This window comes from Pollachius pollachius (assembly GCF_949987615.1).
Source record: "Pollachius pollachius genome assembly, chromosome: 3".
Taxonomy (NCBI): Eukaryota; Metazoa; Chordata; class Actinopteri; order Gadiformes; family Gadidae; genus Pollachius; species Pollachius pollachius.
The window spans coordinates 990,130-1,051,077 of NC_136936.1; the positions used below are offsets into that span (position 1 = coordinate 990,130).

At 43.7% G+C, this 60,948-nt stretch overlaps 8 protein-coding genes across 8 annotated transcripts in view; 5 read left to right on the forward strand and 3 right to left on the reverse strand.

The window, feature by feature from the left end:
- Positions 1–5,328, reverse strand: part of rnf169 (ring finger protein 169) — a 6,942-nt gene extending 1,614 nt beyond the window's left edge. The window contains 6 exon segments of the mRNA XM_079733909.1: positions 1–540; positions 542–663; positions 775–862; positions 1,209–1,315; positions 2,566–2,636; positions 4,955–5,328. The exon segment at positions 1–540 is cut by the window's left edge and continues 1,614 nt beyond it. Coding sequence (XP_079590035.1) covers positions 1–540; positions 542–663; positions 775–862; positions 1,209–1,315; positions 2,566–2,636; positions 4,955–5,318 — 1,292 coding nt within the window. The 5' untranslated portion in view covers positions 5,319–5,328.
- Positions 5,329–5,743: 415 nt separating this feature from the next.
- On the forward strand, positions 5,744–8,426 carry lipt2 (lipoyl(octanoyl) transferase 2). The gene is made up of 2 exons (XM_079733503.1): positions 5,744–6,885; positions 7,443–8,426. The coding sequence occupies exons 1-2, from the start codon at positions 6,435–6,437 to the stop codon at positions 7,682–7,684; spliced, it is 693 nt and encodes a 230-aa protein (XP_079589629.1). The 5' UTR covers positions 5,744–6,434; the 3' UTR covers positions 7,685–8,426.
- A 2,684-nt stretch (positions 8,427–11,110) lies between these two features.
- Positions 11,111–12,115, forward strand: LOC307073122 (olfactory receptor 2AT4-like; the record flags this gene model as incomplete). Its single annotated transcript, XM_079732825.1, has 1 exon — positions 11,111–12,115. One exon carries the CDS (start codon positions 11,111–11,113, stop codon positions 12,113–12,115), a length of 1,005 nt encoding a protein of 334 aa, XP_079588951.1.
- Positions 12,116–15,728: 3,613 nt separating this feature from the next.
- On the forward strand, positions 15,729–16,733 carry LOC307073123 (olfactory receptor 2G6-like; the record flags this gene model as incomplete). The annotated part of the gene is made up of 1 exon (XM_079732826.1): positions 15,729–16,733. The coding sequence occupies one exon, from the start codon at positions 15,729–15,731 to the stop codon at positions 16,731–16,733; it is 1,005 nt and encodes a 334-aa protein (XP_079588952.1).
- A 3,049-nt stretch (positions 16,734–19,782) lies between these two features.
- LOC307073124 (olfactory receptor 52D1-like) lies at positions 19,783–24,751 on the reverse strand (the record flags this gene model as incomplete). Its single annotated transcript, XM_079732827.1, has 2 exons — positions 19,783–20,353; positions 24,483–24,751. The coding sequence occupies 2 exons, from the start codon at positions 24,749–24,751 to the stop codon at positions 19,783–19,785; spliced, it is 840 nt and encodes a 279-aa protein (XP_079588953.1).
- A 5,959-nt stretch (positions 24,752–30,710) lies between these two features.
- Positions 30,711–60,430, reverse strand: LOC307073126 (olfactory receptor-like protein OLF4; the record flags this gene model as incomplete). The annotated part of the gene is made up of 2 exons (XM_079732829.1): positions 59,802–60,430; positions 30,711–31,026 (listed from the first exon to the last, which is right to left on the reverse strand). The coding sequence occupies exons 1-2, from the start codon at positions 60,395–60,397 to the stop codon at positions 30,711–30,713; spliced, it is 912 nt and encodes a 303-aa protein (XP_079588955.1). The 5' UTR covers positions 60,398–60,430.
- On the forward strand, positions 34,109–43,120 carry LOC307072290 (olfactory receptor 11A1-like; the record flags this gene model as incomplete). Its single annotated transcript, XM_079731529.1, has 2 exons — positions 34,109–34,467; positions 42,538–43,120. 2 exons carry the CDS (start codon positions 34,109–34,111, stop codon positions 43,118–43,120), a joined length of 942 nt encoding a protein of 313 aa, XP_079587655.1.
- Positions 44,461–45,525, forward strand: LOC307073101 (olfactory receptor-like protein OLF4; the record flags this gene model as incomplete). The annotated part of the gene is made up of 1 exon (XM_079732807.1): positions 44,461–45,525. One exon carries the CDS (start codon positions 44,461–44,463, stop codon positions 45,523–45,525), a length of 1,065 nt encoding a protein of 354 aa, XP_079588933.1.
- Positions 60,431–60,948: the final 518 nt, after the last annotated feature.

The window sequence follows — 60,948 nt, forward strand, 5'->3', positions numbered from 1 at the left end:
GGCGGCGGCTCCATGTGCCGGGTCTTCTGGCTGTGCTTCCCTCTCCTCGGGTCCGGGTGGTTCTGTGTCTCCGTCTCTTTGGCGAGGGGGGGCCCCGGGGTCCTGTTCCTCCAGGGGCCAGGCGGGTCTTTCACCGCCGTCCTCTTGAGGTCGCCCGGTTCTCCCGCCGGCCCGAACACCCGGCGCCGCGCGCGCAGCGGGAACCCTCCCTCGGCGGGAGGGGGGCCCTCCTCCGGGGCCCCCGGCGGGCTACAGGTCAGCGTGGCCTTGGAGGTGACCTTCAGGCTCTGGCGGTCCAGCTCGATCTGCCGCCACTTGAGCAGCACGGCGGGGCTGGCCTGGTAGCTGGTGGGGCTCTGAAGCCCTCGCAGCAGGTTCCGCGGCGTGGACTTGACGATGGCGGGCTCCAGGAGCCGGCCGTCTGCCAGGCGCCGGGGCGGCGTGCAAGGGGAGCACACGATGGGCTTGAAGTGGTTGAGCTCCTCCGAGATGCTGTCGTTGCTCTCGGGGCTGACGCTGCGCTCCGGCCGGGCGGGGGGGGGGGAACGAGGTCATCAGGCCGCGCCAGGCCAGCCGGCGGTCGCCGCTGACGGGCGAGGAGACGGCCGGGCTGTTCTCTGAGGACAGCAGGATCCCCGCCACGAAGCTGTGTCTCGCCCCGGCCTGCAACCACACACCTGGTGAACCAACCGGCCTGCTTCTGGGTCTACTGGGGGCCGCCCAGTACAACCAGCAGAGGAAGCTCAATCTGCGAGGAGCCAACCCCCGACTCACCGCGTTCATCACGGACGACTGCGGGAGGAACCGCCGCTTCCCGCCTCCTTCCACCGACGCAGTACAGCTCTGACTCCTCTGGGAGGCGCTGTGGGGAGGCCGCCGTGTTGGATTAACATGTTACCTAGCGGTGTTCACATGTTATCTAGAGGTATTCACATGGTATCTAGCAGTATGAACATGTTATCTAGCGGTATTACCATGTTATCTAGAGGTATTAACATGTTATCTAGCGGTAATAACAGGTTATCTAGAGTTATTACCATGTTATCTAGCAGTATGAACATGTTAGGTAGCGGTATTAATAGCGGTATTTACATGTTACCTCATTAGGGTTATTATTTAATACATGGTCAACTATATAAACATTTTATAAGTGTTCTACTATCCATGAATATTATTAACCCATGTTCTACTGTATATAAATATGTTACTCTCTGAAGGCCGACGGGGTTTTGCTCTTTCTGAGCGCTCCCGAGACGTTCCGGGTCCTCTTCCCGACCGGCTCCTCGTTCTCCGAGTCCGACAGGACCGCCTTCACCTGAAACACACAGGAAGTCGTCAGGAGCCGGTCGCTAGGGACAGGAAGTCGTCAGGAACCGGTCCCTGGAGACAGGAAGTCTTCAGGAACCGGTGGCTGGGACAGGAAGTCACAAGGCTGTAGGTGACTAGGACGTTCTAACCGCCTGGGAGCCTGCGCTGTGGCGTGTTGACACAATCTAAACTGGTGGATTGGATTGTAAGAGGGAAATACTGGAATAAACCAGTTGGCCGGGGCAGTCGGCAGTGAGTTAAACAACGACATTCGGTTTACCTCTGGACATGGACCATGTCAACGTTAACCTGACCTTAACATCCTTTAGGTCAAAAGTAGGGCTCGGCAATAATTCGATTACGATAATTAATCGCGATAAAACTCACGTAGATGAGACATAAATGGTCGATATTAAAAAAAAAGTTTAAAAAAAACAGTTCTGATATGGATTTACCTAACAGCCAATCACACAGCAGAAATAAACCTCTACAAACATTTGAGATTGTTGCCTCCCTGCCAAAGGAGTTTGATTTGATACTCACTCACAGATCTTTTAGTTTTAAACATATTATTTTATGTAGCATAGCTGGTTTTACAATGTTTACATTTCACACTTACGTTAGCACCACGTAGTTCATATTTATATATATTGAAGTTCAGTTCTTGTGCCATGGCCTTTGTTCATCCACTTTTTTACTTTTTATGTATCGGTTGTGCCTCTACAAGATTTAAGATGTTTTCTGAAGCCCTGCAAAAGGAGTTTAATGTGAAAGAAGTCAGAGCTTTTATTTTTATTTACATTATTTTCAATAGGTTACAAGGCAAGCTATGAAGCTACCTTATATTGTTCTGTTGGGGGCAGATCAAACATGTTTGTGTAGTTAAATGTTTATATTTAAATGTGATTAAATGTTGCCTCTTCACAAATATTGTAATAAACAAAAGTGTATGGTTTAACTAATGAACACTCTTTCTTCAGGCTTCAGCAGTATCAAATTATATATCGTGATTAATATTGAAAAAATAATCGTGACATTAATTTTTGCAATATCTCCCCGCCCTAGTCTAAAGTTAGTCTGGGATGTGTGGCTGTGTTTGACGCCGTCACCGCAGGGTTTGGCTGATGGACAGCTCACTGTACATCTTCAGGATCACTGTACCCGCTCGTAACCAGCGACCTGGTCCAGGATCAGAGCGGGCCTCTGGACCAGATGCCGGTGGATCATCTCAGGACCAGCCCCCTCCAGCCCACTCACCTTGACCTTGGACTGCTGATCGGAGGTCATCCCCCCGCACCGCGAGCCATGGGGCCCCGCCTCCGAGCTGTCTGAGGGGGAAACACAACCAGTCAGCTGGAACCACAGCCATCATACTGGAACCACAGCCATCCTACTGGAACCACAGCCACCATACTAGAACTACAGCCATCATACTGGAACCACAGCCATCATACTGGAACCACAGCCAACCTACTGGAACCTCAGCCATCATACTGGAACCACAGCCACCATACTGGAACCACAGCCATCATACTGGAACCACAGCCACCATACTGGAACCACAGCCACCATACTGGAACCACAGCCATCCTACTGGAACCACAGCCATCATACTGGAACCACAGCCACCATACTGGAACTACAGCCATCATACTGGAACCACAGCCATCATACTGGAACCACAGCCACCATACTGGAACCACAGCCATCCTACTGGAACCACAGCCATCATACTGGAACCACAGCCATCATACTGGAACCACAGCCATCATACTGGAACCACAGCCATCATACTGGAACCACAGCCACCATACTGGAACCACAACCATCATACTGGAACCACAGCCGCCATCATACTGTATCAACCAGTCCGCTAGAACCACAGCCATCATACTGGAACCACGGCCATCATACTGGAACCACAGCCATCATACTGGAATAACAGCCATCATACTGGAACCACAGCCACCATACTGGAACCACAGCCATCATACTGGAACCACAGCTGCCATCATACTGTATCAACCAGTCCACTAAAAGCACAGCCATCATACTGGAACCACAGCCATCATACTGGAACCACAGCCACCATACTGGAACCACAGCCATCATACTGGAACCACAGCCATCATACTGGAACCACAGCCATCATACTGGAACCACAGCCACCATCCTGGAACCACAGCCACCATACTGGAACCACAGCCATCATACTGGAACCACAGCCATCATACTGGAACCACAGCCATCATACTGGAACAACAGCCATCATACTGGAACCACAGCCATCATACTGGAACCACAGCCACCATCCTGGAACCACAGCCATCATACTGGAACCACAGCCATCATACTGGAACCACAGCCATCGTACTGGAACCACAGCTGCCATCATACTGTATCAACCAGTCCACTAAAAGCACAGCCATCATACTGGAACCACAGCCATCATACTGTATCAACCAGTCAGCTGGAACCACAGCTGCCATCATACTGTATCAACCAGTCCACTAAAAGCACAGCCATCATACTGGAACCACAGCCATCATACTGTATCAACCAGTCAGCTGGAACCACAGCCATCATACTGGAACCACAGCCGTCATACTGAAACCACAGCCATCATACTGTATCAACCAGTCAGCTGAAACCACAGCCATCATACCACTCTGTATCAACCAGTCCGCTAGAACACCCACAATGCAACAGACAGCACCTCCCAGACCCTGGACTACAGCCAGGCCCTGCTGTATTAACATGAGGATCAGGGTGGAGCTGTCTGGAGAGGAACCCAACTACCAACAGCTACATCACCATTACCCCACCTTCAGCTACACCACCTTCAGCCACACCGCCTTAACCCCACCTTCAGCTACACCACCTTAACCCCACCTTCAGCCACACCGCCTCAACCCCACCTTCAGCTACACCACCTTCAGCCACATCACCATAACCCCACCTTCAGCTACACCACCTTAACCCCACCTTCAGCTACACCACCTTAACCCCACCTTCAGCCACACCGCCTTAACCCCACTTTCAGCTACACCACCTTCAGCCACATCACCATAACCCCACCTTCAGCTACACCACCATCAGCCACCATGACTACCTCCAACCACACCATATAGTTCGCGGCGCATGAAGGAGTTTGGTTGGTTTGGTTGTGAGCTAATATTTCAGCAACATGGCGATATGAAGACTTTTAGCTCTTATCTACGATATAAATGCTACAGCAACGTTAATTAGGTGACATTATTGCAGAAAAGTAAAAAAACGAATTGGATGGAGTAAGTTGAGAGCAGCTTCCAGATAGAGATAAAGAGATGAGCTGAGGAAACAAGTCCGGACAAGTTCACAAGACATGGACCTCGACGGTAGACCCCAACCTCCTCCAGACCCTCAACCCGGACCCCAAAAAGCAGACCGGGCGGGGGGGTGGGGGTCTACTGCTGGACCCGAGGGGTCCAGGGGGTCTACCTCTGGACCCGAGGGGGTCCTTTGAAAACATCCAACTTTACTGACCCCAAGGGGGTTATTGGTTTTAAGAGCAGTTCTTCTATGATGAGGAGTTAAACAGTAAATAAACCTACCGACTAATTAAGTGAACGGAGCCAAATGTTACGAATTAAAAACTAAAGCCAACCTTTTCTCCGGTCGAGTCTGCTCCTGCAGCGCTCCGGGCGGCTCCTCCTGCTTGGCTCCCAGGGTTCCGGCTCCACCGCCGGGCCCGTCTCGGTGCCCGGCCGGCGGCAGGAACCCCGCAGCCGGCAGCGGGGACCGCTCCGCGGCCGCTGGAAGCAGCGGAGGCAGGCGGAGAGTCCGCAGCGGGGCAGGGCGGCGGGCCCGGGACCGGGAAGGTCCCCCCCGCACCCCGCCGGGCACTTCAGCTCCCCCGCTGGGGCCCAGGCCTGCGGGTCGGACGCGGATCTGAGCCGGAGCAGACGCCCGCTCCCCGGGCACAGCTCCTCCGCTTCAGCGGGACGCTCGGCGGACGCCGCGGCCGCCATCTTCGCTGCTCTTTTCCTTCTGGTTCAGTTTGAAAACAAACAACCCCGCCCCCCGTCGCCCCACCCCCCGCTCCTCCGCCGAGCGCACAAACCGAGCGCCCCGTCCAGGTCCACACCTTCAATCCACTACAGCCAGATAGTATTATTATTATTATTATTATTATTATTATTATTATTATTATTATTATTATTATTATTATAATAGTGTGTGTGTTATTAGTGTGTGTGTGTGTGGTCACCTGTTTTCTCTCGAAAGCCCGAGAAAAGTCGATCCTCTAACTTAATCTAACGTCTTTATTCTGGTACTGAGATCAGTTTACTCTAACAGAAGGTTTGAGCTACATTTGAGCTACAACTGTTTAGAGCTACATGAGCTCTCCGTGTGTTTATATCGCAGTATCAACAGTTCGGATGTGAAGGGCAGGAGGTCTGAACAGAGTATTTTAATTAAAATGATCACTTAAGTTAGGGTAAGGGTTAGGGCTAATTCCGTCCTATCCTCTTTTGGTGGTTTCAAGGGATGTCTGGTTGTTTGTGTGTTGGCTGATTCAGGGATGTTGGTGTGTCGGCGGTGGTCGGCCGCCAGGGGGAGACAGACGACGGGTTTACAACAGGAGGCTCTAGTCAAGAAAACCCGATATTTGAATCTAACAAAAGTATTGAATCTATTTTATATTGTTCATAGTTTATAAGGCAAGCACCACAGCAATTTTGGACGTAAAAACACATTCGGTGAAGAGGATTGCAGGCGAACTCACTAGTGTCTCAAAACATCGTATAAAGGTAAAACTCTCCAGACTATAAACTATCCAGAGGTCATACGGCCTCTGGATTCAGCTTGGTTGAGGAAGATAACACACGGTTTTAGTCATTTCACGGGGACTAAACAAGGCTAATTCATATAATATTTGAATATAATCTTTGAACACTCCCGCCCAGCAGGGGGCGGTAATACACATTACAACAATACTACAATACTATCCCCACATAACGAAGAAAAAGCAAGCAACAACCGGGACTTGGGGAGTCTGAAGTCTGAGTGAGACCGGCTGACCTCTCCACGTTGACCCAAAGAGCGGGCTGGACCGACCGGGGGACCGGGTCAGACTGGCCGGAATGCAGCGCCCCAGAGCCGCGGTGCAGCTCGTCCAGCTCGGGCGGATCTCCTACTCCCAGGCGCTCCTAGAGCAGCAGCGCTTCGTCCAGCGACACCGTGACCGAGACCCCGGCTGCCCGGCCCCCGACGCCCTGCTGGTGTGCGAACACCCGCCGGTCTACACCGTCGGGATCCGCCAGGCCCCTTACCCCGCCGAGGAGGAGCGCAGGCTGGCCCTCCTGGGAGCCGAGTTCTTCCGGACGAACCGAGGCGGGTTGATCACCTTCCATGGGCCGGGCCAGCTGGTCTGCTACCCGGTCCTTGACCTCCGGGGCTTCAGGAAGAGTTTGCGCTGGTACGTCGGTCAGCTGGAGCGGACGGTGATCGGGCTGTGCGGTCAACTGGGCATCGAGGCGTCGACCTCCCCGGACACCGGAGTGTGGGTCGGGGACAACAAGATCTGCGCTATCGGTGCGTAACGACCACCCCTCAGCTGGGTTCAGGGCCAGGCTTCCAGGACAGACCAGACACATCGCTCAAATCAGTTCACCAAACAACCAATAAGTCTATCGATAGAAAAATAGGCCTATTAATGTTTACTTTTAGTGATCAGAAAGCCTATTCATTGGCTTGACAGTAGGCTAATGGCACATTTCACTACACACTGTCTAAACGTGTCTCATCTAATGACACAATAGTTGACCCGAATTAAATGGTTTCAACTCAGAGGCGCCGGAACCTAAGATGCCGCGAGGTCAATGGTCTCCCCCACTTTTTGAGAAAAAAATATGGAGAAAAGGTTAGAAAAAAACCCTGAAAAACTTCAAAGGCAAACTGCTAGTTACTAGCAGTCTGGTTTGAACATTTGATTAATCTAGTGTAGACGCTATGTACTCCGCTCCAGGTTTCTGTTAATCTGGTTTCAACTGTTACTAATCAGGTGTAAGCGCTGTGTTCTGTACTCCTGGTACGTTAATCTGGTTTCAGATCATACTAATCAGGTGTAAATGCTGTCTTCTATGCTCCAGGGATCCATTGCGGCCGCTACATCACATCTCACGGCCTGGCCCTCAACGTCAATACAGATCTGTCGTGGTTCAAACACATTGTTCCCTGTGGCATTGTGGGTAAAGGCGTGACGTCTGTGAGCAGGGAGCTGGGCCGAGCGGTGACGGTGGAGGAGTTGCAGCCCCACCTGCTGGACTCCTTCTCGGAACACTTTGGTTGTGACGTCACAAGCACCAGAACACCTCCGCTTCCCCCTGGCTGAGGGGGGGAGGGGGTGTGTAGAGTCTGGCGGACTCTAGAACTGCGTCTGTGAATAAAATGTTTTATTTCAAGGGGCCAAAAAGGCTGAAGGATTTCACAACCGTCACTTGTACCTTCACTTCCCGTGTAATATTCATTTACCAACGAATGTGGTTGTTTGTTGTACACTGAAAAGCCCTTCTCGTGCTGCATTCTGTTCTGGAAAGCAAAGAGTATTATGTTGTCTCGTGCAATATAAAAACGATTATAAGCTATTTCTACTATCTCTAAAGAGGAATCTTACACGCAGGAGGTTCGTTAAACACAGCATAAACATGATGTCTTATAAAGTCGTGTGATCCAGGAAATATTGTTCTCTGTATATGTTTGATTATATATTCATGCTGTACACATATTCAAGAATGCTTACATTTTTACAATGTCATAACATGACCGAAGCTCTCAGATAATTCAGACTATATTACCTAAACGGTAGGTGGGTTGACCGTCTAGAATCTTGCTTTAAGATCTTATTTAAAAAGCCAAGGTGGAGTAGTGAAAGTGAGCTATTTGTGAATGCAGGAGTTAACACCTTACAAGCTTGATTGAGGAACCTTATGTACAGATTTATCGGTCGCTTGAATGACTCAAAGAATTTAATTATAATGCTGCTGTCAAACCCAAGTTATAGTGCAGTATGCTATGATACCTTGGGAGACATTGGTATAAGTGCCTTTTATAAGAGGGGGGAAAGTTTTTATTCTAATGCAAATGTGTGTTATATGCATATGCCTATTTTTTGCATTGAATGTCTTTTAAAATGGACCTTGAGTCTAATAATAAAAGTTGATCATGATATATAAATTATATATATATATATATATATATATGTAGGCCTATATATATACACAGGTGCATCTCAATGAATTATAATATTGTGGAAATGTAAATTTATATAATTCAATTAAAAAAGGGAAACTTCTATTATAGAGATTCGTTACACCCAAAGTAAAATATTTCAAGCCTTTTTGTATTTGAATCTTGATGATTATGGCTTACAGCTCATGAAAACCCCAAATTCTGTATCAAGATTAATACAAACAAAGGCTTGAAATATTTCACTTTTGGTGGAATGAATCTACATAGAATATACAATATTGAAATTAATTTACTTTTCCACAATATTCTAATTAATTGAGATGCACCTTTGTAGGCCTATATATATTTATATCGTTATATATTTATATATTTGTAGGCCTATATATATATATATATATATATATATATATATCGTTGTTGGATGAAGATATGTTGCAGCTTGCTGATAATATAATAATAACATCTTTATTGGTTCTGTATTAATTGCAGGCAGGACGAGCGGTTTGTCATGAGTCCAATGTAAACGCCCGGGTAATGACCTCGTTAGCATGATGCAACGAGTCGTCCCCGAGGCGTGGTGTTGGCGGGCCGGGGGGTCTCAGCGGGCCGGGAGGTCTCAGCGGGCTGGACTACCGGACTGGGGGCCACCTGGAGGGGCAACAACTGGAAGCCAATTAGCCGGTGCGCTCCCTCGTGAGGAGGAGGACCTCCGGAGTTGTTTGGCTTCAGCGTCTCCTTGCCGACGGAGACGACTGTCCTCAGGAGTGACCAGCGGAGCAACAGCGTCAGCGAGGGGATGCTTGTTATGTTGCTTTAACCAAAAGTTACTCTGTGGACACTTCGGGTGTGAAAGGTTAATGAGGTCAAACGGATGGCGAGGATGAGACGTTTGAAACATTCAGTCTCTAGAGAAGACAACGGTATTAGGGTCAGACCTGAGAGCCTCTCAGCCTTCTCTGGTTCATCATTATACAATAATATATCATAACATCATAATATATATATTAAAATATAATAATGTGTATATCATAATATATCATCACCTCATAATATATATAATAATATATCAGAATATAATATATATACTTCATAATATATACCATAGATACCGTGCCATAAAGTATCTATCATATAACCTATACAATAAACAAGAACTTTTTATTCTATATACCAAAAATATCTATTTATTTACAGAGTTCATTAAAAAAAATTGTGAAAGTATGAAAGAGAAATGAAAAGACCTGAAAGAGGAGTGAAGAACTACATGGACCAGTGCATCACAGGATGTAAGAAGAGCTCCAAGGTCCCTGGTGGAGAACTTTGACCTGACGACCCCGCAGTCACCATGAGCTCCCCGGGACAGCTGGGGTCAGGACGAGGTTCCACCAGAAAACCCCTTGGGCACTACATCAGGGAACCCTGGAGAACCCTGGTTCACTACATCAGAGAGCCCTGGTTCACTACATCAGAGAACCCTGGTTCACTACATCAGAGAACCCTGGCTCAATACATCAGAGAACCCTGGAGAACCCTGGTTCACTACATCAGAGAACGCTGGTTCACTACATCAGAGAACCCTGGTTCACTACATCAAACCTGGCTAAATACATTGGAGAACCCTGGTTCAGTACATCAGAGAACCCTGGAGAACCCTGGTTCACTATATCAGAGAACCCTGGTTCATTACATCAGAGAACCCTGGCTCAATACATCAGAGAACCCTGGCTCAATACATCAGAGAACCCTGGAGAACCCTGGTTCACTACATCAGATAACCCTGGTTCATTACATCAGAGAACCCTGGCTCAATACATTAGAGAACCCTGGCTCAATACATCAGAGAACCCTGGATAACTACATCAGAGAACCCTGGCTCAATACATCCGAGAACCCCGGGGAACCCTGGTTCACTACATCAGAGAACCCTGGCTCAATACATCAGAGAACCCTGGCTCAATACATCAGAGAACCCTGGTTCACTACATCAGAGAACCCTGGTTCATTACATCAAACCTGGCTAAATACATTGGAGAACCCTGGTTCACTACATCAGAGAACCCTGGTTCATTACATAAGAGAACCCTGGCTCAATACATCAGAGAACCCTGGCTCAATACATCAGAGAACCCTGGTGAACCCTGATTCAATTACCAGAGAACTCTGGTTCTCTGGTAATGTGTAGGGAGGCCACAAGGAGATCTTGGCCTCTCCTCCTCCTCCTTCACCTCCTCATGAGGCCTAAAGGAGGCCTGGGCCACCTTAGGGATTGGTTTGGCTAGGTATGTCACGTGACAAGTTCTTATTGGCTAAGGGCAAGACATGTGACATTAAGATCCCAATTAAAGATGAGAAGATGATGCCACTCAACCCAGGACAGACAAAGGGACAGAAAAGCAGAGAGAAGACAGACAGACAGTGAGCAGACAGACAGACAGACAGCTCCTAATCCTTTAAATGTCCAAAGTGTTTCTTATGTTTCCCACGTAGGGCAGCATGGCATCAGTCTCAGGTGTTGGACCCTCAGGGCTTTTATTGATGCAATGATTGGTTTGTAGTGCTCCTCATCAGCATGAACCAGAGCTTCCTCTATACGGTGCTGTCTCTGACTGCCTACAGCCCCCCAGGCCTGCTGAACTATGTCTTCTTCGTGCTCTGCCTGCTCCTGTATGTGTTGACTCTGTGTGCTAATGTTCTGCTGATTGCTCTGATCCTCAGTGACCCCAACCTCCACAAGCCCATGTACACCTTCCTGCTGCACCTGGCTCTCAACGGCATCGTGGGCTCGTGCGCTGTTTGTCCCAAGGTGATGCAGAGCCTGTTGTCCCGGGATCCCTTTATTTCCTACGGGGGCTGTCTGCTGCAGGTGCTCTTCGTCAATGTGTATACTTTGTGTGCCTATGCCATCCTGGCGGTGATGGCCTACGACCGTTACATCTCCATCTGCAAGCCGCTGCAGTACCACACCATCATCACCCCTGCCCGAGTCCGGGTGCTGCTGACCGCCGCCTACCTGTTCCCCGTGGGGCTGTCGGCGGTGCAGGTGTACCTCACGTCTCAGCTGCCCCTCTGCCGCTTCGCCGTCAACAAGATGTTCTGTGACAACCTGGTTGTGGTGAAGCTGGCGTGCTTCAGAAGACACCTGGACAACGCGTACGGCCTGTTCATCGTCTGCAGCCTGGTGCTGTTCCCCTTTGTCTGCGTGCTGCTCTCCTACATGAAGATCTTATCCGTCAGCTGGAGGGCCTCCAAGGCCTCGCAGCGGAAAGCCCTGAGCACCTGTGCTCCTCACCTCATCATCTTCATCAACTTCTCCACCATCATCTTCTACTCTGTGCTCTACAACCGGAGGGACAGCGTGTCGGTGCTGGGGAACTTCCTCAACTCCACCCTGTTCGCCCTGCTGCCTCCCCTCTTCCACCCCCTGGTGTACGGTCTCAGGACCAAAGAGATCCAGCGGTCCATCCAGAAGCTGATCCTCGCCGCCCCGCCCCGCCCCGGCCCGGCGCCGCCTCACCTACGGGTCGTACCTGTCGACCGGAGTCCGCATCCGGCCTCACGATGGCTGGGGAGCTAACCAAGCATCTGAACCCTGGTTCAAATCTCAAGTCTTATAATGACATCTGGTTCTGCTCCACAAGGGTCCTTCATTGTCTGTTGTACAATAATCTGTTCATTGTATGGAAGTATTTTGTTTATTTCAATAGTGGCTGGTAGTGTGGGTTTAACTCAGATTGTGTTGTTCAGACTCCCCTCTTTCCTGTTCACCTGAAACCCCTTCCTGTGCAGCACGTTTCTTGGTGTGTTGGCTGGAACCACCGTGTTGCTCCACTGGTTCAGAAGTGCTGCTGAAAGCAGCTCAATAAACACAACAGTCTGAGCTCTGTGTCTTGTGGCGTCAGTCCGAGAGTGGTCACACAAACACGAGGGAGAAACGCCAGCTACAGGGGAGACATCTTCCTATGACATCATCATCATGTTCTCTAAACACCAGGTAACCATGGTAACCCCTCCATAGGGAGGAGCTAGGAACACTAACAGCGTTAATGACATGAGTTAACGATGCTCTTAAATTGTGGCCTATTCTTTTTTATTTGTAGAAACGAAAAATAAACACATAAAATTCACTGTAAATATATATAGACCAAAATATTATTATTAATTATTATGATGTCATAGCTAGTTGAGTGCTGCAAGCAGCGCTGAACATCTTTTTATTGTTAGGCTTTATTCTTTCTTTCTTTTTTTTTTATTATTCTCTACAAAATTTGGTTTCTTACTCCTTCCACAGTTTTTCACCTAGAGACTCCATTCGGCCTTTGCAATGTTCATATTTCCTCGGAATCTTGTGCTACTACTTTTCTAAATAAAATATTTTAGAGTTTTTTAAATATCCAACTCTTTAAACCTTACATTTTTATGATGGAAGTCAATGGGAGGATGGCAAAGCCGTCAGCCAATTCTCAGACACTTCAATTATTTCAGACTTTGCAACTTCGTCTATCTTAACAAATTTCGATATCATTTATACTTTTTTCAGAATCAACTATTTAATTTTAAAGCCGCTTCTTATATTTTCAGTTGGTCTCATTGACTTCCGTTGAGGTGGCTATCATTAAAAGTTAACAATTTCGGACATCTTGAAACCTAACCTCAATATTTAAACATAAACACAATGTAGAGGTTAAACGGTTAAGGTATTTCTTATTAAACTGAAGCTAAAATGATTAATGGATTGGAATATGATTGTTAAGTATCGGGCATTTGTGAGTTAGGACCCCCGTTTATATGGCTACAAGCTAGGTGCTTCTACATATCTGGTTTATTTTGTGTTGAAGCTAATACTTTTTTCAGAAATCAACAGTTGGATTTTAAATACGCTTCATATATTTTTAGTTGGTCTCATTGACTTCTCTGATACTTCAACTACTTCAGACTTTGTAACTTGGTCAATTATAAACCCTTAACCTTCATTCAAACATTTAGCAAATCAACACACTTCTTTCTTCATTTATATCCAAACAGATTTAAAAAAAAAAGGGGTTTTGGCGACCCTCATAAATATGCCGAGAGGCTAGGTGCTTGCTACATATCTGGTGTGTATCCGGTAGAAGCTAAATGCTATCAACAATGCTTTAAAATTATGTTTTTCACGTAATGCAATCTACAAAAATGATACGCCATGTGACAGCTGAGGCTCCAGAGTAAAACGGTATAGGACTCATCATTTTGTGAACTTATTTTGATTGAATAGATGAGAAGGAATACATTTTCAACTTATTGAAGGAAGGAAATCAGGTTTTCAGTACTTTTCCAAGTTACTACCACACACACACGTGCAAACACACACACACACACGCACACACACACACACACACACGCGCGCACACACACACACACACACACACACACACACATACAGGGGCGCTGCCTGGCGGGGAAAAGTGGTACTGATTCTAAGGGCCCAGCCCAACGCAGCACGGCCCACGGCCCGCGGATGGCAATTAATAATATGATATATTATTGCCTTTTTTTTTTTTTTTAAATGTCTTGAAATGTTTTTTGTTTTGAAAAAACAGTCGATAGATGTTGGGGGGGGGGGGTGGGGGGGCCCAAAATTAGAATCTTTCATAGGGCCCAAAATTCCTGGCAGCGCCCCTGCACACATACACACACAAACATACACACACACAGACACACTGCTCAGCTATGTTACAGTTTATCTCAAATGTATTCAAACTTTATCACTTTAGGTATTTGATTAATTTTTCACTTTCCTTGTTTCCATCCATTTTATATTCTGTATATCATGTGCATGTTTACATTGTTGAGTCATTTCCACTTTTGAACTCTGAGAATCTTTTCACTTGATGCAAGCCATTCAACATTACTTCGCGCCTTAAACTATGTGGCTTTACTAAAACATATTTTCAACCTCACTTTGCACTATAGCACTCATCGCATTTTCTGCAGGAAATGCATTTTTTAGTTCTATTCTCTGTTTATAAGTATTCAAAATATAGCAATTTCTACATAAACCAATGAACTTAAAATATCTCATATAAATCATAACTTTCAAATGTAATAAATTATTTGAAACTACAATCATCACCACACAACATCAGAGAACCCTGGAGAACCCTGGCTCACTACATCAGAGAACCCTGGTTCACTAAATCAGAGAACCCTGGTTCACTACATCAGAGAACCCTGGAGAACCCTGGTTCACTACATCAGAGAACCCTGGTTCACTACATCAGAGAACCCTGGAGAACCCTGGCTCACTACATCAGAGAACCCTGGTTCACTAAATCAGAGAACCCTGGTTCACTACATCAGAGAACCCTGGAGAACCCTGGTTCACTACATCAGAGAACCCTGGTTCACTACATCAGAGAAACCTGGTTCAATGATCGGAGAACCCTGGTTCCCCACCCTAGGATACCCTACAGACCCCTGACCCAGAGAGCCCTGACTAAAACCTCCAGTCATCTGAGAGGCTGGCTGCTGCCCACCTGAAGGACATCCCAGAAGCTCTGCTAGACCCCATGTAGTTTGGTTACCAAGACAACAAATGGTTGCCATGGTTCCACTACACTACGTCCAACAACATGTTAGTCTGGCATAAACTGCTGCACAGCACAAATCAAGCTCTCAGAACTCTCGAAAATCACTAAACCAAATCCTTGCATATGTTAACTATTTGGCCTATGAAAGCTGAATCTGGTGGTATATACCATCTAGCAGAACTCCTAAACGGTTCTGTGCACTGTGTTCATGTACAAATCAATCAGTTTTATCCTACAGATATTGATTGGGTTGATTTCAGTTTGGGCCTCTCCTCCTCTTCCTCCTTCACCTCCTCATGAGGCCTAAAGGAGGTCTGGGCCATTTTAGCCGTTAGGGATTTGTTTGGCTAGGTATGTCACATGACCAGCTCTTATTGGCTAAGGACAGTTGATGTGATATTAAGATCACACTATAAGAAGAGAAGATGATGCCACACAACCCAGGACAGACTGACAGACAGTAGACAGACAGTGAGCAGACAGACAGACAGCTCCTAATCCTTTAAATGTCCAAAGTGTTTCTTATGTTCCCCACGTAGGGCAGCATGGCATCAGTCTCAGGTGTTGGACCCTCAGGGCTTTTATTGATGCAATGATTGGTTTGTAGTGCTCCTCATCAGCATGAACCAGAGCTTCCTCTATACGGTGCTGTCTCTGACTGCCTACAGCCCCCCAGGCCTGCTGAACTATGTCTTCTTCGTGCTCTGCCTGCTCCTGTATGTGTTGACTCTGTGTGCTAATGTTCTGCTGATTGCTCTGATCCTCAGTGACCCCAACCTCCTCAAGCCCATGTACACCTTCCTGCTGCACCTGGCTCTCAACGGCATCGTGGGCTCGTGCGCTGTGTGTCCCAAGGTGATGCAGAGCCTGTTGTCCCGGGATCCCTTCATGTCCTACGGGGGCTGTCTGCTGCAGGTGCTCTTCGTCAATGTGTATGGGTCCTGTGCTTACGCCATCCTGGCGGTGATGGCCTACGACCGTTACATCTCCATCTGCAAGCCGCTGCAGTACCACACCATCATCACCCCTGCCCGAGTCCGGGTGCTGCTGACCGCCGCCTACCTGTTCCCCGTGGGGCTGTCGGCGGTGCAGGTGTACCTCACGTCTCAGCTGCCCCTTTGCCGCTTCGCCGTCAACAAGATGTTCTGTGACAACCTGGTTGTGGTGAAGCTGGCGTGCTTCAGAAGACACCTGGACAACGCGTACGGCCTGTTCATCGTCTGCAGCCTGGTGCTGTTCCCCTTTGTCTGCGTGCTGCTCTCCTACATGAAGATCTTATCCGTCAGCTGGAGGGCCTCCAAGGCCTCGCAGCGGAAAGCCCTGAGCACCTGTGCTCCTCACCTCATCATCTTCATCAACTTCTCCACCATCATCTTCTACTCTGTGCTCTACAACCGGAGGGACAGCGTGTCGGTGCTGGGGAACTTCCTCAACTCCACCCTGTTCGCCCTGCTGCCTCCCCTCTTCCACCCCCTGGTGTACGGTCTCAGGACCAAAGAGATCCAGCGGTCCATCCAGAAGCTGATCCTCGCCGCCCCGCCCCGCCCCGGCCCGGCGCCGCCTCACCTACGGGTCGTACCTGTCGACCGGAGTCCGCATCCGGCCTCACGATGGCTGGGGAGCTAACCAAGCATCTGAACCCTGGTTCATATCTCAAGTCTTATAATGACATCTGGTTCTGCTCCACAAGGGTCCTTCATTGTCTGTTGTACAATAATCTGTTCATTGTATGGAAGTGTTTTGTTTATTTCAATAGTGGCTGGTAGTGTGGGTTTAACTCAGATTGTGTTGTTCAGACTCCCCTCTTTCCTGTTCACCTGAAACCCCTTCCTGTGCAGCACGTTTCTTGGTGTGTTGGCTGGAACCACCGTGTTGCTCCACTGGTTCAGAAGTGCTGCTGAAAGCAGCTCAATAAACACAACAGTCTGAGCTATGTGTCTTGTGGCGTCAGGCCGAGAGTGGTCACACAAACATGAGGGAGAAACGCCAGCTACAGGGGCGACATCTTCCTATGACATCATCATCATGTTCTCTAAACACCAGGTAACCATGGTAACCCCTCCATAGGGAGGAGCTAGGAACACTAACAGCGTTAATGACATGAGTTAACAATGCTCTGAAATTGTGGCCTATTCCTTTTTATTTGTAGATACAAAAAATATATAACCGCAAGCGGTGGTTAACAGGGTCCGAGCAAAATTAAAAGTCAAGAACATACTTATGTAAGATTTATGAATATGACAAATAATTATGAAGGAAAGATGTTGCAGAAGATGTTCCACTTAATGCAATACTGTGCCTCGGCCTTCAGGTGAGCTGCAAAGCAATGGCCGAATGTCATGTTCAGCTTGTTCATAATGCTATAATCTGGATTTTAACTCTCAACCTAAGGATCACCTGTACACGGCATTATCCTATTGAGACACTGATAAACCTGAACTGCAGCCTCTTTCACATGGTAAAAATGTCTATTGATAAGCATACAACATCTAGAAACCTCCAAGCAAACATATCTCAAGTGAATTAAGGGCTTTTTTAAAAGCATATACCTGAAAAATCTTTGAACTTCTGGGGAAATGAAACCTTTGTAGTGAAGAACACTAGCGGAAGAAATATAAATATGACATAGTTAATTATGAAGGAAAAATGGTTAACAAAGAAGTTCCTCCCCACACTTTTTGTTATCTCATAAGGGGCGTGTTTTTGACCATTTGACCCCAGACTTCAGAAACTTGTCCACAGGCCAGCTGTATCTACCAACCATAAGGCACAAATTTACACCTCCATCCCACCCAAAATGGGGACCAGAAACTAACCTGAATTATGCACATTTACCTTACTGTTGGAGGTCACGCCCCCTTTTCCCGCCTTTTCAAGATAGCTAGAGATGACAAAATGTATACGCATATTTCCCAGGCTCCCGAGAAAGACATATCTGAGATTTGGAGTTCTAGCCCATACAGAAAAAAAGTTTTCCAAAATTGACAGTTTTTTGGACAAATCCTCTCAGAAGTGTTGCCTGCAAGTCCTAGTTGATCAGAATGTGGTGGAAAGACCTACCGCCCTGAAAATTGACTACCTTATTCTAGGGCCTAACTGGGACCCCCACACCGAAACTTGGCCCTCTCTGACCCCAAGGGCAGGGAGGGGGGGTCTGAGGTTTTGGGTTAGGGTTAGGGTTTGGGTTAGGGTTAGGGCTGGCTATTTTCCAGAGACCCACAATTTTCACACAGAGTGAAAATTGTGGTTGTATTTTGTTATTTTTGTTTACTGTATAAAAAACAATACTGCAAACGATTGTACAAAAATGTAAAGCAACACCAACTCACCATTATGTATTTTATTATTTCATACATTTTTTACATTACAACAAATGTATGATATATTACAAGGTACAACATTATCAAGTGTTACTACAATATAGATAAAAGGAGCAATATGGTACAAATGTCCTGTACTAAATCTTGAAATGACCATGATATTTCAGAGATTAAGGAAACTTCTAAATAGAATTGTTAGCCAACATGTTCTCGTCTGAAATATAAGGCTCTGAAAGCTTGTCTTTGTTTTGGCCTGTGGGTTATTATCTAGTTATTAACGAGGCCCAGAGCAGCGGATCACATCGCCTACTAACTTTATGAAAAGTTATGAATGATGGTTTAAGCTAGGTAGTAAAGAGAATATAAAGCTCAGTATCTTATACATTAAGAAGTCAGGTTCCTAGGTAGCTTAGACGTTAAGGATCTAGGTAGCTAAGTAGTTTAGAATGTAAGGAGCTAGGTAGATAGGTAGCTTGGACAGTAATGGGCAGGTAGCTAGATATCTTAGGAATTAAGAATATAGGTAGCTAGTTAGGTTAGGTCCCTGGGTAGCTAAGTCGTTATGGAGCTCGGTAGCTAAAACATGAAGGAGCTAGGTAGCTAGGTAGTTCAGGCATTAAGGAGTTGGTAGCTAAGTAGCTTAGTCGTAAGGACCTGGGTAGCTAGGTATGTCAGATATTTAAGAGGTAGGTAGGGGAGCGTACCTATGTTCCCCGGGTCCTATGTTCCCCAGGTCCTATGTTCCCCGCTTTGTATGTGACCGGGGAACTTAGGACCCTGTGAGCAAATCTTTTTTTTGTAGGATGGTAGGGGCAAGTACCGCCTTTTTCGCCTCTGATTCGCCTGTGATTGGTTAGAATGTCTCTCCTCCGATTGGTTATGGTTAGGGTTAGGTTTAGGGTTAACCCTCACCCTAACCCTAACACTAACCCTAACCCTAAACCTGACCCTCACCCTTTGCACCCGGGGAACATAGGACCTGGGGAACATAGGGATGACCCCGTAGGTAGCTAGGAAGCATTAAGGTGTTGGATAGATAAGTAGCTTCGCTGTTAAGGAGCTTTGTTGCTAGATAGTTAGCTAAATATGCAAACAATCTAAATCCTATTTACACAATACAAACACAATATATTGAATGCAATTACAATACATTCAATATAAATTAACAAAGGCATTCAATACATATATCATTCTTCCAAATCCCACTTTTCCACTGTTGAACAGGAATGTATTTATGCCATGCTTGGAATCTAAGACTGTGAAGGAAACCTTAAGATCAATTTCTTAGAAAGCAGAATAGACTTGACTATGTTTCGTTGCATGACCTCAGTTCAGAAGTTATTAAAGAGTTATAACTATACATTTTTACAGCAAAACTGATTTCTACACATCTGTCTTATTTTAGATAACCTCAGCCCATAAATGATAGGGTTAAAGAGTGGTTGGATGGTGAGAAAGTACAGCGATAAAACGATGCGCAATATCCTGGGAACACTGGTCATATTGAATCTACTCTGAAATATTTCAAAACAACACCCAAAAGAGAAATTGATCAGGGAGGCGATGTGGGGGGTGCAGGTACTGACTGCTTTCTGTCTGGTCTCTTTAGAACCAACGACACAAACCCTGAGGATCTTGGTGTAGGAGAGCAGGATGTAGATGAGAGGAACCGCCACGGCCAGTATGGTGGCCAGGACCCCGTAAGCGTTGTTCACGGTGGTGTCTGAACACGCCAGCTTTACAACAGGGAAGTTATCACAATAGATCTTGTTGATTCTGTTCCCACACAGCAGTAGGGAGGTACTCAGAATAATACACACAAGGCTCTCCACAGAAGAGTACAGCCATACAGCAGCGATCAACAGAGCCACCCTGTTAGAGGTCAGCCGAGCCTTATAATGCAGAGGACAGCAGATAGCAAGGTACCTATCATAGGACATCACAGCCAGGTTACAAAACTCCCCACAGCTATAGCTATATAGGCTGTAGATCTGTATGAAACAAAAGGATCTGGATATGGTGTGAGTGTCAGAGGTGATCTGCAGCAGGAGGAATGGAAATAGACCAGCGCTACCATACAGTTGATTAACCAACAGGCTACACAGAAACACATACATAGGCTCATGTAGGCTCCTCTTCAGACAAATAGTTACAATGAGAAAAGCATTCGCAAACACAATCACAATGTACATCATCAAAACAATCACAAAATATAAGTACTTCAGATAGCCCATGTCCAGGTAGGCAGTCAGTATGAAATATGGAATCTGGCTTGAATTGACCATGATAACTTTCACTCTCAGAAGAAGTTCATCACAGGAGATTAGTCTTTGTTCGTGTCTTAGGAATATTATCATGGGGTCTTTTAGAAGAATATCCCTGCATGAATTACTTCAAACAAAAAATAAGACTCATATCTGATAACGGCTCTCATCTTGGACATCGGAAGACACTTTCCATCAGAACATTTAGTGTGATCCCCACACCTGACCGCCACACACTTACCACTCCCTCTGAGCCTAGAACATGACCTCACTTCTTTAAAACTGTTTCAAATGACAGAGGGAAGATGTAGCAGACATTGTGGCCTCTGGTTCAACCAGGACCTCCCGTCCGTTCAGACTGAGCTAAGACTCTGCTCTGCTCCTATTAAGCTTCTCTCAGCCCCAGAAACCATGGGAGCAGAACCTCTGCTCTGGTCAACAGGGACTATCACAGAGAGAGGCTCCATCCTGCCCAATAGGAGAGCAGCCCGCCCCTCTGGAAAATGGTGCTGAAGTCCGCTCTGATTGCCGTGTAATGCTTAAGACCCCCGTAGAGTCTGGGGGGCAGAGATGTTTTCAAAGCAGTTTGATATTATCAGGCAGAAGATGAATCAGATACCTGGATTCAAATGCTGATGTTCATACACCCATTGTTTTCTTGCTTGTTATTTAATTATCTTAAATTGCTGCATAACTGTTGACCAGAGCAGCAAGTCCTGTTGCGTAAATCTAGGAAAATGCATGCCTGACTGCAGTTATCTTTATCTTTAAAGCAAAAGTCCAACGTTTGGGGAAGTAAGGTTATTTTCTATAGTCCAATGAGAAGCACTGTCAAAAAAAAGTTCTCAATCAACTCATCGTTGGATTTGACCTTGTTAGCATGTGACAGAGTTAGCCTTCAACCAAGTTAGCCAGAGTCAATGGAAGCAGATGAGATTAACTGTCAATCTGAAACAGTAAAGATGTATTTTTTGAACTTAGATTCACTTTTCACACAGAGATGAGTGAAAGCACTAAAATATCTTAATTTGGAGAAGCCTGAATGGTTTATTCTAAACTCACTTCGTTGACAAAACCATTCAACCTCATCTGCTTCCATTGTTTTTCGAAAACATGGTGAAATGATAATTCTGTCTAATGGAGTGCTGCGTGGATATAAAGTCTGAGTATTCCTTAAGATTAGGGCAGACAAGAAATAATAAGAGAGTGTTGTCCAGTACGCTGTCTGATTTTATTTCGTGGGTTCCCAAACAGTGGATCAGGGTCCCAGGTCAGCTGCTGCCGGGCTACAGGGTCAGGGCTGGAGATGTTGGAGTTCTGAGAGAAAGATATTGATTGATACAATTTTCAAATTTTCACTTTTCTTTTAAATGTTTGAAGGGTCTCAGAAAGGTCCTGTATATACAGACAGAAAGTTTAATTAATCATTGCCACGAGTGAATAACTGCAAATAACTAAGTGAACTAGAAAAGGCATTTCCTGAAGAAAATGCTGTGAGTGCTGTAGTGTAAATTGAGGTTTAAAACATGTTTTAGCAAAGCCACAGTTTACGACATAAAGAAATGTTGAATGCCTTAAATCAAGGGAGATATATTGGGAAAGAGTTCAAGAGTCTAAATTGAGTGAATAATGTAAACATGCACACCATTTAAAAAGTGAAAAAATGGTTGTAAACAAATAAAGTGTAGGAGTTTAACAAATAGCTTAAGTGATCAAGTTTGAATACATTTGAGATAAAATATGGAATAGCTCAGCTGTTCTAGTTGGATAGTTGGAAATGGTTGAATCAAGTGTGTGTGTATGTGTGTCTGTGTGTGTCTGTGTGTGTCCGTGTGTGTGTGTGTGATCACTTGTAGTCACCAGGAAAAGTGTGTACTGATCACTTTGTGAACTACTACTGATCACTAAGTGAACTAGCTAACTTTCCCACCCGGGGTGATCAGACTCGTCTTGATTATTATAACTCTCAACTAAGGTACACTATAAACCCCTTCCCCGGCCTCCCCCCCCCCCCCCCTCCCGACCTGCAGACGGAGCCTTAAACAAGATAAACATGGTAAGGGATGAGCTCAGAGCACGTCCTCTGCCCTTAGCCCTGGGTTAAGGGGGAAGTAAGGGATGAGCTCAGAGCACGTCCTCTGCCCTTAGCCCTGGGTTAAGGGGGAAGTAAGGGATGAGCTCAGAGCACGTCCTCTGCCCTTAGCCCTGGGTTAAGGGGGAAGTAAGGGATGAGCTCAGAGCACGTCCTCTGCCCTTAGCCCTGGGTTAAGGGGGATTTGAGGAAGTCCAGATTTGACCTACGGAAGGCCATGAGAGATGCCCAAAGAGCCTGAGGGGACAAACTGGAGTCTAACTAACACAGCTCCCACCCCAGACGCATGTGGTGTGGAATGCCATCCATCACTAACTATAAAGGGAGCTAAAGTAGAGAACCCAGCCTGCCGCCTCTCTCCCAGGAGAGCTCATAGCTTCTACGCTTGGTTTGAGGCGAGCAACAGCCTCCCTACTGTGAGGTGGGCTGAGGACCAGGACGACTGCACTCTGTCCCCCACGACGGCTGACCTGAGGAGAGTATAATAAAGAGGAACACCTCTGAAGTCGTCAGGGCCAGGTGGCCTTCCAGGCCGTGTCTTCAGAGGTTTCGCCGACCAGCTAGCAGAGGTTTTCATCTCCACGTTCAACCTGAAACAGTCTGCAGTCCCTCCTGCTTCAAACAGACGACTATTGTCTCCGTACCCACGAAACCTTCCATCACCTGCCTGAATGACTCCCACCCCGTAGCACTGACCCCCATCGTCATGAAGTGCTTTGAGCGGCCCATGACGCCCCAACAGTGCCCTGACCGTACACAAATCTCCCATCTGGAAAAGGGAAGCGGCAGTAGTAGTTCACATGGTGAACTATCAAATAGTTAACTTCTACCATTCATTACTAGGGAACTACTACTAACCACATGGTGAACTACGTCTGATCCCTTAGTGAACTACTATTAACCACTTCGTGAACTACTATTCATCACTTAGTTAACGTCTACCTATCACTTAGTGAACGACTACTGATCCCTGAGTTCGGTGCACTGGGCATACGTTCCCTGAGACATCGGTATTGGGAGAAGCTGTTGGTAGTTGGATCTCTGTGTTAAGAAGATGGTACAAAAAACACGACACCTTAAATGATTATGATGATATGTAAGCATTCACCTTATTTATTAATACATTTTAAACATACACGATTTAATGAGAGAAAACACTTTAGCATTCCTGATTTCCGACATCCTAAATCCGTACATAATTGGGTTAAATAGTGGCTGGCCGATCAGAAAGTACAAGGATAAAAATACACTCAGAAGATTGGGGACACCAGTTGTATCGAATCTACTTTGCAGCGTCTCAAAACAACAGCCGAAGGTGAAGTTGATCAGGGAGGCGATGTGGGGGCTGCAGGTTCTGACTGCTTTCAGCCTGGTCTCTTTGGAACTGGAGAGACACACCCTGAGGATCTTGGTGTAGGAGAACAGGATGGGGATGAGAGGAACCAGGACAGTCAGGGATCCGGAGATGAACCCATAGATATTATTCAGGCTTGTTTCAGTACACGCCAGTTTGACCACATAGTAGTTATGACAGTACAGCCGGTCTATGACGTTCCCACACAGCGTTAAACGAAGATTCAGACAAAGAGTAATCAAGAACTTGATAAAAGAGTACAGCCATATGAGAGCGATCAACAGAGCCACCTTGTTAGAGGTCAGCCGAGCCTTATAATGCAGAGGACAGCAGATAGCAAGGTACCTATCATAGGCCATCACAGCCAGGTTACAAAACTCCACAGATGCATACGTGTACAAGCAGTAGATCTGAAGGAAACATATGGATCTAGATATGGTGTGAGTGTCAGAGGTGATCTGCAGCAGGAGGAATGGAAATAGACCAGCGCTACCATACAGTTGATTAACCAACAGGCTACACAGAAACACATACATAGGCTCATGTAGGCTCCTCTTCAGACAAATAGTTAGAATGAGAAAAGCATTTGCAACAACAAGCACAATATACAGCATTAAAACAATCACAAAATATAAGTACTTAAGATAGCCCATGTCCAGGTAGGCAGTCAGTATGAAATATGGAATTTGGCTTGAATTGACCATGATAACTTACACTCTCATCACAGGAGATTAGTCTATGTTTCTGTTTCAGGAATATTATCGTGTTGCCTTTTAGAAGAATGCCCCTACAAAAATTATTTCAAACTAAAAATAAGACTCATATCTGATAACGTCTCTCATCTTGGACATCAGATCATTTAGTATGATCCTCACCTGACTGCCACACACTTACCACTCCCTCTCTGAGCCTAGAACATGACCTCACATCTTTAAAACTGTTTCAAATGACAGAGGGAAGATGTACTATACATTGTGGCCTCTGGTTTAACCAGGACCTCCAGTACGTTAGACTGAGCTAAGGCTCTCCTCTCCTCCTATAAAGCTTCTCTCAACACCAGAAGCCATGGGAGCAGGACCTCTGACATCATAAACAAAGGACCAACTGGAATCGGCTTCATCATTTACGCGGGCACATTAGTGGCTTGTTGTGATAAATCAGTATGACCTACATCTCACCCCTGGTGAACATCAAGGATGAAATATTGATCTATTTGATCCTTGATTTTCTAAAGTCCTAACTACTTTCCCAACCATTATAATAATTACTTCTGATAGTGCTGAAAAAAATATTTGGTGTAAATAATGACTACTTCATATTGAATATATAAAGATATACATAATTTGTTGCTCTTCTAGGTGTGCTCTTGGAGTAAACAATGGAGGTGTTCCCCAGGGCTCTGTCTGTGGAACCCTTCTCTTCCTCGTTTACAGCCCCCACCTCTCTGTGGAACCCTCCTCTTCCTCGTTTTCAGCCCCCACCTCTCTGTGGAACCCTCCTCTTCCTCGTTTACAGCCCCCACCTCTCTGTGGAACCCTCCTCTTCCTTGTTTTCAGCCCCCACCTCTCTGTGGAACCCTCCTCTTCCTCGTTTACAGCCCCCACCTCTCTGTGGAACCCTCCTCTTCCTCGTTTACAGCCCCCACCTCTCTGTGGAACCCTCCTCTTCCTCGTTTTCAGCCCCCACCTCTCTGTGGAACCCTCCTCTTCCTCGTTTTCAGCCCCCACCTCTCTGTGGAACCCTTCTCTTCCTCGTTTTCAGCCCCCACCTCTCTGTTGAACCCTCCTCTTCCTCGTTTATAGCCCCCACCTCTGGGGGCTGTCAAATGTGCCTTCTATTAAACACATGTCCACATTTACCGAAGTAGTTAGTATGTACTACAAGAAGCAGTTATTAAAAGTGTGTACTATATGAAGTAGTTAATATGTACTATATGAAGTAGTCATTATCAAATACATGAAGTAGATATTATGTACTATATGAAGTAGTTAATTAAACTATATGAAGTAGTTATTATGGACTATATCAAGTATTCAATATGTACTATATGAAGTGGTTATTATGTACTATATAAAGTAGTTGTCATGTACTTCATGAAGAAATTGATACATAATATATGAAGAAGTTAATATGTACTATATGAAGTAATTAATATAAACTATATGAAGTAGTTATTGTGTACTATATGAAGTAGTTATTGTGTACTTTATGAAGTATTTATTATGAACTATATGAAGTACTTAATATATAGTATGTGAATTAGTTATTAGGTACTTTAGGAACTAGTTGTTATAAAATATCTAAAGTTGTTATTATGAATTATACAAAGTAGTTATAATAAACTACACAAAGTAGTTATGTTGCCCTATATGGAATAGTTATTATAAACTGTATCAACTACATAAAATAGTTAATAAGTAATACACTTACTCTATACTATCTGAAGTAGTGAATATATACAATTTAAAGTAGTTAATATGTACCATATGAAGTTGGCATATGTATTATATGAAGTAGTTATTTGGTACTATATGAGCTAGTTAATATGCACTATACAAAGTAGTTCATATGTACTTCATGAAGTAGTCATTATCATCATCGGCGATCACTCTGAGTTGAGCATGATGGTCATCCTGGGGTATCCTTCTTGTGGGTCCTCAGATGACTAACGAGGCCAATTCTGGAGCCACATGTTCTATTGCAGTGTGGGCATGGATGTGAAGTGCAAAGGGGAGGGATTGTGGGGGGGCTGTTCTGTGGTGAACCTCTCCTTCCTTTGCTGCTGCTTGAGTTTTGCAGCCTGTCGGAGTTGGTCCTCATGGAAAGTGGCACCTTCCCTCTCAGGCAGTTTCTCCAGGTGGATCTGTGTTGTGCAGTGTCCTCCCAGTTTAAACTGTTAATGTTGAATTTTTAGACGTTTGTCCCAATGTTGTCCCTGTAACACTTTTTCTGGCCTCCAGGTGCATGGTGGCCAATTGAAAGCTGGGAGAGGAGTACCTGCTTTGGGAGGCGAGCATCAGGCATCCGTATGATGTGGCCTGTCCATCGCAGCTGATGCTTTGTGATAGTGGTGGTGATGGTGTGTATGGTTGCATCATCCAGGATGCTGATGTTTGTCCGCTTCTCTTCCCAGCTGACACACAGGATTTTTCTGAGGTGTCTCTGATGGTAGGACTCCAAAGATCTTAGATGCCTGCTGTATGTTGTCCATGTCTCTGCGCCATAGAGGAGTGCGGGGAGGATGACTGCTTCATATACAACAAATTATTCCTAGCAAGCAGATCTGGATTCTCAAAGACCCTTTTGCAGAGCTTTGCAAAAGCTCCACTTGCACAGCAGATTCTATTTTGTATTTCACTGTCAATGTCTGCTTTTGAGGAGAGGTGGCTACCCAGATATGGAAAGTGGTCCACATTCACAAGGCATTCATTTGTAATTGTTATTGTCTGGTGGAGGCTGATGGAGAACCTGGGTCTTTTTGATGTTCAGGGTCAGTCCAAGGAGCTTGTAAGCCCTAGCAAAAGCATTCAATGTGATTTGTAGATCTTCTTGTGTGGGCCGCAATAGCATTGTCATATGCATATTGCAGCTCCATGATGGAAGAGTGGGAGAGCTTTGATTTGGCTTTAAATCTGTTTAGGTTGAACAGTTAGCCGTCTATTCTGAAGACAAACTGGACACCGGTGGGTAGATTATTACCAATGAGGTGGATGATGGCTGCTATAAAGACTGTGAAGAGGGTTGGGGCAATAATGCAGCCTTGTTTGACTCCAGTTTCAACCTTGAAAGGTTCAGTCTCCATCAGTCGTCATTGCAGAGGACAGCCGCTGACATGTGGTCATGGAGGAGTCTCAGGATCCTAATATACTTTTCTGGGCATCCACACTTGGATAGGATTGTCCAGAGGGCCTGGCGGTTGACTGAATCGAAGGCTTTTGTTAGATCTATGAAGGCCATGTATAGTGATTGTTTTTGTTCCTTGCATTTTTCTTGTAGCTGTCTGGTTGTGAAGATCATGTCAGTTGTGCCACGGGCAGGACGGAAGCCCCACTGTGTTTCAGGGAGGACCTCCTCTGATAGAGGGAGGAATCTCTTCAAAAGAATGTGGGTGTGTCATGATCCGCCCCTGGTTTTCTCATTCACCTGCCTGCCACCCTGATCACACCCAATTAACCCAACCACCTTCACCTGTGTTTCCCCTATATCAGTCCTTTCCTCCCAAACATTCCCTGCCAGATTGTCTCTTGTGTTTCACAGTGCTTTCCCGCGATTCAAATCCTGACCTACCACCGATCCTGCCTGCTCTCTGATCCCTGCCTGCCTGACTCTTCTGCCGGTTCCTGATCCCCGCCTGTTTGATTATCCTGCCTGCTCTCTGATCCCTGCCTGTCTGACTCTTCTGCCGGTTCCTGATCCCCGCCTGTCTGACTATCCTGCCTGCTCCTGATCCCCGCCTGTCTGACTATTCTGCCTGCCGATCCTGAATCCGAATAAACGATTGACACTGTTCCACGCTCATTGCCAGTCTGTGCACTTGGGTTCAGCCAAACGCTCACGTTACAGGGTGATGATCTTCCCGTTGGTAGATAGGAGTGAGATTCCCCTGTAGTTTCCACAATCTGCTTTGTCACCTTTCTTGAAAAGGATGAGAATCAGTGCATCCCTGAGGTCTGGGTCTGGTCCCAGATCTTCATAATGACGGCATGTATGTGCTGATGGAGGTTAGCCCCTCCGGCCTTCAGGATTTCTGCAGGAATCCCATCAGGGCCAGTGGCTTTGTTGTTGTGCATTGCTGAGATGGCATCGAAGACCTCCAGCAGACTTGGTGGATCATCCATGAATTCCTTCACTGGGTATTATGGGACACTGTTAAGGACCTCCTCCTCAACTGTTCTCTGGTTTAAAAGATCCTCGAAGTGTTCCTTCCAGCGTGCCTCGACCTCCTCCTGTTTTCAAGATGTTCCTTCTATCTTTCGACCAGAGGGGGTTGGATCTCCGGTCGCTGGATCCATAAATTGCTTTGGTGGCATTGAAGAAACCCCTGGTGTCTCCTTTCTCTGCCAGATGTTGGATTTCTTGTGCTTTGTGATGTCCTTCTGCCATGCACAAAAGGACGGCTGTTTTTTGGAAATAAGATGTTCGATTTCCTGGTCATTGTCATCAAATCAGTCACGGTGCCTTGTAGATTTAAGACCCAGCACTGCCTGTCCAGTGGTTAGGATGGTGGATTTCAGCAGGTTCCAATGTACTTCGATGTAGTCAGGGTACTCTGGTGGTGGGCTATCAAATAAAGCAGCTTGGAGGAGCTTTTGTGTGTCAGCTGTTTGAAGATCCTTGATGCTTATGGTGGGACGGCATTGCTTTTTCCTCCCTCTTCTTTTGGACATGAGTCTGATGGCCATGGATGAGCGGATGAGACGATGGTCTGTCCAACATCCATCCGTACTGGTCATTGCTCTTGTAAGATGTACATCACGTCTGTCCCTGGCTCGAACAATAACGTAGTCGATCAGATGCCAATGCTTGGATCTAGGGTGCATCCAGAATGTTTTGAATTCATTTTTTTTTCCCTGAAAAGGGTATTTGTAGCAGAGAGGAGGAGTACACCATTGGAGTTGATATTCCCTACCCCCTCATCTTCAGACGGAGGGACCACCAATGGAGCACTAAACCATATCGAATGACACACCAAGCTTGACAGATATTCATTTATTGAACAGAGGAACATGTAAAAATGTTTGTATTCAGTTCAACCTATATCAATAAGAAATTGTAAATGAAACAAGTTTATGCAATACTGTCCCATTTCCAAATTGCAAATCAGGATTTTGAAGTTCTTCAAAACATACCGATTTAAAACCAGGGAATATTTTTGTATCCAGGCAACTAGATGAAATCAGCTAACATCAAGGTTTATGTTTCTAAACCAGTGACCACAGAAGGGTCAGTACAATTTGAAGTGGATCTTAAGATAGTTTGACTAGTGTCTACAGCTGTGAAAACCACTGGTTTACTAGGAGATATGGGTAAATATAAGACAACATTAACAATACTGTATTTCATTTATTAATGCATGGTTAAAGACGTTGTAGTTCAGATTCAATATTTGCGTGATTTGTTAAGGAATGCCATAGCCATCCATTAGCTATAAGTGGGTGAAAGTGTGAATATCTGTTCCTAGTTGACCACGAAGCCCTCTGTATGAGACCATTACGATTTAAGACTGATCCTGGCTCCTTTCTGACCAATCAAGGCATCTCTTTCCTGATTGGCTAGAGGAATTCTTCTTGCCAATGTATCACATTATCTTTACAGCTCTTGAATCAAACATATTACAACTTTTAAGGAAAAATCATGGACATTAAGTGACGTGCAAATAAGTGCAAATAAAAAAAAGAAAAATGACCTATCCTACACAGATATGTGGGATTCACATTAAGTATCATTCTTATCAGTATATGTGAAGTTATTACAAAGTAATAACTATAACTTCTTGCAGCAAAACTGATTTCTACACATCTGTCTCATTTTAGATAACCTCAGTCCATAAATTATAGGGTAAAGTAAAAAAACTTACAAGTTTGCACAATGACAATAAAGTCGGAAATCTGTAATCTTCACCGACCCCAAACTAAAGTTTGGTTGGATGGTGAGAAAGTACAGTGATAAAAGTGTGTGCATTATCCTGGGAACACCGGTGATATTGAATCTACTCTGAAATATTTCAAAACAACACCCAAAAGAGAAGTTGATCAGGGAGGCGATGTGGGGGGTGCAGGTACTGACTGCTTTCTGTCTGGTCTCTTTAGAACCAACAACACAAACCCTGAGGATCTTGGTGTAGGAGAACGGGATGTAGATCAATGGAACAAAAACGGTCAGAAATGTTCTAACAATTGCCCAAATATTATTTACTGTGGTATCAGAACACATGTTTGGTCTCATCTCTGATCCTGTCTCTCATCTTGGACATCAGAAGACACTTTCCATCAGAACATTTAGTGTGATCCCCACACCTGACCTCCACACACTTACCACTCCCTCTCTGAGCCTAGAACATGACCTCACATCTTTAAAACTGTTTCAAATGACAGAGGGAAGATGTACTAGACATTGTGGCCTCTGGTTTAACCAGGACCTCCAGTACGTTAGACTGAGCTAGGGCTCTCCTCTGCTCCTATAAAGCTTCTCTCAACACCAGAAGCCATGGGAGCAGGACCTCTGACATCATCAACAAAGGAACAACTGGAACCTGCTACATATTTTTCACATGCACATTGGTGCATAACTTCTTTATTACCTTTATCACAGCTATTACTATTAAAACAGATTTTAACACAGCTGTATTTAACTGTAAGTCTTATCCTTAATTCTTAGTTGTAATTATTATTTCATGGTAAATATAGTGTTAAAGGACAGGACGAGGGGACCCAAACGCTGGACACAGGGAGGCAGAGACGGAGTGAAAGGAAGTGCGATTTATTGGGACAAGGGGTAGACGACAAGCTGGGGCTAGGCAGGCGGTAGTCACGCAGGCGAGGGTTTGGTAACAGGGAGTCAGTCAGGCAGGCAAGGACTCGGCGACAGCCGGTTAGTCAGGCAGGCGGGGGTTCAGCGACAGGCGGGTAGTCAGGCAGGCGGGGGTTCGGCGACAGGCAGGTAGTCAGGCAGGCAAGGACTCGGCGATAGGCAGGTAGTCAGGCAGGCGGGGGTTCAGCGACAGGCGGGTAGTCAGGCAGGCGAGGGTTCGGCGAAAGGTAGGCAGAGTGACGGACGGAGAACTAGGGAAGAGGGAAGAGGGTTACGAGGAGCACAGGGAAAATGAACTGATCTTAGTAAATGCTGGTAGGACCGATACGAACTGGGAAGTTGTAAACGACGAACTGGTGCCGGCTGATTGGAGTTCCCTGGCTGAAGTAGGGAATGGATATTGCAGATTGCAGACAGGTGTGTCGGGAGAATGAGGACCAGTGGTGTCAAGCGGCCACTAGATGAAGGTGTTGGACCGTGTAGCAGGACGCGGCGTAACATATAGCTATAAACAGAGCTTTAATGGCTTTGCCTTTCCACCCTCATTACAAGGTTCTTCTATCTTGATATTTGTTCGCTGGACAAGATCAGGAAAATGGGACAAAGTAATGCCTCGTACCACTATTGTATTAAAGAAGTGTATAGACTTAGTTTAGTACTTATTAACTTTTTCATATGGTACATAATAACTGCATCATAAAGTTTATAATTACTAAATAATATCCTTCAGATTCACTACTTTATATAGCACATAATAACTACATCGTATGGATTATATTTACTAATTAATATCCTTCAGATTCACTACTTTATATAGCACATCATATCATTTAGAATTAATAATTAATATACTTCATATTAACTACTTCATACGGTACATAATAACTATATGATATTGTTTATTGTAACTAATTCATATAGTACATATTAATTACTTAATCATTGCACAATAACTATATAACTACACAAATAAAATATAGAACTATACTTTGTGCAATCCCTTCTCCCAACATCCCTAAAAATTGTCTGCCTCACTACCTTACTGGCTGGGTTGCCGTATCCAGTGGGATCTCCTCCATGCGGTCAGAAATAGGAACAGAGAACACTTTAATTTAATTTTAATTTTGGTGCATGCAATGTGAGCACCCTTCTTGACAATGATTCCAATGAACGGCCAGAAAGACGCACAGCCTTCGTAGCAAGAGAACTGCGAAGGTTCAATGTCGACATTGCAGCCTTATCCGAGACCAGACTGGCGGAAGAAAGGAAACTGAGAGAGGAAAAGATATACCTTCTTTTGGAAGGGCAGGCCTGCTGGTGAACCAAGGATACACGGGGTTGGCTTTGCCATCAAAAACAACCTGGTAAGGCAACTCACTGAACTGCCCCAGGGCATCAGTGAGCGCCTTATGACAGTCCGGCTAAAGCTGGACAGCAGCCGGATGGCCACTGTCGTGAGCGCATATGCTCCCACTCTGGACTCACAAGATGACATCAAAGAAGCCTTCTATGCCAGCCTAGATAACATCCTGTCAGCCATCCCAAAAGAAGAAAAAATCTTCCTCCTTAAGGACTTCAATGCCAGAGTTGGTCGGGATTATACAACATGGAGTGGCACCATGGGAAATGTTTCCACTGGCTTGTATAATCCAGAATCATACACCTAATATGTTGAGTTCAAGCTGATCTTCTACATCGCATGATGATTCCCATGGACCTATAGCATGTTCAACCCCAGGTCATGGACCTATAGAAAGTTCAACACAAGGTCTGAAATATAATTAGCATACGGTTAGGGTAAGGGTGAAGGTCAGGGTTAACCCCCAGAGCAATCAAATATAGCTCTTTTTATAGCTATATTTATCATGAAATAAAAAGTACAACTTATAATCATGATAAGACTTAAAGTTGAATACAGCTTTGTTAAATACCTGTTTTTAAGAGTAGCAGCTGTAATTAAAAAGTCAATAAAGAAGTTATGCATCAATGTGCACGTGAAAAAGATGTTGCAGGTTCCAGTTGGTCGTTGTTGATGATGTCAGAGGTCCTGCTCCCATGGCTTCTGGTGTTGAGAGAAGCTTTATAGGAGGAGAGGAGAGCCTTAGCTCAGTCTAACGGACTGGAGGTCCTGGTTAAACCAGAGGCCACAATGTCTAGTACATCTTCCCTCTGTCATTTGAAACAGTTTTAAAGATGTGAGGTCATGTTCTAGGCTCAGAGAGGGAGTGGTAAGTGTGTGGCGGTCAGGTGTGGAGATCACACTAAATGTTCTGATGGAAATTGTCTTCTGATGTCCCAGATGAGGGACAGGATCAGAGATGAGACTTATTTTTAGTTTTAAAGGGACATTCTTCTCAATGACAACCAGACAAACAATAGTACTTAAACTGGAACAAAGACCAATATCCTGTGATAAACTTCTTCTGAGAGTGAAAGTTATCATGGTCAATTCAAGCCAGATTCCATATTTCATACTGACTGCCTACCTGGACATGGGCTATCTAAAGTACTTATATTTTGTGATTGTTTTGTTTCTGTACATTGTGATTGTGTTGGCGAATGCTTTGCTCATTGTAACTATTTGTATGAAGAGGAGCCTACATGAGCCTATGTATGTGTTTCTGTGTAGCCTGTTGGTTAATCAACTGTATGGTAGCGCTGGTCTATTTCCATTCCTCCTGCTGCAGATCTCCTCAGACACTCACACCATATCTAGATCCATGTGTTTCCTACAGATCTACTGCTTGTACACGTATGCAACTGTGGAGTTTTGTAACCTGGCTGTGATGTCCTATGATAGGTACCTTGCTATCTGTTGTCCTCTGCATTATAAGGCTCGGCTGACCTCTAACAAGGTGGCTCTGTTCATCGCTCTCATATGGCTCTACTCTTTTATCGAGTTCCTAATAACTCTTTGTCTGAATCTCCGTTTAAAACTCTGTCGGAAAGTTATGAACCGGCTGTACTGTCAAAACTACTATGTGACCAAACTGGCGTGTTTTGATACCACAGTTAACAATTTCTATGGTCTTTTTGTAATATTTCTGACCGTTTTTGTTCCATTGATCCCCATCCTATTCTCCTACACCAAGATCCTCAGGGTTTGTGTTAATGGTTCTAAAGAGACCAGACAGAAAGCAGTCAGTACCTGCACCCCCCACATCGCCTCCCTGATCAATTTCTCTTTTGGGTGTTGTTTTGAAATATTTCAGAGTAGATTCAATATGACCGGTGTTCCCAGAATATTGCGCATAGTTTTATCGCTGTACTTTCTCACAATCCAACCACTCTTTAACCCCATCATTTATGGACTCAGGTTATCTAAAATAAGAAAGATGTGTAGAAATGTTGTTGTCTGCAAAAAGTAAAGCAAAGGAGATTATTGTTTATTGATCCCTAAGATAACGATTGTCAGTGTGACCTTTTAAAATGCTTATTGTAAGGTTAAGTATTGTCCTTAATCCCAGTTTAAGTCTTCAAGTGCTCCACAGGCCACATTATACGACTCCCTAGCCCTCTGGTTAAGACAGGGTTCTGGTTCAGGGTCAGTAGGGGTTTTGAACGGGGATAAGTTCGGTAGAGTAAGGGTTAATAGGAGTGGAGTCATGGTGGCAGGGTTATGTTCAGTGCTAGATCAGACGTTGATTTTTATGATGCACATAAGCTAGCCTGCCCCTTTACAAAGCCCTTCATCATTCTGATTATCTTTCTAATCTCCCTATGTTGCTGATTTAAGGTTGATAGTATAATGGTTCAATAAAATGTGTTGTTTATTGAAAAAGTTTATTGAAAGAATATCAATTAAATGTGTATTTCTTCCAGTTGAATGCATGCACAAAGGTCTCTGACCAGCTTCTGGTCGTATTGGCTGTTGGGTCGGTGAAGATTACAGATTTTATTTTCATTGTGCAAACTTGTACAACAAAATTGGGGTGGTACTCACCACCCACAGTGCAAAATAAAGCTAATATGTAATAAATATGCAAAGATAAAATATAAGTGTATAAGGAGTTGAAATGGGCCTTCAGCAGTCAGGTGTTCAACGCCCTTCACGCCCGGACCAGATTTTCACCCATTTTGAATTTTGAGTAGTTGTTTGACCTATTTACAGGACATATCATCAGTGGATCATCAGTGATACACAGTGATTACAAAAATAAGTTGATTGGATAAATGACATGAATTTCAACAGGCTTTGTTTAAAACAAATCATCCAATGCTACAAGATATTGGTGCACAATGTGAAAAAAAAAAAGCTTTCCATTGGCCAACCGTGGGCGCTAAGGCAAGCAGAGCACATCTTTGAGAGTCCTACACTGTAAGTCAATCAGCTCATATATACATTACTCATTAATATATTGTTTGTGTATTATAAACCAGCTCATGTCGCATCAATGTTGAAACTCTTCTGGGTGCTGAGTTGTCTCCATCTTTCTAATGGAACTCCAATATTTGTGTTTCAGCACGGATTGGTCACAGAGCTTTAGAAATAGAACGAGGCTTTTTAGGTAAGGTCCAATCTGGACCTTACCTAATTGACGTCTGTGTGCGTCTGCACATTGACGCATATTTTCTTCATTAGGGTTTCTGTTTCTGTAACGTTTTTATTTTTTTCCCAAATTCTGTAAAAGTCATACTGCTCCCTATACCGTAAGTCGAAAACTCTTGCATCTATGGTTACCAATAACCCCCACTACCCATGTACCCAAATTCGTTGTACGGCACACAAAGGTGGCGCTATTGTAAAAAATCATGTATTAGGCTTATTTCTCCTCACCAGATTGACCTGGACTCAAAATGCATTCAGAATATGAATCTCTAGAATAAGACGCATTTATAAAACCGGGGTCTTTTGCCCTAACATTTTTTACTTTTCCCACAATTTCATATTGAAGCTAAACATGATAAAAAGATTCACAGGCTACAAAAATATTCAAACATTCACCAAAATCGCCACATAAAATCTTTAGACCAAGCCTCACAAAAATCATCGAACAGAATTTGTTTTATTTAGTTCCATTTGAGAAATATTAGCCAATGAAGTTGGAGCAGTTAGCCCATTTTTCATATATGACCTTTTTGTTATTGTATAAAAAAAACATACAACTATTATTAGGTGGATACCAATACCCCCCACTACCCATAAACCCAAATTGTGGTACTGCACCCAAAGGTGGCGCTATTTAAAAACATTATGAACTAGCCTTATTTCTCCTTACTAGAATGACCTGACTCAAAATTCTTTCATCATATTAATCTCTAAAATCAGATGCATCTTTTTCACCCTAGTCTTCTGCTCTAAAAATGTTTACTTTTCCCACGATTTCATAGAAATGCCAAACGTCCACAGTCAACCCATTTTGCCTATATGACCATTTTGTTATTGTATAACTACCATACGGCTATCATTAGGTGGATACCATTAACAATGCAAATTTTCAGATCTGTACTATTTTAACCTGTTAAGCCCTAGGCGTATTTCACAGGCCTCCTGCCCGAAATGACATGCCCAAAATGAATAGAGTATGCCTCCACAACTACAAGGGCTATATGAATAAAGTTGGTTTCAGAAAGAAGGTATCACCTGTGAGGTGGCTGCAGAAGTGTCAGAATCAATATGGATGTTACTGTGTCAGAGTAAATTCAGCTAGAACATAGTAAGAAATGTCAATTTTCAATTTTCGCCTAGAGAAAACACATTATTTAGAGTGAATACCACCTTGAAACTATGGGATAGTAGCCCAGAACCTTTAGGGAAACATATAACAACATCTGATGAGTACCCTGTTCCAAGATAAATGCTAATAAAGTGAATAAAGTGATTTTAGAGAGGTTTTAGTACAGGTAGGTCCAGGCGGACTAAATGGTGCCATTTGGGCACTTTTGGGCACCATCAGTGCCATTTGACCTTTTTAAGGTACCAGACTGCAAAACTAATTTCATTTCACTGACATCACTATAGGTATTCATTCCATCCAAATTCAACAGTTTTGACTTGTTTTGAAAATTCACCAAGACCTCTATACATTTTCCCAGTCAAAGAAAACCATACAATTGAAATGATGTTTGACCCCAACTGGAGCAGATAATTTTGAGAACAACATATAATAAAACCAAACTGTAAAAACAACGGTAAAAACACAGCTAAATACTACAATCACTATATGGATAAATATATATATATATATATATATATATATATATATATATATATATATATATATATATATAACACGCTTGCAGCAACTTTGAACAAATATAACTAACCAATTAAAAGTAACTATATACACTAAGGGCTGTCATGCCACTGCTGGAAGCAGTTCTTTTTGGAAGTAAAGCACAAATGGACCTGGCACTTCCTACAGTACCATTAATCCGTGTCCAGTTCTGGCAACAGCAAGTCACTGTCGTCAGACGAGGACTCGAGAGGGACTACAGTAGCCCCACTGTCGCTGGTAATGATAGCAAATGCCTCCGCAAACGTATAGGTCTTTCTCCTGCCTGCCATTATTTATTTAAAAAGAATAACAAATGGAATAAAAAGGCAAGAAAATACAAAATAACTAGCTAACTACTAGGTAACTAGGAATGCAAACGTTGTAAGTAGTGTGTTGTAGGAGCGTATGTCTCTATCTAGCCGGAGTGCCTCCTCTGAAAATGTTCTCGGCGCTTCTGGCGCGAATTATGCTGACCTTCCAGTCAAACGCGGGGAGATATCTTGGGTATGCATTGGTCAATTTGGATGATTGACCCCTCTACCGAACCGTCAGAGCAAATAGAGTCGAGGGACAGTCAAATCGAGGGACCCAAATCCATCTAAAAAATCACCATTCGCCAATCAAAAGTAAAACACTGTATAACATGTTTTATTTTATTTATTTTGCTCTTCTTTGGCTGCTAGTTCAGTGAGTTTTCGTCGTAGAGTGATGGGAGTGATATCATTGGAATCGGTGGAGCCTCAGCTTTCATAGGACATAGTTTGTGTGGGTGGCATGAAGTAGCGAAATCGGCGGCGGCCAGAATGCGCGCATGCACGTTTTGCGTGTTTTGCTACGGGCTCAATTAGTTGCTTGGTGTTAGAATTGTGTTATGTTTAGGAAAAAGTGGTTATCATGGGCTTCTAGCTGAGCTTCTTCCCGTTACGTGGGTATGCACCATGGACATGTTGGAGCATGGTGGAGCTGTTTACAGCACACGTTGGAGCAGCTGCCCCCGCCCCCGGGGGCGCTCGGGTTTAAGAGGTTAAGAAAGCCCTAATTCTCTTGTGAAATATGTGCTTGGAGTTTTCTTGATGTTGTGTGCTTATCAATCGACATTTTCACCATTTTAATGAGGCTGTATGCAGTACAGGAATGTCAGTGGCTAAACGGGATAATGCCGTGTACTGGTTATCCTTAGGTTTAGAGTTTGAATCCTGATTAGAGCATTATGAACAAGCTGAACATGACATTCTGTCATTGCCACTCATTTAAGAAATGAGTGGCAATGACAGAAATGAGTGGCAATTTATTGAACAGCACCTGAAATTCATCAGGCAATTAACATTCCGGCTCATTAGTTTCCAAGAATCAGACACAGTATGGCATTAAAGGGAACTTCTTTGTTAACCATTTTTCCTTCATAATTAACTGTCATATTTATATTTCTTCCGTTAGTGTTCTTGACTCCAAATGTTTCATTTACCCAGAATTTTAAAGATTTTTCAGGTATATGCTTTGAAGAAAGCCCTTAATTCACTTGAGAAATGTGTGCTTTGAGTATTCTGGATGTTCTGTGGTTATCAATAGACATTTTGACCATGTGAATTAGGCTGCAGTTCAGGTTTATAAGTGGAACATCTTTCCTTACATATGACAATTATATGCTATGTTTATATATCTTCCATTAATGTGTTCTTGACTTTCAATTTTGCTCGGCTGTTACTATTAACAACGGATATTTAACACAGCTGTATTTAACTAGAAGTCATATCCTCAATCCTTAGTTGTACTTATTATATCATGATAAATATGGCTAAAAAAAGATCTTTAATGGTTTTGTCTTTCCACCCTAGTTACATAAGGTTCTTCTGTCTTTATCTTTATATTTGTTGGCTGAATGAGCTCAGGAAAATGGGACAAAGTGAAGTTTCGTACCAATTATAGTATTAAAGTAGTGTAAAGACTTAATTTAGTACTTTTTAATTACTTTATATAGTACATAATAACTACATCATATAGTTTATGTAAAACTTTAATATTGTAAATATTAACTACTACACAAAGTACATGTGAACTTCTACCTATGGAAGAGCTCTGTATAGTTTATAATAACGCCTTCATATTGTGCAAAGCAACAGATTCATAAAGAACATACAAACTACTTCATGTAGTTCATAATTAGCTGAGTGTTGCAAGCAGCGCTCAACTATTGTTGTTCTTAGCCTTCCTTCTTTCATTCTTTCTTTATTATTCTTACACAATTCTTCACCTAGAGACTCCATCCCACTTTCAAAATGCTCATATTAGTTTGGAATCGCGTGATACCATTCAAATTTCAATATTTTAAACTTTTTAGAATATTCTACCTTTAAAATATTATTTTTTAGAATGGAAATCAATGGGAGGACGGTGGAGCCGCCCGCCCTTTCTCTGACTCTTCAACTACTTCAGACTTCGTAACCTTGTCAATTTTAAACCATTAACCTTCGTTAATTAATTTAAATTTTTCTAGTTAGGTGAGTGCTGAATGCAGCGCTCAACTATTGTTGTTCTTAAATTGTATTCTTTCTTTCTTTATTATTCTGTACAAATTTCGGGACCTTATTCCTTCCAAAGTTTTTCACCTAGAGACTCTATTACAATTTAAATGTTCAGACTAGCTTGGAATCACTGGCTTCTATTTACATTTTTTTTCATATTTGAAACTTTAAGATATTCTTCTTTCAAATATTATTTTTTACAATGGAAGTCATTGGGAGGACGGCTGAGCCCATTCTCTGAAACTTCAATTACTTCAGACTTCACTACTTGGTTCTTTTTTAACCGTTAACCTTCACTCAAACATTTAACAAATCAACACATTTTGATCTTCAAATATATATTAACAGATTTTCAATATATATATATATATATATATATATATATATATATATATATATATATATATATAGACACACTTCTTCCCAAATCAACAGTTTACTATACACGCCTCTTATATTTTCAGTTGGTCTCATTGACCTCGGTTGAGGCTAGAGCGTGATGACATCACCAGCTCTAGCCCACGGCGGCTATCACAAAAGCTAACCATTTCGGACGTTGAGGAGCCTTACAACGTCAATAACTACCCTCCTTGCTACCTTGGCGCTAAAATGTTTACTTATTGGAAATATAATTGTTCTATATCGGGCATTTAAACCATATAAACCCCTGTTTTAAATGGCTAGATGCTAGGTGCTTTTACATATGTGGTTTACTTCCGGTAGAAGCTAAATGCTAACAACAATGTTTAAACTATATTTTCCCCATAATGCTATCTACACAAAGTGTCAGATGAAAGCTGAGACTCAAAGATTATTTAGAAGAACTAGTTGTTTTTAGGAATAAGGGCAATAACAGCTACTTTACATTTGATCTCAAATGTATTCAAACTTTATCACATAAACTTTTCTTGTTTAATGTGAGATAATAAGACTTTTATAAGCACTTATCAGAAACTTGTTACTGGTTACCATTATTATTGGTTAGTACCATTAATAATGGTCTTATTAGTTTCTTATAGTTGAAGAGGAGGGTTCCACAGAGAGGTTGGGAATGTAAACAAGGAAAAGGAGGGTTCCACAGACAGAGCCCTGGGGAACGCCTCCATTGTTTCCTCCAAGAGCACATCTAGAAGAGAAACAAATGATGTATATCTTTATATGTTCAATATGAAGAAATATGAAGTCCTTATGTACAATAAGAAATAGTTTTTAGTACTATCAGAAGTTATTATTATAGTCTTTGGTAAAGTAGTTAAGAATTTACAAAAACAAGGATCAAATAGTACAACAACATTTCATCTTTTGATGTTCCCCAGGGGTCAGATGTAGGTCATACTGATTCATCACAACAAGCCACCAATGTGCACGTGAAAAACATGTAGCAGGTTCCAGTTGGTCTTTTGTTGATGATGTCAGAGGTCCTGCTCCCATGGCTTCTGGTGTTGAGAGAAGCTTTATAGAAGCAGAGGAGAGCCCTAGCTCACTCTAACGTACTGGAGGTCCTGGTTAAACCAGAGGCCACAATGTCTAGAACATCTTCCCTCTGTCATTTGAAACAGTTTTAAAGATGTGAGGTCATGTTCTAGGCTCAGAGGGAGTGGTAAGTGTGTGGCGGTCAGGTGTCGGTATCATTCAAAATGTTTTGATGAAAAGTGTCTTCTGATGTCCAAGATGAGAGACGTTACCAGATATGAGCCTTATTTTTCAGTTTGAAGGAATTAATGTAAAAGACTAATCACCTGTGATTAACTTACTACATGAGTAAGTTATCATGGTCAATTCAAGCCAGTCTCCATATTTCATACTGACTGAATACCTGGGCATGGGCTATCTGAAGTACTTATATTTTGTGATTGTTTTGATGCTGTACATTGTGATTGTGGTTGCAAATGCTTTTCTCATTCTAACTATTTGTATGTCGAGGAGCCTACATGAGCCTATGTATGTGTTTCTGTGTAGCCTGTTGGTTAATCAACTGTATGGTAGCGCTGGTCTATTTCCATTCCTCCTTCTGCAGATCACCTCTGACACTCACACCATATCTAGATCCTTTTGTTTCATACAGATCTACTGTTTGTACACCTATGCATCTGTGGAGTTGTGTAACCTGGCTTTGATGTCCTATGATAGGTACCTTGCTATCTGCTGTCCTCTGCATTATAAGGCTCGACTGACCTCTAACAAGGTGGCTCTGTTGATCGCTCTCATATGGCTGTACTCGCTTATCAAATTCCTAATTTCTCTATTTCTGACTTTCCGTTTAAAACTCTGTGGGAACGCCATAGACCGGCTGTACTGTCAGAACTACTATGTGACCAAACTTGCATGTTCTGACACCACAGTAAATAATATTTGGGGAATTGTTACAACATTTCTGACCATTTTTGTTCCATTGATCCCCATCCTGTTCTCCTACACCAAGATCCTCAGGGTTTGTGTCATTGGTTCTAAAGAGACCAGACAGAAAGCAGTCAGTACCTGCACCCCCCACATCGCCTCCCTGATCAATTTCTCTTTTGGGTGTTGTTTTGAAATATTTCAGAGTAGATTCAATATGACCGGTGTTCCCAGGTTATTGCGTATAGTTTTATCACTGTACTTTCTCACCATCCAACCACTCTTTAACCCTATGATTTATGGACTCAGGTTATCTAAAATAAGACATATGTGTAGAAATCAGTTTTGCTGCAAGAAGTTAGTTATTACTTTGTAATAACTTCACATATATTGATAAGAATGATACTTAATGTGAACCCCACATCTTTCTGTAGGATAGTTCATTTTTGTACATTTATTATTTGCAATTAGTTGCACGCAACTTTATGTCAATGATTTTTGCCTTAAAAAGTGTGGTAGGTCCGATTTAGGAGTTGTTAAGAGAGTGTGATGGACAGGCAAGATGAATTCCTCTAGCCAATCAGGAAAGAGATGCCCTGATTACTGAGAAATGAGCGCGGATCAGTCTTAAATCATAATGGTCTCATACACAAGCCGTTGATGTCAACTAGAACAAAATTTCACAATTTCATCCACTAAGGGCTAATGTATGGCTATGGCATTCCTTAAATAGTCACGCTCAAATTGTAGCTTTTGAAACTGAACTACAATATATTTACCCATGTGTTAATAAAATAAATACAAAATTGTTCATGTTGTCTTATATTTTCCCTTTTCTCCTAGTAAACCAGTGTTTTTCACAGCTGTAGACACAAGTCAAACTTACTATAGATCCACTCCAAATAGTACTGGCCCTTCTGTGGTCACTGGATTGGAAACACAAACCATGATGTTAGCTGATTTCATATGATTGCCTGGATCCAAAACCGTAAACCACAGAAATCCCTGGTTTTAAATATATATATTTTGAAGATCTTCAAAATCATGATTTGCAATTTGGAAATGGGACATTTTCACATGAACTTGTTTCATTAACAATTTCGTATTGATAAAGGTTGAACTGAACACAAACATCTATTACATATTCCTCTGGTCAATAAATGAATATGTGTCAAGCTTGTGTCATTCGATATGGCTTAGTGCTCCATTGCTGGTCCCTCCGTCTAAACATGTTCGCACTGGCTTGTATGATCCAGAATTATAGCTATATTTATCATGAAATCAAACGTGCAACTTATAATTAATGATAACACTTAAAGTTGAACACAGCTATGTTAAATATCGTTTTTTAAGAGTAATTGCTGTAATAAAAAAGTTATGAACCAATGTGCACATGTAAAAGAAGTAGGAGGTTCCAGTTGGTCATTTGTTGATGATGTCAGAGGTCCTGCTCCCATGGCTTCTGGTGTTGAGAGAAGCTTTATAGGAGCAGAGGAGAGCCCTAGCTCACTCTAACGTACTGGAGGTCCTGGTTAAACCAGAGGCCACAATGTCTAGAACATCTTCCCTCTGTCATTTGAAACAGTTTTAAAGATGTGAGGTCATGTTCTAGGCTCAGAGAGGGAGTGGTAAGTGTGTGGCAGTCAGGTGTCGGGATCACATCAAATGTTCTGATGGAAAGTGTCCTCGGATGTCCAAGATGAGACGTTATCAGATATGAGTCTTATTTTTCAGATTGAAGGAATTAATGTAGGAATATTCTTCTCATTGACAACCAGACGTACATTAGTCCTTAAACCGGAACAAAGACTAATCTTCTGTGATGAACTTCTTCTGAGAGTGAAAGTTATCATGGCCAATTCAAGCCAGATTCCATATTTCAAACTGACTGCCTACCTGGACATGGGCTATCTGAAGTACTTATATTTTGGGATTGTTTTGATGCTGTACATTGTGATTGTGTTTGCGAATGCTTTTCTAATTGTAACTATTTGTATGAAGAGGAGCCTACATGAGCCTATGTATGTGTTTCTGTGTAGCCTGTTGGTTAATCAACTGTATGGTAGCGCTGGTCTATTTCCATTCCTCCTGCTGCAGATCACCTCTGACAGTCATACCATATCTAGATCCATGTGTTTCCTACAGATCTACTGCTTGTACACATATGCATCTGTGGAGGTTTGTAACCTGGCTGTGATGTCCTATGATAGGTACCTTGCTATCTGCTGTCCTCTGCATTATAAGGCTCGGCTGACCTCTAACAAGGTGGCTCTGTTGATCGCTCTCATATGGCTGTACTCTTTTATCAAATTCCTAATAACTCTTTGTCTGAATCTCCGTCTAAAACTCTGTGGGAATGTCATAGACCGGCTCTTTTGCTTCAACTACGATGTTGTCTTACTGGCGTGTTCTGATACCACACTAAATAATATCTATGGGCTTTATGGAATATTTCTGAGTGTATTAGTTCCACTCATCCCCATCCTGTTCTCCTACACCAAGATCCTCAGGGTTTGTGTCGTTGGTTCTAAAGAGACCAGACAGAAAGCAGTCAGTACCTGCACCCCCCACATCGCCTCCCTGATCAATTTCTCTTTTGGGTGTTGTTTTGAAATATTTCAGAGTAGATTCAATATGACCAGTGTTCCCAGGATAGTACGCATTGTTTTATCGCTGTACTTGGCAACCATCCAAGGACTCTTTAACCCTATCATTTATGGGCTGAGGTTATCTAAAGTAAGACAGACGTGTAGGAATCACTTTTGCTCTAAGAAGGTATAGTTTTAACTTTTTAATAACTTCACATGTATTGATAAGAATGATATTTAATGTGAATCCTACCTATTTTTGTACGATCTGTCATTTTCTAGTTTTATTATTAGCACATAACATTATGATTTTTATTATGATAATTTCCCTCAAAAGTTGTGTTGGGTCAGATTTAACAGCTGTAAAGTTAGAGAGCACAAGAAGACGTGGTTTAGAAAGAAAGAAATGCCAAAGAAATATTATTTTCTGCGCCATTGAGAAGTGTTGCAATCACACACATGTGGTGGAGTTATGATAAGACTGTGGGCACAGACGTGATGGTAGCGCTGGTCTATTTCCATTCCTCCTGCTGCAGATCCCCTTTGACATTCACACCATATCTAGATCCATGTCTTTTCTTCAGATCTACTGCTTGTACACGTATGCAACTGTGGAGTTTAGTAACCTGGCTGTGATGTCCTATGATAGGTACCTTGCTATCTGCTGTACTCTGCATTATAAAGTTTGGCTGACCTCTAACAAGGTGGCTCTGTTGATTGCTCTCATATGACTGTACTCTTTAATCAAATTCCTTATAAGCCTTTGTCTGAATCTTCGTTTAACGCTGTGTGGGAACATCATAGACCTTTAGTACTGTCATAACTACTATGTGACCAGACTTGCGTGTTCTGATGCAACAGTAAAAAATATATATGGAATATTTCTGAGTGTATTAGTTCCTCTCATCCCCATCCTGTTCTCCTACACCAAGATCCTCAGGGTTTGTGTTGTTGGTTCTAAAGAGACCAGACAGAAAGCAGTCAGTACCTGCACCCCCCACATCGCCTCCCTGATCAATTTCTCTTTTGGGTGTTGTTTTGAAATATTTCAGAGTAGATTCAATATGACCGATGTTCCCAGGATAATGCGTATCGTTATGTCGCTTTACTTTCTAACCATCCAGCCATTTAACCCCATCATTTATGGACTGAGGTTATCTAAAATAAGACAGTTGTGTAGAAATCTTTTTTTTGTAAGAAGTTATAGTTATAGTTACACTTTCTAATATCTTCATATATATATACCATGTATAATACATTTTGTGAATCCTACATAGTTGTGTAGGATAAGTTAATTTTTACTTTCATTATTTGCACCTATCTTTACGTCCATTTTTCCACTTAAATGGTTTAGTGGGTCCGATTTAAGAGTTGTAAAGATAATGTGATAGACAGGCAAGATGAATTCCTCTCGCCAGTCAAGAAAGAGATGCCCTGATTGGTCAGAAATGAGCCAGGATCATTCTAACATCTTAGTGGTCTCATACAGAGGCCTTTGTTGTCAACTAGGAACATATATTCACACTTTTACCCACTAAAGAGCTAATGGAAGGAAATGGCATTCCTTAACAAATCACGCTCAAATTGTATTTCTTTAATCCAACCTACAGCATATATAACCATGGATTAATAAAATAAATATGTTGTAGAATATTTGCTTTTATCTCCTAGTAAACAAGTCGTTTCCACAGCTGTAGACACAAGTCAAATTATCTAAAGATGCACTTCAATTATACTGACACTATGTGGTCACTGGTTTAGAAACACAAACCATGATCACGTCTAAAGATCTAAATTTTAAATCTGGTCAAAATCTTCAAAATACTGATTTGCAATTTGGAAATGGGACATTATCGCATAAACTTCTTTCATTTACAATTTCTTTTTTAGAAAAGTTAAATTGAACACAAGTTCAGTTCCTCTTGTCAACAAATGAATCTCTGAAGAGCTTCATGTGTGTCATTCGATATGGCTTAGTGCTCAATCGGTGTTCCCATCGTCTGAACATGTTTCCACTGGCTTGTATAATCCAGAATTATATGCTCAATATGTTGATTTGAGGCTGACCTAATACCATTTAAATTGAATGAAGGATGGACCTATAGCATGTTCAACACCAGGTCATGGACCTATAGCATGTTCAACACCAGCTCATGGACCTATAACATGTTCAACATCAGGTCATGGACCTATAGCATGTTCAACACCAGGTCATGGACCTATAGCATGTTCAACAACAGGTCATGGACCTATAGCATGATCAACACCAGGTCATGACCCTATAGCATGATCAACACCAGGTCTGAAGTATTATTAGCCTTAGCATAGGCTTGGGGTAAGAGTTAACGTTAAGGTCAGTTGGTTAGGGTGAATAGAATGATGTAAAATAATGTACTAATTAATACCTTAGTAAACATGAACACCATTAGTAAATGATTACTAGACCATAAATGAATTGTTAGTTAATGCTTCTAACTGCATAATGCTACGTAATGTTATTTATTGGTAGCCTGGCTCCACCCGCCTAAGTACTTCCGCCGAATTTGAATTTCCCTTCAGTACTACGTCTGAGTCTGCGATATGTTAGTGGGTTTTCTGCAAGCCCCCAGGAGCAGTGCATACTTCCGCAATCCACCAGTGCTCAGCGGCCAAGCCTGGTATTGCAGCTGTTAATAAGCGGGCTGTGGATGGGTCCCTCGATTCAAGAGGCCCAGAAGTAGATATCTCCGTTCACTCCAATACAAGTGGGGAACAGGAATGTGTCTCCGCAAAAAATGTCTGGATATCAATTTAAGACTCATAATTATCTTTATGCCATGTATGAAAAAAATGTAAGTTTTCTCTTTTCAAAACGCCACCTCAAGCGTTTTATGCTATTATTTTTTGCTGGAGGAGGGGTGAGCAGCTGAAAGGAGTCGTAGTGAAACAAATGTTTCGGCCCGGCATTCGGGAGGGCCGGGTTTTTCCTTTCACTTAACATGACAACGTTGATGGTTTTTAGTCACTGTGGTGACTTTTTATCACTAAAAGTGTTTTAGTGATAAAGGGATGCTGCTCAATGACTCACATTTCTCTGCTTGCGATCATTGCCATTCACCATTTATTGATCCATTTATTCAAAAGATCCAAAGACAAAGAACGGGTGGATTACGGTATCATTTTCATAATATTGTTACTAGCCTAATAAACATTTTAGTTGCATTAGTATTTAATTTTTCATTCGCTTGTTTAGCTGTGTGACAGTTAACAATGTTGGTGTATTACAATTATTTATGTGGGTAGGCTACTCCAACCTCGTTGCTGATCGATATGTAACCATTTATTTGTACATAAATTATTGATTGCATTTTTTATAAATAGTTGGAAGGAATCTGTTTCTTAAGCAATAACATTGAACTGTATTTTTTTCTAGGCCTACATACATTTACTATGTTGTTGGTGTTATATGGAGCAATCTTTCATATTTATGAAGTAAACGTATACTTCCATGGTCGTAATCAATGTGACTGCGATCGCTCAGACCTCTCGCTTATGATGCTACAATGCAAACAATGCTAGAAAACTATGAATATTTCTGCATCCGGTACGTCATGAACTAGGGCGTGGCTAGGCTCCTGTGATGCGGAAGCAAATCTCTCCTTGATGTTGCCCTGCAACATTGAGCAGTTTTCATAGGAATGAATGGGTGCCGTTTTGGAATCCGTTGTCCATTCTATAATATGTCCATGGTTTTCTCAGTCTAAATTTTCTGCGTCCAATCCGCGAACAGAGGGAGTTGCTGAGAACAATGACGTTAAAGTCAGCTCTCGTTCACGGACATCTTCACGCACGGTGTTTGGTTTGTTAACAGCCTGCGCGCAACGTGATTCCCGGCCAAACGCTAGCTGGTTATGGCAGATCCAGAGTGGCACTGGGCAGATCCAATAGTTTTAAACCTCAACAGAAACCCGCCTTCAAGTGAATTAATGTTTGTCAATTGAGTAGGTCCAAACTCTCTGTACAAATGAAATGAAGTACGAGAGACTGGTAGGACCAGGCAAATTGAATGGTACACTAAGTAACAAATGTACTGTATTGAATCTTAAAACTAACATAATATGTCAAAGATTTAGGAAACATGCATAAATACCAATACTTGCTTCTCTGACATCAACACTACGGCTAGTAACTTCTCCTTTGAGTTTCTGCTCCGGTTCGTCAATGACGGATGTCCAGGGCCCTGGCCAATGGGGGGGCCCTTGATATAAATATATATATTTATTTATTTTTAAATTCAAATGGCCAAGGCTTTGGTCATAAAAGGATTTGAATGTTTTTGATTTGCAAAATGAATACATCACAATTAAAAAAGAAAAATAACGTGACGTGACGTCAATGTCGTAGTGCTTGGTCGACGGTCAATTTCACAGTGAAAATGGAGAACCTGTGCTAATTTGGTTGGCAAAGCGTAAACGAAAGAAAGCAAAAGACACTTAAGATACTGCCATGGCTGGTTTGTGTCCAGGGCCCGTGGTCATGTTAATCCGTCCTTGGCTCGGAACGCTTGTTTTAGTTGTGGCCTGTATGTCATGATGCACTACTCTCAGAGTCACCCTGTTTGCTATGATCCATCCTATTCTCACATAGGATGGGTCAACCTGTGGGTTAACATCCAATGTACTTTTCTTTATAATCACTGTGTATCACTGGTGATCAACTGATGATATGTCAACAATTTGCTGTAAAGAGGTCAAACAACTAATCAAAAGTCAAAATTCAAAATGGGGTAAAATCTGGTCCGGGTGTAAAGGGGGTTGAACACCTAACTACTGAAGGCCCATTTCAACTCCTTTCCCTTGGGACTTCATGAGGGGCGTAAGGACAGAACAACTCCCTCATAGGGGAGAAGTGTGGATCTATACCTCCAATGAGACGGACACAGGCTGAAACTAAACATCCACAGCCTTCCATGAGAGAGTTCACCGACCCAACAGCCAATACGACCAGAAGCTGGTCAGAGACCTCTTTGCATGCATTCAACTGGAAGAAACACACACATCAATTTCTCTTTCCGATGTTGTTTTGAAATATTTCAGAGTAGATTCAATATGACCGGTGCACCCAGGATAATGTGCATAGTTTTATCACTGTACTTTCTCACCATCCAACCACTCTTTAACCCTATCATTATTGGACTCAGGTTAGGGCTGGGCGATATGGCTGAAAACTGTATCACGATATAAGTGTTTCATATCGGTCGATATCGATAATTATCGATAATTTGTATGACCTACCGTAATTTTCGGACTATAAGCCTAAAATAAGGACCAGGAGAAAAACATGCAATTTTATTTTATTATTATTTTAATTTTAATCTTGACCTTACTCTGGTTGTAGGCAGACAATGGAAATGAATGTAAACAACACAGCTATGGAAAACACTCAAATAAATACCATCACAATGAAAACTTAACAATTATCAATAACAAAGTGCTTAACAAAAATAAAGTGTTACAAAAACATGTGCAAAGTGTAAAATGTAAACATATAGAAACCTGAGACCCGAGAAGAACTATCTACATATATATTTTTTACTGCAAATTTAGTGCAAAAAAGTCTCTGGTGAATAACATTTTTTTTTTAAATATATGCAGTGTTTTGTAAACAAAGAAGAACTTCAAGAAAAACTGAGGTAGACTTAACCTTAACATCTGAACTAACGTCGGAACTAACGTCTGAACTACTAATATATATTTCACTCAAGGTTTTGTGCTAGGAACACCAGCTGGTTGACCTTCTCTGGTTTTAAAGCTGACCTGGTGCATGTAACAATATTACCCCCAGTACTAAAAATTCTTTGAGTGGCTACTGGTGGCTGGGATGCATAAATACCTTTTTGCCAGCTGAGATAATCTTGGGAAGTTGTATCCATGGAGCCTCCACCAGTCCAGGGGTTCAGACTCACTGTCTGCATCAGGGCACATCAGGTACCTTTCTAGCTCACTCTCCACTTTATGTTCTTCAGTGAGAGGCAAGTCATCTTCATCTTGACTCTGCTTTTTGAAGAAGCTCCCCAATGACCTGCGTTGCTTCTTCACGCCCAGTGGTAGAGGTGGTTCAGTGGCAGCCGCAGCTCCTCCTTCTGCACCTTGGTCTGCTGCTCCCTCAGAAGCCCCTGCCTCTGACTGGCCTTCATTCAATGCCTCAGACACTGCTCTCATTTTAATGGCCCTTACCTTCTCTGGTCTAATGTATTGGACTTTAAACCTGGGGTCCATCAAGGTAGCCATGTCAAGGAGATCGTCTGTGTCAGGGCCAGCATACTTCTCATCAAGATAGGTCATTATTTTTGTTTTCATCTCTTTTGTGAGCTGAGTGTCTTCCTTGTTTAATTTAAGCAAATTGGTGCGGAACAGGTGGAGCACAGGCTTCACGTAAGACACTGTCACATATGACTCCCCAGAAAGGGAGTCTGTGAACTCCAGGAGAGGAGTTAAGGCCGCATTCATGGACTCAAGGACCTCAATGTCCTGCCACGTTGGGATCAGGTGCCTGTTGTTTTTGTCAGCAGGCAGAACGTCAATGATGGCCTTTTGTTGCTCTAGGACCCTTGCCACCATCTTTTGTCTCGAGCCCCACCTGCGTGTCACCCCATACGTTGCTAGGTACCAGTACGAGTGCCTTTGTTTGTTCAACCAACGTTGCTTCGCGACCTCTCGTTCAAAGCGGAGCTAGAAGTAGAATTTTTGTTCCGGTTTCTTACGAGGAATAAATACAATATCGAAACGTTCTATCGAACACATTTTTTATTGATATTGATTACGTGTCTATCGCGATACATATCGTTATCGTTTTATCGCCCAGCCCTAACTCAGGTTATCTAAAATAAGACAGATGTGTAGAAATGTTCTTGTCTGCAATAACTAAAGCAGAGGAGATTATTGTTTATTGATCCCTAAAATAACGATTGTCAGTGTGACCTTATAAAACACTTATTGTAAGGTTAAGTCAACATCCTAAATATTGTCCATAATCCCAGTTTCAGTCTTCAAGTGCTCCACAGGCCACATTATACGACTCCCTAGCTCTCTGGTTAAGACAGGGTTCTGGTTCAGGGTCAGTAGGGGTTTTGAACGGGGATAAGTTCAGTAGAGTAAGGGTTAATAGGAGCTGAGTCATGGTGGCAGGGTTATGTTCAGGGCTAGGGTTAGATCAGACGTTGATTATTATGATGCACATAAGATAGCCTGCCCCTTTACAAAGCCATTCATCATTCTGATTATCTTTTTAATCTCCCTATGTTGCTGATTTAAGGTTGATAGTATAACAGTTCAATAAAATGTGAAAAAGTTGATTGCAAGAAAATGAATTAAATGTGTGTTTCTTCCAGTTGAATGCATGCAAAGAGGTCTCTGACCAGCTTCTGGTCGTATTGGCTGTTGGGTCTGTGAACTCTCTCATGGAAGGCTGTGGATGTGTAGTTTCAGCCTGTGTCCGTCTCATTGGAGTATAGATCCACACTTCTCCCCTATGAGGGAGTCGTTCTGTCCTGCTAATGCTCCTCCTCAAGTCAAAAGGGAAAGGAGTTGAAATGGGCCTTTAGCAGTTAGGTGTTCAACCCCCTTAACGCCCGGACCAGATTTTCGCCCAATAGTGGGCGAAAAGAGTAGTTGTTTGACCTATTTACAGCAAATTGTTGACAAATCAGTGGATCAACAGTGATTAAAAAAAAAAGTTGATTGGAGAAATGACATGAATTTCAACAGGCTTTGTTTAAACCAAATCATCCAATGCTACAACATATTGGTGCACAATGTGAAAAAAAAGCTTTCCATTGGCCAACCGTGGGCACTAAGGCAAGTAGAGCACATCTTTGAGAGTCCTACACTGTAAGTCAATCAGCTCATATACAGATTACTCATTCATTTATTGTTTGTGTATTATAAACCAGCTCATGTTGCATCAATGTTGAAACTCTTCTGGGTGCTGAGTTGTCTCCATCTTTCTAATGCAACTCCAAGGTTTGTGTTTCAGCACGGATTGATCACAGAGCTTTAGAAAGAGGACGAGGCTTTTTAGGTAAGATCCAATCTGGTCCGATCTCAGTGGATCCGGTTGGTTTGCTTGCTTCCATGGCTGCAGCACACTGTGTTTGTCTGCTAAATAGTTTCACATCTGGCAACCCGGGTGACTGAGAATAGTGGATGATAACCCACAGGTCGACTCTGAGAATAGCGGATGATAACCCACAGGGTGACTCTGAGAATAGTTGATCATAGCGAACAGGCCACAACTAAAAAAAGCGTTCTGACCGAGAGCAGAAACACAAAGGAGGAGTTACAGGCTGTAGTGGTGATGTCAGAGAAGCCAGTATTTCCATTCATGCATGTTTTCTAAATCTTTGATGACATATTATGCTAATTTTATGATTCAGTGCAGTACATTTGTTACTTATTGTACATTGAACCATCAAATAACATTATGCAGTTAAGAAGTAATCACTAACAATAAACAAATGGTCCAGTAATCATTTACTAATGGTGTTCATGTTTACTCTTAGTGTACATGTCAACTGAGGCACTGGTGTTCATGTTAACTAAGGCATTCATTAATACATTATTTTACATCATTCTATTTACCCTAACCAACTGACCCTAACGTTAACACTTACCCCACGCCTATGCTAAGGCTAATAATACTTCAGATCCGGTGTTGATCATGCTATAGGGTCATGACCTGGTGTTGAACATGCTATAGGTCCATGACCTGTTGTTGAACATGTTAAAGGTCCATGAGCTGGTGTTGAACATGTTATAGGTCCATGGGAATAGCCTTGCGATTTAAATGGTATTAGGGCAGCATGAACCAGAGGAAGATTTCAAAATGTTTTGTTTTCAGTTCAACCTTTATCAATAAGATATTGTAAATGAAGCCAGTGGAAACACTAATCCATTTTGAATGACAAGCCAAGCTTGAAAGAGATTCATTTGCTGATCAGAGGACTATTTAAAAATGTTTTGTGGTCAGTTTAACCTTTATCAATAAGAATGAAACACGCTTATGCAATAATGTCCCATTTCTAAAATTGCAAATCAGGATTTTGAACGTCTTCAAAACTAACCAGGGAATAGTTTTGGATCCAGGCAACTAGATGAAATCAGTTTACATCATGGTTTGTGTTTCTAAACCAGTGACCACAGAAGGGTCAGTACTAGTCGAAGTGGATCTTTAGTATGTTTGACTTGTGTCTACAGCTGTGGAAACCACTGGTTTACTGGGAAAAAGGGCAAAGATAAGACAACATGAACAATAGTGTATATATTTTATTAATGCATGGTTAAAGTTGTTGTAGTTCAGATTCAAATGATACAATTTGAGCGTGACTATTTAAGGAATGCCATAGCTATCCATTAGCTCTTAGTGGGTGAAAGTGTGAATATCTGTTCCTAGTTGACCACAAAGGCCTCTGTATGAGACCATTACGATTTTAGAATGATCCTGGTGTAGTGAGTGTTACATAATTCACCTACAGTATTTTGTTATGTGTTGTTCTTTACACTGTGTTAGGCATGTCTTTTACTGTCTCTGTGTTTCAGGGATCGCTGTCCCTTTAAGGATTACGAGCTTCTCATGACGCGGAGCCCGATGCGGCATATGTTCTCTTGCAGCATGTTTTGATTCCTGTTTTTCAAAAACTAAATAAACGAGTCACACAACTGTGTGCTCAACGTGCGAAATTGTATCCTTCATTTAATGCAATTTCCACACTGGTGACCCCGACGTTAGTCTGCTGGACGTATCCAGGGACACGACACGACCATGACCGCGAACGCTGTTACTCTCAAGCTCCCCGAATTCTGGGAATCGTCGGCGTCGGCATGGTTCGCCCAGACCGAAGCGCAGTTCGCGTTGCGGGAGATCACCGCGGATACGACGAGGTACTACTACGTTGTGTCAGCTCTTGGAAATTCGACAGCGTCCAGAGTGGTGAGCCTCCTTAAAAATCCTCCGGCAAGGGAGAAGTATGCGGCACTCAAAGCCCACCTGTTAAAGACATTTGAACTGTCGGACGCTGAGAGAGCCAGCAGGCTTTTCTCACTTCAAGGGCTCGGCGACAGCAAACCGTCTGAGCTCATGGACCGTATGCTGGATCTAATGGGTGAGCACGAACCCGATTTTCTTTTTGTTCAGCTTTTCCTGCGTCAGCTGCCTTCCCAAGTGAGGGCTGCTTTGGCCAACACCATGATCACTGACTGTCGGAGGCTGGCTGAGGAGGCTGATAAAGTTTTCCTGGCGGGTCAAGGGCACTGTGTGGCCGCGATTTTTCCCGCGCACATCGCTCCTGTGACACTGGACGACTCCACGCTCATCGCTGCCACCACTTCTCGTCGGCAGCTGTCTTCTGACCCCCAGCAGTCTTCAGGCCCGCAGCAGTCTTCAGGCATGTGTTTCTACCATGCAAAGTTTGGACCGAAGGCTCTTAAATGCCGTCCGCCATGCAGTTACGGCGGGTTGGGAAACACCAGGGCCGGCGCTCGGTAGTGGACATGAGCGTCGGCCGTGCTGGCAGGCTGCTTTTCATCCGCGACAGCATCTCCTGACGGCGATTCCTGTGCGACACGGGAGCACAGAGGAGCGTCCTTCCTGCTTCCCGTTTGGACATGGTGACCGATGGCCACGGCCCCCCTATGGAAGCTGCTAATGGTAGCCCCATCCGTACCTATGGAACGAGGTATATTGAGTTGTGTTTCGGAGGCCACCGGTTTGGCTGGGACTTTATTACAGCAAAGGTCTCCGTTCCCCTCCTCGGCGCCGATTTTTTGTGTGCGCATGGACTGTTGGTGGATGTAAAGAACCGCCGTTTGATTGACGCCGTCACGTTTTGTTCCTATGCGTGCACGCTCAGCGGGGCTGACTCCATACGACTGTCTAGCATGCTCTCCACCTCAGATGACTTCCACCATCTACTTGCCGGTTTCCCAGCCCTCACTCAGCCTACTTTCTCTGCGTCTGCCGTGAAGCATGGTGTGGAGCACCATCTCGCCACTACTGGTCCACCCGTCTACGCCCGTGCTCGGCGCCTCGACCCGACCAAGCTTGCCGTGGCGAAGGCTGAGTTTGCGAACATGGAGCGCCTGGGTATAGTCCGCCGGTCCGACAGCCCGTGGGCCTCACCCCTCCACATAGTCCCCAAACCCGGCGGCGGCTGGCGCCCGTGTGGCGACTACCGGCGGCTAAATGAGGCAACGACGCCTGACCGGTACCCAGTGCCGAATATTCAGGATTTTTCGGCCCACCTGGCTGGTATGGTGATTTTTTCCAAGGTGGACCTTGTCCGGGGATATCATCAGGTGCCTGTACACTCACTGGACGTTCCCAAAACAGCAGTGATCACGCTGTTTGGTCTGTTTGAGTTCCTGCGGATGCCGTTTGGCCTTAAAAACGCAGCTCAATCTTTTCAACGCCTCATGGACTCTGTTTTGCGGGAGCTGCCTTTTCCTTTTGTGTACTTGGATGACATCCTAGTGGCGAGCACGTCCAAATCCCAGCACCTGGCGCACCTCCGGACGCTTTTTGAGCGGCTCAGCCAACATGGGCTAATTGTCAACCCCGCCAAGTGCCAGTTTGGTCTCTCCACCATCGATTTCCTGGGACACAGAGTCACTAAGGACGGTGCAGCCCCTCTCCCATCAAAGGTGGAGGCGGTCGCACAGTTCCCACGCCCGCTCACTGTCAAGTCCCTGCAGGAGTTCCTCGGCATGGTGAATTTTTACCACCGTTTCATCCCTCGAGCCGCCCAGCTCATGCGACCCTTGCATGAGGCCTTGCAAGGTAAGCCCAAGCACGCTGTAGAGTGGACTGAGGGCAGGGACAAGGCTTTTGTTGCCACTAAGGCAGCCCTGGCGAACGCCACCATGCTGGCACACCCTTCTCCCACAGCCTCCATCGCCATCACCTCGGATGCCTCGGACTACGCTGTCGGTGCCGTCTACGAGCAGTGGGTGGGCGGGGCCTGGCAGCCACTTGCCTTCTTCAGCCGTCAGTTGCGTCCCAACGAGCAGAAGTACAGCACTTTCGACCGGGAGCTGCTTGGTCTCTACCTCGCCATCAGACACTTTCGTTCCCTGTTGGAGGGTCGACACTTCGCCGCTTTTGTCGACCACAAGCCGCTGACTTTCACCATGGCCAAGGTGGCTGAGCTGTGGTCCGCCCGCCAGCAACGTCATCTGTCCTACATTTCCGAGTTCACCACGGATTTACAACACGTTGCCGGTAAGGACAACCAGGTGGCGGACTGCCTGTCACGGGCTGTGGTAGGAGCAGTCCATCTTGGTTTGGATTACAACCGCATTGCAGCGGACCAGACCACAGACCCAGACGTGCAACTCCTGAGGACCTCGACAACAGGGCTGAAAATAGAGGATGTGGTTTTTAGCGATGCCGGCACCACGCTCCTGTGTGACGTCTCAACAGGCAGTCCTCGCCCAATCATTCCCACGGGATGGAGACGAAAAGTTTTTGATGCCATCCATGGTCTTTCCCACCCAGGTTCGAAAGCGTCACAGAGATTGGTTGCGGCTAAGTTTGTTTGGCACGGCCTCAAGAAGGACGTTAGGGACTGGGCTAACACCTGTCTTGAGTGCCAGCGGGCCAAAGTGCACCGCCACACTAAAGCCCCGTTGGAGTTGTTCCCGGTGCCGGAGAGACGGTTTGACCATGTGAATGTGGATCTGGTCGGCCCTCTGCCCTCCTCTCACGGTTTCACCTACCTGTTGACCATGGTTGACAGGACCACCCGTTGGCCTGAGGCTGTGCCACTGACGTCGCTAGCGTCGGTCGAAATGACACGGGCGTTTATCAGCACCTGGGTTGCCCGTTTCGGCACTCCTTCCGACATATCCTCTGACCGGGGCGCGCAGTTTACTTCTGAGCTGTGGAACGCTGTCGCACAGAGCCTCGGAGTGAAACTCCACCACACGACCGCATATCACCCACAGGCTAACGGACTCTGTGAGCGATTTCATAGGTCGATGAAGGCTGCTCTTCGTGCCAGCCTCAAAGACAGCAACTGGGTCGACAAGCTCCCATGGGTACTGCTTGGCATCAGGACTGCACCAAAGGAAGACCTACAGTCCTCCTCCGCAGAGCTTGTGTATGGCCAGCCGCTGCGGGTTCCAGGGGATTTTGTCCCTGGCACCACCGTTCCTTGGTCTGCCACTCTCCAGCGGTCCACGCTACTGGACAATGCAAGGCTTTTCGCACCTGTCCCCACTTCCCGTCACGGCCTCCCTCAGTCGCACATCCCCGCTGGGCTTCGGACGGCTGACTACGTTTTCATTCGCCACGACGCGCACAGGGGACCGTTACGCCCCCCCTACGAGGGCCCGTTCCGGGTTTTGGAGACGGGGGACAAACATTTTGTGGTGGACATGGGCGGCAGGCCGGAACGACTCTCCATTGACCGCCTCAAGCCAGCTCACTTGGACGTGGCCAGGCCCATTGAATTGGCTCAGCCCCCACGACTCGGACGACCTCCAGCTCTGCCCCTGCCCCCCTCCCTCCCTGGACTCCCACACTCCAGGCCTCATACCCGTGTCATGGCGGGACGCCTGCCACAGTTGTGGCTCCTCGACCTCCTGTACGACGCAGCCGTTGTGGCCGGTTAATACGCCCGCCCCCGCGATGACTGTTTTGTTTTTGTTTTCTCCTGATGGTGAATTCTGGGGGGATATGTGTAGTGAGTGTTACATAATTCACCTACAGTATTTTGTTATGTGTTGTTCTTTACACTGTGTTAGGCATGTCTTTTACTGTCTCTGTGTTTCAGGGATCGCTGTCCCTTTAAGGATTACGAGCTTCTCATGACGCGGAGCCCGATGCGGCATATGTTCTCTTGCAGCACGTTTTGATTCCTGTTTTTCAAAAACTAAATAAACGAGTCACACAACTGTGTGCTCAACGTGCGAAATTGTATCCTTCATTTAATGCAATTTCCACACTGGCTCATTTTTGACCAATCAAGGCATCTCTTCATTTTGCCTGTCTATCACATTCTTTTTACAACATTAAATCAAACCTACTACACCTTTTAAGGGGAAACCATAGACATAAAGGTATGTGTGAATAGTTGCAAAGAATAAAAGTAAAAAAAAGTGACCTATCCTACACAATTATGTAGGATTCACATTAGGTATTATACATCGAATATATGAAGACATCAAAAAGTGATATCTATATCTTCTTTCGGAAAAACAGATTTCTACAAATCTGTCTTATTTTAGATAACCTGAGTCCATACATTATAGGGTTAAAGAGTCCTTGGATGGTTACAAAGTACAGCGATGAAACCATACGCAATATCCTGGGAACACTGGTCATACTATATCTACTCTGAAACACTTCAAAGCCACACCCAAAGGTGAAGATTAGTAGGGAGGCGATGTGGAGAACAGGATGGGGAACAATGCAACCGCAATGGTCATACATGATGCAAAAAGACCCCAGACATTGTTTACTGTGGTATCAGAACAAGCAAGTTTGGTCACATAGTAGATCTGACAGTACAGCCGGTCTATGATGTTCCCACAGAGTTTTAGACGGAAAGCCAGAAAAGTAGAAACTAGGAACTTGATAAGAGAGTACAGCCATGTGAGAGCGATCAACAGAGCCACCTTGTTAGAGGTCAGCCGAGCCTTATAATGCAGAGGACAGCAGATAGCAAGGTACCTATCATAGGACATCACAGCCAGGTTACTAAACTCCACAGTGGCATACGTGTACAAGCAGTAGATCTGAAGGAAACATATGGATCTAGATATGGTGTGAGTGTCAGAGGTGATCTGCAGAAGGAGGAATGGAAATAGACCAGCGCTACCATACAGTTCATTAACCAACAGGCTACACAGAAACACATACATAGGCTCATGTAGGCTCCTCTTCATACAAATAGTTACAATGAGCAAAGCATTTGCAACCACAATCACAATGTACAGAAACAAAACAATCACAAAATATAAGTACTTTAGATAACCCATGTCCAGGTATTCAGTCAGTATGAAATATGGAAACTGGCTTGAATTGACCATGATAACTTTCACTCTCAGAAGAAGTTCATCACAGGAGATTATTGAGCCTGTTATGGGAATATTATTCGCCTTGTTGTCTTTTAGAAGAATATCCCTAAATCGATCACTTCAAACTACAAACAAGACCCATATCTTATTTCTGAAGACACTTTCCATCAGAACATTTGGTGTGATCCCCACACCTGACTGCCACACACTTACCACTCCCTCTCTGAGCCTAGAACATGACCTCACATCTTTAAAACTGTTTCAAATGACAGAGGGAAGATATACTAGACATTGTGGCCTCTGGTTTAACCAGGACCTCCAGTACGTTACAGTGAGCTAGGGCTCTCCTCTGCTCCTATAAAGCTTCTCTCAACACCAGAAGCCATGGGAGCAGGACCTCTGACATCATCAACAAAGGACCAACTGGAACCTGCTACATCTTTATCATGTGCACATTGATGCATAACTTCTTTATTGACTTTTTAATTACAGCTATTAATATTGAAAACAGATAGTTAACAAAGCTGTATTTAAATATAAGTCTTATCATTAATTAAGTGAGT

Coding starts and splice junctions, on each gene's coding strand:
- lipt2 (XM_079733503.1), top strand. CDS start 6,435: ATGCAGCGCCCCAGAGCCGCGGTGCAGCTCGTCCAGCTCGGGCGGATC. Junction 6,886..7,442: donor CAACAAGATCTGCGCTATCG/GTGCGTAACGAC, acceptor TCTATGCTCCAG/GGATCCATTGCGGCCGCTAC.